This window comes from Arvicanthis niloticus, chromosome 19, assembly GCF_011762505.2.
Source record: "Arvicanthis niloticus isolate mArvNil1 chromosome 19, mArvNil1.pat.X, whole genome shotgun sequence".
Taxonomy (NCBI): domain Eukaryota; kingdom Metazoa; phylum Chordata; class Mammalia; order Rodentia; family Muridae; genus Arvicanthis; species Arvicanthis niloticus.
This window is the reverse complement of record NC_047676.1, coordinates 3,730,873-3,802,961: the sequence shown is the minus strand read 5'-3', so window position 1 is coordinate 3,802,961 and position 72,089 is coordinate 3,730,873. Positions and strand designations below refer to the sequence as shown.

Below are 72,089 nucleotides of genomic sequence, written 5' to 3'. Positions count from 1 at the left end.
CTCTGGGCAGTGCTGTGCCCTGCTAGGGAGGGCAGCCTTAGAGCCTTCTCTCTTCTTATTCATGATACGTTTTGCTAAGTAACTCATCTGGTCCCAGCAGCTGGCTAAGCTCACCTGTATTCCCAGCACAGACACAGAAAGAAAGCAGAGGCAGGTCTGAGGACTCCTTGTGCAAATACAGCCTAGTAGGGCACAATAGTGGTAAAATCCTGCTTGACTGGGTAGATAAGCAGGACATAGTGTAAGATAGTTCTTGTAAATGTTCATTCTAAATCTGAACCTCCTCCACCTAAGGTGGATCTGTGGTAGCCTATCCCTAGCCATGTGTCCTAGAATTTTGACTGGCTTGATCTTGTGCAGGTAAGCTTTTATATTTTGATAGTCATTTTTATAGTTACATTTATAAGTTTTATTTCTCTTGTGACTGAAGTCTTAGTTTCATTTTTCAGTTACATATATATATATATATATATATATATGTGTGTGTGTGTGTGTAGTATATGGTATATAGTACATAGTACAAGCTATATGCTATATGACATATAGTATATGTAATCATATACATACATATATGATATATATTATACAATGGTTGTCATAATCTATGTGGACATATATTTATACTTATATACATATACACACATACATATAGCCTTATAGAAAGACATATTTTTTGCTTTGTAATTCTGCAGATTTCCTGGCGTTCTGTGTGCTCAGCACACCCAACACAAAGTAGAACTGAACCAGCTTCAACAGGCCCCACTGTGCCCTCCTCATTGTTATGATAGAAATGTTTGTTTGTAACGTTTCTTCTGTTACTTAAAGTTATTATGCTGGTGTATTACTTTGAAGGTTTGATTTGCACCTAGGTCGTATGTCCAAGTGTGTGTGTGTGTGTGTGTGTGTGTGTGTGTGTGTGTGTGTGTTTTGCTAAGTGACTCAGTTATTTCCAGCAGCTTGCTAAGCTCACATATATTCCTAGCTTCATATATATACATACATACATGTATATACATATGTTTGTTTGATTTTTGTTTATGTGTATATGTGTGTGTTTGTTTATGTATGTATGTATGTATATATATATATATGGAATTTTTAGTGATGAAAATTTTGATTAATATAAAAATAGCAAAACCTTAGTGTACTCCAGAAGTTAAATTTTGTTTATAAATCTTACTGTTACTTTGCCGTTTATCTTAGTGACTTCACTATCGGTGTGATAAGATACCACAACCAGGACAACTTACTTGAAAAAGATTTGGGGCTTATGGTTTCGGAGTTCATGATGGCAGATAAAAGGCACGGTGGTGGAAACAGCTCAGAGAGCTTGTCTGCACTTGCAAGATGGAGGTGGGAGTGGGGAGGCAGGAGCTCCGATGATGTGGATGGAGGTGGGGGGAGCTGAGAAAGTGAGGATTTTGAAATCTCAAAGTCCACATTCAGTGACACACCTCCTTCAACAAGGCTGCCACATCTCTGAATCTTTCCTAAATAGTTATACTCATGGGGAGACAAACATTCACATATATGAAACTGTAAGGGCCATTCTCATTCAACCCACCACACTGTTTTCATGACTTTGGTTTTTATCAAATTAATATTTAATCAAGCCACCGAACTGGAAGAATGCCCCTCTAAAAGGATCAAGATCACTGAGTTATTTTGGGGGAAGGTGCAGTAAACATTAAGTTTTATTTTATGTTTAATGCACGCGATTATCTCCAAATAATTCTAGTTCACAAAGAGCAAAGGGGTAACTCTCAATAAGAAACTAGTCTCCAAAAGCAACTTGTGACTACTTAGACATAGTACAAAACATACAATTATAAACCAGTTGAAACTGGAAATACCTCTTTCCTCCTTTATTCTAAACACACAAACTGCTGTTTCCAGAAAAACCAGGGTTCGCTTCTGAGTTCTCAGTCTCATAAATAAAAGAATTTGAAAGCGGACACAGAGGTACCCTGAGGACCATTTCATTAGCGTTTAGAAGATGAAGAGCAGCTAAAACAAGGTAGGCAAACTGCAAATGCTGGCGTTAGCCAGGAGGGAGCAAAGGTTGGTCCGTGTCTGCCTGGTGGAAGAGCTGTCAGAAGAAAGTGGGGGCTGGGGGGCTCCGAGTGTCACAGAGAACAGGCTTGGGCCTGTAGCCAATGTCTGAGAGAAGAGGGTAGAGGAAGACAGTTCGAGCCCAGGAAAGCATGCTGGCTCAGAAGGGTGTGTGGAGGAGGAAGCTCGTAGAGGGAAAGCTTGTAGAGGAGCAGCCTAGGGAAGCAAGTGCTGCTGGGAAGGGTGAGCAGCTGCGTTCTAGAGCAGGTAATTATTCCCCCCAGGTCTCTACATCCCTCAGGTGCGTCAGTGAAATTTCCTCCAGCTTGGCCTTTGGCCCAGGTTATTGATATGCAGGCCTCTGCATGGAAGAAGACAACAGTGTCCAGTGTTCTAATCTTTGGAATGGATCATATTGTCTCGTGACTTACTTTATCAGTTATTGAGCAGGGATTGATGACAAACAGCACAGCCATGTTGGACTTCTGAGAATTTTATTTTAATTTATTTTTTATATATCTTGTATCGGTTATTTGATTTATTTACACCCCCTCCCGGTTTCCCCTCAATAAAGCCCCATCCCATCCTTACTCCCCCCTGCTTCTATGAAGGTGCTCCCCCACCCACTCCCCCACTCCTGCCTCATTGCCCTACCATTCCCCTACGCTGGGGCATGGGCCCTCCACAGGACTAAGAGGGTAGCCATTAGAAAGTCCCAGACTTCTGAGAATTTGAATGTGTTGCCTCAGCTATCAAAGGCTGGCCTCGAGTTTTCAGAGTGCCTTGACCACACCATACTGAGTTTCTCTGGGTGGTCCTGGCTCCTCTGCACTGTATGTAATAAGAAGGGAGGTGGAGTTGGAGAATTTCCGTCGTGTTCCCATGAATCATTGTTGCTGCCTTCCCATGAAGCATTGCTGCAGACCCACAGCCATTTTTGCTGAATGCTGGATATTCCTAGTGTGACTGGGCTGCAGGCTCAGTGAGTCGTGTTTCACACTGAACACCACATTTAATTGAAATAACATCTGACAGAAAAACTGTAATTATTCAGACTTCCGTAGACATTTTCGGGAAAACAAATCAAGTAATTCTGACACTTCAAGTAAAACACCTGTCAGCATTTGTTGCCAGGGATAAAATTTGAGTTTCCAAGCCTGCTCTTGACAGATTCTCAATACACAAAGGCCTTGCTGATGAGATTGGTGATGTTATTAATAAAGGCAATTTTTGATATTTTAGAGTAAAATGTGTCAGGATTCAGAATATCTATAAAAACTCAGTGAACCAATACTTTTTAAATGACCATTGTCAATGTTAGAATTTTAAACATGAGTAGAAGTTGCATCGTTCAGAGGACAAAGCAGACCACTGAATATTAATGCTGCAGAGCACGAAGAAATTGATCTATTCGTTTAAGATTCTACATTGCAAGAAACCATTGTTTATATAATCTGAGGACTCTCACAATAAGTTCCTAATTGCAGGGAATTGCCAACACAAAGTTGCCTCTTTGATATGATCCAGGTTTTCTTTGTATATCCCAAGCACAGCAGTTTACTCCCATTTGTATATTATATGCAGAATCATAGTGAAGATCCACTTGTGTTGTGGCCCTCTCCACTCCACGCTTGGCGGCCACCGTTTCCCGGCCCAAGCTGCCGCTCCGGTCGGCAGGTCAGGGTCTATCTAGAGAGAGAGAGAGAAAGAGAGAGAGAGAGAGAGGATAAAGGGGAAGAGACGTGAAGAATGGAGACAAGACAGAGGTTCTGATCAAGTCTCAAGTCTCCTTTATTGTGTCTCTCTCTCCTTTATTGTCTCTCTATTGTCTCCTGTATTCTCTTATATTGAAGGGAAATCTGGGGTATTTATAGGCTTTTGCCACGTGCCTTGCAGGTGTGGATATGACGTAAGCCTTACAGGTGTGGATAGCGTGGATAGCATGTGCACCATGCGCCTTGCAGGCTTGGATAGCACGTGCACCTTACAGGCATGTATGGCGTGGATCGCACGTGGATAGCACATGAACCGCATGCTGTGCAGGCATGGATACCACGTGCACCTTACAGGCATGTATGGATAGCACGTGGATAGCACGTGGACAGCACGTGTACCACATGCCTTGCAGGCATGGATACCATGTGTGCCTTGCAGCTGGGGGCAGTAAACAGCAAAACAAAATATGTGGGATATCAGAGTGTGCTTCAGCTGTTGTAGGCTGTTGAAAAACAAGTCTCACGTCAGGATGGCTTGAGATGGCTGCAAAGCTGATAGCTGCTTTCTGCTAAAAGTCGGCTCCCAACAGTGCTGTAGGAAGCCAGGAGCTAGAGGGTTTAAAAGACGAGAAATAAAACCAATCTTACCTGTTGCTATTCTACATTTCTCAAAAATAAGTTTTAGAAAAATTTAAAAATATGTGTATATAATTGTATCTGTTTGCAGGTATGTGCAAGTGAGTACGGGCACCTGTGGAGGCCAGAGGCATTGGACCTATGGAGCTGGAGTTGCAGACAGTTGTGGCCTGCCTGACTTGGGTAAACTGAATCAGACCCAGGTCCTGTGGAGGAGCAGGAATGGTCTTAGCCACTGAGCTATCTCTCTAGAACCCCTTCCCAAGTAATCTTTTAATAAAACAAAATGTTAAGAGGACAAGATGTAGCTCAGTGCTAGAACTCTTGACTGAATTTGATTCCCAGCAAAACAAAACCAATCAGTTAATTAACTAATATAGATATACAACATGTGTGTGTATTGATGTTTGCTCACTGATGTTGCTTGGAAATAAATCGAAACATAATATGAAATGTTTTAGATTTTATTTAAAATCATTATTGCTATATATAACTTACATATATAAGAAGCCACACTTTCCCCTGAGAGTTTGATGATATAACTGACAAGTGGAAGGTATGTGTGCCTACAGTCTACACCCTTATTTTTAGTGTATATGGACAGTCTTTGACTCTCATTTCCTAAAGTTACCACCCCTGATTTCCTGCCCTCTGAGACTTAATTATTTTAAATACTGAATGTAAGTCAGGTCATGTGACATCTCTGTGTTTATTCTCCTCACATTGCTTTGTCTGTCCCAGGGCGTTTGGATTTCTATACAATGTTTTTAAATACTTTCTACTTCTGTGAAATCACTATGCAAAACTTCACAGAGATTTTGTTGCTTCTGTAGATTGCCTTGAATAACATGGTCATTCTACAATGGTTATTCTATGAAAATGAAATATATATTGACACTTTTGTTTTTTTAATTATAAATAATTTATGATTGTACCTGTAGAGAAACATAGTTATTGTTAAGTAATCCTTTTAAATTATTCATTTATTCACCTCCTCTAAATATATATGTATAATATATTTATGTATATATGTGTACTAAATATATATATATATATATATATATATATATATAAAGAGAGATATTGATTGATAGATGGATACATATGTAGATAGACAGATACATGATAGGCAAATAGATGGATAAATAGACAGATAGACAAATGATAGACAGATAATAGATAGGTAGATAGACAGATATATAATAGGTAAATAGACAGATCATAGATAGATAGATAGATAGATAGATAGATGGATAGATAGATAATAGAACACACAGGCTACAGCATGCAGTAGAGGTACCAGGACAACTTGTGGGGTTTACTTCTTTATGGCTCAGTGGTTAAGAGCACTGGCTTCTCTTCTAGAGGTCCTGAGTTCAATTCCCAGTAACCACATGGTGGCTCACAACCATCTGTAGTGAGATCTGATGCCCTCTTCTGGAATGTCTGGAGACAGGGAGAAAGTACTCATATACATAAAATAAATAAATCTTTTTTTTTTTTAAAGACTTAATCCAGCAACCATCTTAATCTGAGCCATCTCGCCAGATCAGTTTCTAAATATTTTTGATTATTTCCTTGCTTAGAATGAAGTGAATACTTTTTAGAAATATTCAACCTGTGAAGGAGAAATCATTAAGAAATAAAAAACATGAGAAAGAACAATATGAAGTGTAACCTTCAATGACACCATCCTAAATTGGATTATCACCTTAACATATTTTGAGTAGTTCCTTAACATGTACAAATTCTGGATTTGGGAATTAGTTTGTCAGTTGAAGCCGTCTGAAATTCTTTGATTCACTCTCATGATTTGGGTGCAGGGTTTAGGGTTTTCTGTATCCCTTAAGAGTCATCTGCAAACACAGGTACATTTGCTATTCCATCAGATAACTTTTACTCCCTCTCTTGCCACTGTGACTTTAGGCAGAACATTGAATAGAAGGGATGAGAGTGGCCAACCTTGTCTACTTTCTAATTTAGAGGGAAGCTGTCAGCTTTTCACTGTAGGATACATTACTTACCACATCCCTTTTTAACACATTGAGTAACTTTTCTTCTATATGTTATTGGTTGGTTAAATGGTTTTTTCCATAAAAAATGAGTAAATTTGAAAGGCTCATTCACTGCAATGATATTTTCATATAACTCCTAAGATTTCAGGGTCTATATCTTGCATCCTGCTGTTGTGCAGAATCACATTGGTTGATATGAGTGTTAAACCATCCTTGCATGCTAAGAAGTAGACAGCAGCTGTGTATGGCACTCATCCTTTTAATTTGCTATTGGTTTAGGGTTTAGGCTAACAAAGGGGCGTGGCACTGTGTGCCTCCTCCCTTGCTGTGGGTCTATCTCACTTTGGAATAAATCTTTCTTTGTGAAATGGAACTGGGAACTTGACCTCTTCAAAGACTGCAAGGATTCGAGGAAGATAGTGCCGATTGTGTTGTGTGAGTGATGTTTGGTAGAATTCATCAGGCCCTGATTAAAATCCTGATTATTATTATTATTGATTCAGTCTCCCGACTCATTATTGATACTTTTTATAGGCTTTATGTTTCTCAGATTTATCTATTTCATTCAAAGTTATTTCTACAGCACAGAATTCTGCAGATAAACCAAGGCCATTTTGATCAATGTCCAGTCTGATCCACATGCTGCCTGTTAGCTATGGGACTTGGTCTAATGGTGCATGTTTATAGGAACTCTTGAAATAGTTTAAGATCCAGGAAATTTTGTTTTCAGAGGGCTTACTTTAGTGATTGTCTGCTTTTAGTCACTGTCTCAGGCTTTGGACTGGTCCTTCATCATGACAAATGCAAGCGAATATTCTTTAATTTCAATATTTTGCCTCTCAACATAGGCTGTATTGTTCCCAAATGTCCTATTTAGTAACATCTAGTTAGTGCTGATTGTCTCCTGTTATTTCCCTTCTTTTTTTCTTCTATTTAACCGACTTCCCTTTCTACTTGTCATATATTTCTTTTTTCATGCCTTTTACACTTGCTCTCTTAATTTTAAATTTTATAACATTTGCCGTCCATTAACGTGGCTTACATCATTACTAAGGGTTGATTTCATATTACTTTAAGTATATGTTTCTAAGTCTTTTACACTGCTCATCTTCTCCCATACTGCAACATTTTGGCCTCACTCATGGCAGAGATTTCCCTCTGTATTTGAGTTTGGTGATTTGTGAGTTAATTGGGTATTATCCTTCCTCTCCTTCCTGCTTATCAAAAGTACAGAAAATATTCATGCCCTGTAAGGGGCAAAGTGAGGTAGAAGCTTCTGGGTAGTAACTACCAACACGTCTTTGGACCACGGCACACAGAACAGGACAGTCAGAGCAGTGCCCTCAGATGGAAAGACTGAAGGCTCACACTGATCTGCATGTCAGCTGACTACCTGCTGCTCCTCCACTCCTCACAGGTTCATTCTAGAGAGAAGTGGGGCGCTGTGGCAACTCCTTCATAGGTGATAAACACAGTGGATGATCATGATGTCATGCAAGGGGGAGAAGGTGAGTTGGGAAAAAAACCTCCAGCTGTATTGATCCCTTAAAATGTAGGTGGATGCCTTGCCAGGTGGTAGATTAGTGTGCATGTCCCAGGGAAAAATAGACCATAAAGAGATAGATAGGTTGTTAGACAGACCGACTTATTAAGGGGAGGATGGATGGATGAGTGGAAGGATGGATGGATGGATAGATGGTTGGATGGACAAAAGGACAGACATTTGGATAGATGGATGAATGGATAGATGGATGGATTCATGGGTACATGGATGGATGGATGACAAATACTCCTGGACCAAGGGACTGTCCCCTTTCTTATGTTAGTAGGCAGTTGACTTTTTCCCCTTTGTCCTGGTCTTTTGCAGGTTATAGCATTAGCTATCTATTCAAAGAGAGACTCAGGAGAATAGATGAAGTCTTGGAACTCTGCCTCATCTGAAAAGAAAGTGAGCATGTCTTCAGCCCATATGCAACGGTTACATAACATCAACGGTGTGATGGTTTGCATATGCTTGGCTCAGGAGTGGTACTATTAGGAGGTGTGGCCTTGTTGGATTATGTGTGTTACTGTGAGGGTGGGCTTTAAGACCCTCATTCTAGCTGCCTGGAAGCCAGTCTCCTCCTAGCAGCCTTCAGATGAAGACAGAGCTCTCAGCTCTGCCTGCACCATGCCTGCCTAGACACTGTCAAGCTCTCGTCTTAATGAAAATGGACTGCATTTCTGAACCTGTAAAGCCGGCCCCAATTAAATGTTGTTTTTATAGGAGTTTCCTTGGCCATGGTGTCTGGGAAAACTCCAGTTACTTAAAACATCAAAACCTAAGAACTTGGGCTGCTTTTTCCTGGACAAGTTTGTTGTATTGTGGAGGAAAGACTTTTCCATCTTTTAAAAATGTACTTCAAAGGTAAAAGGATTTATTTATCTTAGTGTGTGACTGTTTCACTGCCATGCATGCATGTGTATCCTGTGGGTACCTGGAGTTTCAGGAGGGCAGAGAAGGAACCAGATCCCATAGGGCTGTGGTTAACAGATAATTATGGGCTCCCAAATAGGGACTGTGAACCAAACCTTGTTCCTCTGAAAGAGTAAGAAGTGCTTTAAACCACCGAACTATATCTCCAACCTCCAATTGTCCTGTTCTAAAAATTAATTCATTAATAGAATCTAATTATTAACCAATCATTGATCTGATCATCACATCACTTATCGATTTATTTTATATATTACATCATATATATATATATATATATACATATATATATATATACCTGTACATACATACAATTTCTGTCTTATTGCCTTGAAATTCTTGAGAGCCAATACTCATATACTCATAAAGACCTTTAATATCTTTTCATTTTTCTTGATAAAAGCTGGGAAATAGTTTTGCGTTTTCAAAATATGATTTACCTTCACTTTTATTCCATATTTTGGATATATATATATATATATATATATATATATATATATATATATAATCTTTTGTCTCCTTAAAGACAGCAGGTCCAGGCAAGGGGAAAGAGAAGTCCTACTGGGTCTCTCTGGAGCTGAGTGGGATGGTAAGTGTAGGTGGCCCAAAGAAACACACCCGGCCTGGAGAGTCTTGTCAAAGCAGGAACTCAACTTTAATGTAACAACCTCTTGTTTATATAAACTTGGAGTATAGAGAGGAGGGGTTTTGGTGGGGCGAGATGACGTAGCAGGCATGGAAAAGTAACGGAGGGTATGGGGTGACTGACAGGGCCAATTGCAAAGCTCTACATCAGCAACAGCTGAGCGGAGGCAGGGCTAAACAGGTCTTGTTGTGTCACCCCAGTACAGAAGTGAATAAGACAGGTCTCAAACTCGAGTCAGGCTCGGGGGTTTGTCCTCAAGGCCCAAACCAGGGCTAAAATGGAGCCGAACACCATGCACTCACTGGACAGGAAGGACATGCACCACACTGCAAAGGACCAGCCAGTGGGTGACAGAGTGCCTAAGGCATCTGCGGGGACCCCAAGGATTACAACGGGAGGTCCGTGCGGGTCGGTGGCTGGGCAGCAGTGCTACCTTCCACGTACCGTCTTCGTGGATGGGGAAGAGAAATGAGGGGCCCAGCAACCCTGTATGTGTGTATAGTTAGCATCTAATGTTTCAAACACATAAAATTGTGCCCACTTTTCTACTTGTCCCAACGATTGAGAGCTTTGTTTGCTAGTTTGATTTTCTTTTGGCCAAGACCTCTTCTTAGCTATTGTTTTATCGTATTTTATTGTTTGTTTTATTACAGCCTCCAGTGATGTGGGCTAACTGTCTCGTGGACACCCCACAGTTTGCATTTACCTGATGACTTTCTCATGTAAGTAATTTATTTTTCTCTAAAAGTAGAATTTTATTCTGGAGTTCAATCTTCTTCCTCACCAATTTGTGTTGGCATGCTCAGCCTACTGCCGATGCTTCCCACGTGAATGACAGCCTTCTACTGAGTGAAAACTGGGGACAGGGGTTAGCGTTTGGGGCTTCATTATCTAGTTGGAGAAATAATCTAGTAATGATGACAGGCACATTTGCTTTAGGATTTAACTCTGGGATAAGTGTCTTCTCTGCGTTACTGGTAATACTGACGAAAATACAGTTTTCAGGATTTATGTAAAGATGGGTCTGTGCTGCACAATGCCTAACGATTTATGAGACATATGTGCTTCCATTTATAATTCAGAAAAGTGAATACATAAGGAAATAAAATAACCTAGCACATGAATTCTCCTGGATGTGACAAATGGGAACTGATGCAGACTGTCCCTCTGTCCTCCCATGAACTCTGTCTGTCCTCCCATAGACTCTGGTTCAGTGATTAAGTGCGTCTGAAGGCCAGGTCCTCACTATTCAGGAGCTTACCGTCATTTTATATGGGAGTCAATGCCTGTGTGACTCTAGTGGAAAACTTCCTGTGCCAGTTGGACTAATCGCTGTTAATACTAGAATGTGGCTCCCGGTATTAGCTGGGCACTTGGAGAGCCTGTGGGTTTAATTCAGGAGCATTACACAGCATTAAGAGGCAATATGTACCGTATTAACAGTAACACCGTGTAAGTCACCATGCTTTTGTGGAGGTGAACCCTTTCCAGCAGCGGAGCCGACTCACCTGGGGACCAGCATCAGTAACAAAGCAGTCCGTCCGTATCCTGGGAAGGTTCATCAGAAAACAGGGCATAGCTTTCTTAAACTGTAGAAACCAAGTCTTAGCACAGGACTCCGGTGGTGCCCACCATTGTGACAGCTTTGCCCACTAGATCACAAATGTCACCCTAAATCTTCTTGCACTTAGCTGTTTAGGTTTGGCACCTGCTGTTGTGAAGGTCCACCCTAACCCCGTGTGTTTCTCTGAAGCTCGCCCTCTTGCACTCTCCAGCCCATCCTCATTTACCTCTGTCACACTGGCTGCCTGTAAGTTACCTGCCACTGTCACCCTGTGAGGCCCGTCCATCCTTCAATGAGCGGTAGCTTAGAGCTGTACTTCCAGGAAGGAAGCCTGTGAGACGTCCAGTAAGAAACCACACTAATATAATTTTGTTCTCCATTCTTCCCCATATGTGAACTGTGAGCATCCCACTGCCAGACACCTCAGTTTATCCCCTGACCTCTACCTACAGGATACAGTGAGTCGGCAGACCATGGGCTGTCAGATTCTCGATCAACATGGAAGTGGTCTTTTCTGCAAGATGAGCAAGCACTCAGGCTTCCTCTGCAGAGTCTCCAGAGTGAGGGAAACTGATGTCACCTAAGCCCCAGCTCCTGCGTGTCTGAGGCCCCAGGGACTGGCAGCTCAATTGCCACCTTCATAGATACCCCACTATATAGATGTAGAAATTAAGAAAGAGTCCATTTAACGAGTGGTGGCATTAAACAAGGCCATTTTCTTCAATACAAAATCTGAATTAAGAGCCATTTTATTCACTTTTAACTTTCACTATACTTGTACCTGTTCCCTTATACGTCCCTCACATCCCGTTATTCTGCTTTGATAGTCTAGATTAACTTTAGATTTGCTACATGAAGGAAACTGTCTTCCTTGCGAGTTAATGGCTGTTAGTATAAAATCATATAACTTGATATGGCCACAAAAGCTTTGTAAAGGTCTGACATATTCTAATTCCTTTTTTATCTATCATATAGCCAAGTCAACTTCATGGACAGTCTAAGATACCTCAGCATGCAGAATTACTTTCGGTAGCATGGCTGCAGTTCAGGGTGTTGGCTTTTGCTGTTGGTATTGTGTGTTCTTTCTTGCTGTCTTATTTTATATCCTGAATCATGTCAGGCTCAGGACTCAGTTCTATGAGTACAGTAATCCTTGTGTCAGATCCCCGGCTTGTTGATTAATGGAGACTGCTTAATCTGAAGGAAGACAAAGAGGCAGAGGGAAGGTAGCCACTTGTGGCAGTGCCCTCTCCTCAGTTCCTGCTTTCTCTTGGCTGAAGCCTGAGGGAGCTTGGTCTCACAAGCATTGCCAATCTTCCAGATGGAGTGCTGGACAGCTCCCCTGGTAGCCAGTGGGAAAGCCAACCCTGAGCTTTGGAAATGAGAAGTTAATCTCCAAGGCCCTGAGTGAACACATCAGTGACTCTTCTGACTCTGCGAGGAGACACCGTGACCAATGCAACTTATAGCAGGAAGCCTTTAACTGGGGTCTGGTTTACAGTTTGAGAGGGTGATTCCACGACCATCATGGCAGGGGGTATGGCTGTAGGCAAGCAGGTATGGCGCTGGAGCTACGAGCTTACAGCTCATCAACAAGCCAAGGGCAGAGAAAGAGAAACTGGGCCTGATGTGGGATTCTGAAACCTAAAACCACCCCCGGCGACACACCTCCTTCAACAATCTTCCTAATCCTTTCTAAACAATTTATTCACTCCCTGGAGACCAAACATTCAAACATAAAAGCCTATAGAAGCCATTTTCATTCAAACAACCAGAGACTACCTGAAGCAACTGATCTGGGCTTCCAATGCACCAGAGGCCACCTCTGGTGGCAGAAAATAGTATGCGTTCTATGTGGAGTGGTTAAGGGCCAGATTGATATTTCTCCTCCTCTTGACTTCACATCCTGTCCCCTAAATGTCAAGTAGCACTCTTAAAGGAGAATGGAAGTGTCTTAGGGTTCTTGTTAGACTCCTGAGTGATAGTCCATGGATTTTTCTTTCTAGAAACGTTTAAGCATTGAACGACTGAAGGCTTGCCCCTGTATTGTATTGCAGACTCTTGTGATAATCAACACAGGGAAAAAAAAATAGTGACAATTCCTTTTGCTTCCCTATGCTATCACACTCTGAACTGTGTTTGTCACCACCAGTTCCTGGCTTTTCATTACACTTGTCAGGAAGGCAGCAGTGGCCAGCAGTTGCTGTCATGCTTGTCACCATGCCTTGGTTGTGGTGAGGTGGAATGTTTCCAGCCTTTCACCCCTTGCGTTTCTACCTCCAGCCTTTTACAGATAGTGTCTGTACACTGCAAAATGCAAAGGCTTCCTCATCCTAAGTTTAAGAAGTTGCCTGTGACTTCTTAAAGTCAGCTTGGTAGACACAGTGCATAGAGGATGCCCCCCCAGGATAAGCCAGAGAGGGCATAGTCACCAGTGGTCAGCTGCGGGTAAATCCTTACTCATCGGGCCTTACCAGATTAAGGTAAATTACCTGGGAGATGTGTTCCAGGTACACATAGTACACTGTGGGAGACAGTTACCAAAGGGAGGTAGCTGCAGCCTCTAAAGTAGGGGAAACACATCTTCAGACAGTCTGTCTGCAATTCTCTCAAAAGGCAACACATCCTGCAGAAGCTGCTGCACAGTTTTGCTTGTTGCTGCTATGATATGTGAACCATGTGAGCATGACCTGGGACAAATGAGTCTCCAATCTGCTCTACAAATATCTACTAGGGGCAGCATAGTGATTTATTTCAAAGGGTCCTATTAAGCACTGGCAATGTGGAAGGGGGATAGGAATTATTTCTTTCATGGCCACACCTCTGCCCTCCCTAATTCCTGTTGAGATATATAAGTTTTACTTTGGGTGAGTCTAGCATTAGCACAGAAACAGCAACTTAGAGATGATTGGTTCTCCAATGAGAGTGTCTCGCTCAACAAACCCGTGCTTGTCCAACTTGGGTGGCATTAGCAGTGCACACAATGGGGACACCACATCTTCAAATTGTTGCTCTGTGAGAACGTAGTCACAGTTGATACTTATATTTATATTCTTACTTAGAAGTGAAATTGGTTTTTAATGACTTGATGTATTTCACTAGAGTTGCCACTGGGGAAAGTCATGGATTTTGGCTCTAGAAAAAGCAATTTGTTCATGGATAAAATTTTTGATTTTTTTTTCTCGAAAGTATAGAGAGCTGCAAAGCTTTAAAAAAAAAAATGACTATTTTAATCCATTTGGGGTTGTCACCAGCACAAAAGCTTGGAAAGAGGGTTTTGTTTTGAATGAATAATCAGGTGTGTGGGGAGCAATCCTGGGCTGTGTCTGACTGCTGGGTGATGACCCCCTCAAGGTTATTTGTATCTCCAGTCTCAAGGAATACAAACAGCATATATTGATGGCTTGAGGTTGGTTGGTATGCCAAGGGACAAGGTGCTGGCCTCCTGACAGTTTCTGCATTTTGTGCTTTAACTGTGCTCTATTTTAGTTAGGATAAAAAAAAGGGAGAGAAGAAGAGGGAGGGAGGGAGGAAGGGAGGGAGGGAGGGAGGAGAGGAGGGAGAGAAGGAGGGAGGAAAAGGCAGAAAGAAGAGAGGAACGGAGGGAAGAAGAGACAGAGAAAGATCTAGAAGAGAACATAGCTGCTGGCATAAACAACTGACGTCATGATTCACAGATGTTTGGTACAATGCAATGTTTATGCAAGTTTCACAGTAACATGAATTATTTTATTTGCTTAAAGTCCTCTGCAGCCAGCATCCAGAATGGTGCTAGTTTCTAACCTTCCTTCCTTCCTTCCTTCTTCCCTGCTTCCTTCCTTCCTTCCTTCCTTCCTTCCTTCCTTCCTTCCTTCCTTCCTTCCTTCTTCCCTGCTTCCTTCCTTCCTTTTTTCCTTCCTTCCTTCTTTTCTTCCTTCTTTCCTTCCTTCCTTCCTTCCTTCCTTCTTCCCTGCTTCCTTTCTTTCTTTCTTTCTTTTTTTCTTCCTTCCTTCCTTCCTTCCTTCCTTCCTTCCTTCTTTTCTTCCTTTCATTTTCCTTCTTTTCCTTTTTCTCCCTCCCTTTCTTTCTTCCTTTTTTCTTTTTTCCTTCCTCTTATTCTATTCTATTTGTGTGTGTGTGTTTGTATGTATGTGCTTGTGTGTGGGATATGTGCATGTGTGTGTTGGATGATTGTTGCATTGGTATTTGTATGGTGTGTGTGTATCTGTGTGCATATACACATGTGTAGTATGCATGCATATGAGTGGTGTGTGTATGCGGAGTTTGTATGTGCCTGTGTGTGTGCTGCTATGTGTATATGCATGTGTTGGTGTTTGCATGATATGTCTGCATGTGTGTGTGCATGCAAGTGTGGGTAATGCCTATATGTATATAGTGTGTATGGATGTGTTTGTGTGTGGTGTTTGTATGATGTGTATGCATATGCTTGTGTATGATGTACATTCATATATATGTGTGTAATGAGTGTGTGTTCACAGACATGAGTGTATGTGTGGTGTGTGCATGTGTGTATATTGTGTATGTGTGTGTTGGTGTGTGTGCATATGTACATGGTATATACATATGTATGTATGCATGTGTATGTTGGTATGTATACATTTGTATATGGTATATGTGTGTGAATGTGTGTTTATGGTGCATTGTTGGAAGGCCCTGCTGTTGAAGGTTGAAGTCCACTATGTCTGGACAGCTTTTTGAACTCAGAGCAAAATGGAGAACTCCTTTCCCCCCAACAGGGCTTCTTACTTTCTTCTTGACCTTATTTTGAGGATGTCCCTGTTGCCTGGCTTATGACATAGTTCTCAGCAAACGCTCTTCACTGCTGCCCATATGATAATTAGGTGTTAAGCTCCCACAGGGATGATAGGACTGCACTGCCTGATGCAAGTGACGCGTATTGTGAGCACCTAGCAGGCAAGCCACTCACTGCTGCCCTCTTCCTGTGTATTCCCTTCACCCCAGGAATAAAATGTCTCACTGAAGCTGAGCCCGGAAGTCTATTGTTCCATTTTACCCATGGGCTGTCTACAATACTCATACAGTAGTTGTCATCTAATGAAGCTGTAGATGAGGCAGGTAGGCCAGAGAATCCCAGGGACTTTTCTATATCTATCAATCTACCTACCTATCTACTTAATATCTATCTATCTATCTATCTATCTATCTATCTATCTATCTATCATCTATGTATCTATCATCTATCTATCTACTATCTATATATCTATCCACCCTTCTATCAACTATTATCTATCTATCTATCTATCTATCTATCTATCTATCTACCCTTCTATCTATCTATCTATCTATCTATTATCTATCTACTATCTATATATCTATCCACCCTTCTATCATCTATCTATCTATCTATCTATCTATCATCTATGTATATATCATCTATGTATGTATCTATCATCTATGTATATGTATGTATCTTCTATCATCTATCTATCTATCATCTATGTATGTATCTATCTACTATCTATATATCTATCCACCCTTCTATCATCTATTATCTATCTATCTATCTATCTATCTATCTATCTATCTATCTATCTATCTATGTATCTACATCTATCTATTATTTATCATTATCTACCTGAAATAACACTTCCCATTTCCTATTGGAAAACAAGGAAATCTGGAGCAGAGGGTAAACCGAAGTCTGTCACTTACATTGGCCGCTGGGTGTCTTTTCTCCTTCTTACTTCCACAACACCTCAGAGCAATTTTGTTCAAAGGAAGCAAAACATATTCTGGGAGATAGACATCATTGCCTCTGTACACCTACCCATGGCTACCGTCTACACTGGTGTGAGATAAAAGGAGTTTCTTATACAGGCTCCAACTCTACCTTAAACACTCTACCTTAAATTCGTGAACAAGACTGAGTCACAGGAACGGCCCAGGGAGCCATGGTTGTGCAGGAACTGGAGACTGGTGCTCCATGTTGTGTAGATGAGCACACACATGGGAAAGTGTAGACCACCCCATAGTAAGCCCTGAGGAACAGCACCTTTTACATAGAATGAACACAGCCTTGCCTGAGCTGAGGGCCACAGAGCTCTTTCTAGACATGCTTTTATCCCTAACCAAAGTGAGTCCTTACCTAAGTGACAGATCTTGACTTCTCTGGGACAGTGGTCATAGCTACTCTGGAGATTTGTAATAGCAAAAGACTGAATGACTGGATATGTCTGCCATATAAGGGTAGTTTGCCCCCGTCACAAATACGCATATGGTGGTACCCACTGCATCACATAAGTGTCACACTGTTCCAGATTAACTTATGCCTGAGTGCTGTGATGCTCACCCAGTGATGATATCATCTAATAACACTTTTCACTAAATGTGCTCTCACCAATGCATGATGGTGAGTCAGTACAGTAAATACAACACACACACACACACACACACACACACACACACACAAATGTGCTGTCGATGGAAAGAGTTCCTTCCCAAGTGAAATCTCTTACACTGAAGCCCATATTTGTTATCAGACAGAAACCAGTTTCATCATCAGTAGATTCAGCCATGACACTGTATCCATGTTAATTACTTTTCTTCAAACCAAGCCAGCATCAGTCAACACCACATCCTGCAGTCTGTCTTCCTGGCATCTCCAAGTCATTCTGGTTGCTTTGTCATTATCATCACCACTACTTGGCCTCGGCAGGCTACAGAAAGACCATTGTCTTCTCTTCTGTACCCTTCCATACAACCTCCATAAACCAGATGTAACATCCAATTTAATATATAATGGGGGTACAAATGTATCTTTCTTGAGACTGCCCAGTTTTCATGACTTCAATCCTTTTCATTGCTGCTTCCAGAATGAACACACTGCCTTCAACTGTCTTCCCTTTCTGGCCTTCACTAGCATTTCCATCTGCTCCATGGTCTGGTTATTAGAGCATCTTCCTCCTTTTGATTATCTGGTCCCCTGAAGCATCTTCATCTTCTCCATGGTCTGACTTACTAGTATTTCCATCTTCTCTGTAGTCTGACTCTGCAGCATCTCCCTCTTCTCCATCATCTGGCTCACTAGCATCTCTATCTTCAGTGTGGTCTGACTCTTTATCATCTGCATCTTCTCCATGATCTGATTCCCTAACGCTTCCATCTTTTCCCTGGTCTGACTTTCTAGCATCTCCATCTTCTCTGTGGTCTGACTCTCTAGCATCTCCATCTTCTCTATGATCTGACTTTCTAGCATCTCTATGTTCTCCACGGTCTGGTTCTCTAACGTCTCCATCTTCTCCATGGTCTGACACCCTAGCCTCTCCATCTTCTCTGTGGACTGGATTTCTAGCATTTCCATCTTCTACTTTCTGATCCCCTAGCATCTGCATCTTCTCCATGGTCTGGCTCTTTAGCATCTGCACTTTTTCTGTGATCTGACTCCCTAGCATCTCCATCTTCTCCATGGTTTGTCTCTCTAGCACCTCTGTCTTCTCTGTGGTCTGACTCTCTAGCATCTACATCATCTCTACGGTACGACACCCTAGTATCTCCATCTTCTTTGTAGTCTGACTCTCTAGCATCTCCATTTTCTCCACAGGCTGGCTCCCTGCAGCATATTCCTCTCTCTGTATTCTTCTTACTTCTTGTATTCATCAGTATACTCTATGTGCTACATTTCGTTGTTCCTTGGGGCCCAGTGAAGCCTGTGCCCTCTCTGAAATACATTTCTATCTGAAGCAAGCCTCAGTTACTTTTGTGGAATGGAGTCCAACTCCACTTGCAGAGCTTCTTCCCAAGAGCTCCTTTTTCAAAACCTTTGTGATAATGTGCTCTGATCCTGTAGATCTCAAAGTGCAGGACTATAACATGCATTGCACCCACAGATTCTGGTGTCAGTGTGGTCAAGTTCCTTCCTATTCCCCAGGAGGCTGATTCTATGACTGCAGGCACAAAGTATTTGTGTTGCTCTCCTGATCCTTGCAAGACACATTGCAGTGGCTGTGCAATGGGCAGGGAACATAAAAAAAATAAAGGCCTTCAGCAATAAGAGACTGGACTAGAGTCTCAGAGCTAGCCGGTGTGTGGGTTGCTGTGTGTACTATACCTATCTGCAGAATTTAACCGCAGAACTAAGGATGCCATTCTTGATACTTTTAATATTAAGTACCCTACCAAATCAAGTTAATTGCTCTATAAAGTTGAAATGTGTATTTCTAGGATACAAATAAATGTTATCTCAAAGACAATAATATGCAGGATGGAGAAATTATTACTTGCTCTGTAGCTTTGGGTACCTGATATTTATCAGAAGCATTGATTTAACCGGCAGCTATCAGCAGATACAAATGGATGGAGACAGGAGACAAACCCCTTCAGTTATTACAATAGGGCTGTTTATTTTTATGTAATGCTTTTTGGAAATTGTGATGTTCCAGCTTCACTTCGATGACAAATGAGCAGGTCCTTGCCAAGCTTAATGTGTCTGGAGTTCCCTTACCTCATGTGCGAGGGGCATAGCCTCCTTGTTTAAGAACTCTGCAGAATTTACCTGGAAGCTTCTTAAAAATAACGAGAAAAGAATATAAATAGGTAGGTAGGTAGATAGAAAGATGGATGGATGGATAGATAGATAGATAGATAGATAGATAGCAGAAAAACTTAAAATGCAGAGCTAATGTTATAAGGTAATACTAAAGTACAATTCAGTGGGATCTTATGTTTTAAGTGCTTCTCATGTTAATGTTTTAAAATATTAAAAATTAATGTTAAGCATGTAAGATTTTTGAAAAGCGTAAACTGTTAAGAAAAGGCACCAGCAAAGAATAAGTGTGTGCCATGATCTTTCCAATCTTCCCATTAACAGCGATCATAACGCTACCCCAGGACAATGGTTTAGGGACTGATATAAGGTTATAGGATACAGATGACTTCCAACAGTTTCATCTTCTGTTATTCATGGAATATTCAGTGTCCATTGGCAGCAATCCCAGAACTCGAAGCTGTGGCCTTAGCTATCCCAGTTTGAGGAAGAGTGAAGAACAGAAGACATGGACCACTGATTGAGTTTCATATGTAAGTCAGGTCATGCGAGATGCCGTGGAGGATGCTGTGACTCCATTTTGACTCTCCCCTTTGCCTTCATAGAGCATCTGTGATAGCAGATGCAGTAGCGCTGAGATGCAGCCATGGCTGCAGGGCCATCAGCTCCCCTTCATGTTGGCATGTGCAACAGTTCAGACTCAGGTGGGACAGTTAAGCATAGGATGACAATGTCTCTCCTTGCCCATCCAGGGCTGTTACCTGAACACTGTTCAGACATCATTTTCTGTGAGGTGCTCTGTTCCATCCTTGGCATGTGAACCAGTGGAAAATCACCTGAGCCTCTGATTACTTTAGTTCTCACCCACAGTTTGATCACTTAGAACACCAGGTGGACACTGTATTCTTAAGAACCTGTATTGAGAGCTTAGCAGCCTAGCGTTATGCATCAGTGATCTTGGTTCAACATCTACCTTAGTCTTCACTCATGTTCTCACGAGGAAGTCAGTTTTCCACAGGTTCCCACATCCTCATTTTATAGTGTCAACGTGACACCTGCTTCATGCCACTTCATGAGATTTTTTAGAGACGTGACATGACTCGACTCTTCACACTGCAAGTGCTTTGCTCAAACTCTGACTCAGGGGAAGACTGTGTGTCACCTGGGAAGCCTATCTTCCATGTTATCATTACAGATAGAATCAAGACAGCTTGGAGAGAATGGAGAGATGGTCTCCTTTGAAAAAGCACAACATCAAGGTTGAGAAATAATTATTTACACCGAGATTTGCTTTGAAATAACAAAGGGCAATATTTCTCAGGGCACAGTTAGCCTTCCTGAAAATCAGGGCAGCAATATTTTTAAGTGGCAGCCTTTAATGCTTATGGGTTGAATGACCCCAGAGGGCTGCTGGTCTCTTGAGCAGAATGAAATTAATATTACACAGTCCTCAAGGCCCAGGCTGCCTCTTCCTCATGCCATCCCATGGGCTTCTCTAAGGGTATTGATTGGAATGGATGATGCTCCATTGCTGCAGACACCAGCATATGCCACACTAAGTAAGTGAGCATAGAACAGATGTGCCTGTGGCAGGAGCACTCTTTTAACAAAGTGGAGGATGGAAATAAGGAGCTTCCCTCTCTGTCTATCATAAAGCAATTTTAATGTTCCTCTGTGGGAATGTATCACTCCCAAGAGTAAATAACCTTAGTCTTCTCTGCCCTCATCCTCCTTCCTTTCATGTCAGACATGTTCTCATTGTTTGCATAAACACAGTAGATTAATCTGCTTAGGGTCCAGCAGTATTGCTCTCTCTCTGATACTCATGCTGCACAGAATGCCCTGGAGGCTGCAGCATGCACTGACACCAGACTCGAAAGCATCTGCCTTTGAGATGATACACCCCAGTCGCTCTTATATCATATTGATCTCTTCTTGAATGGTAACTTGGTTAACCAGGAAGTTGCCACTCCAGCTTGTATTTCTACTAATCAATGCAAATGCAATTACTTCTTTTTCTTTCAAATGGTCTGTATGTACGTTTGCTTAATAGTGATACGAGCTTAAGCTGATCTCCAGTTTGTAAAACTAATGTCTGGATCTGTTTCTGCCACACTGGCTGTGTGAGCTCTCCTCTGCATAAGAGGCTTCTGGAGGTGTGGTTTTCAGAAATCAGCAGTAGAAGGAGTTGTCACAGTGGGGTTGTGGACTGTGTATCCCTGAAAACTTTCTATGGCCAAAGACTCTTCTCACTGTTCAGCAAAGTCAGAGGTGGTGTGTGAGCACATCACTGGAATAGTGTTTCATACACCTCATCCTTACTTCAATAAGTGTGTGTGTGTGTGTGTGTGTATTAAACACTGTGGAGAATTTAGGAAGTCTGAGATTCATATACACATACAGGCACACTCAAATACATATAACATTCTCTGAGATTTATTCATATATGAATGCACATACACATGCATACATCTATGCATACATTCTAACACACGTACATGTGCACACACATGCACACAATCAAACATACTCATCTTCTGAGAGTTTTGTGGACACCATGCAAAAGGCCCAGTGACCTCAAACTTTTTTATGTCATACATTCATTATCAGAGCATTTTTTACTGTTCTGATCTTAGTTGTTTAGCCTGTTGTAAAGGATGCGGTTGTTGGGAGAGTGGATCATGTGACCAGGCTAACCAAAGGTGCCTTAGACCTGGCAGTCACAGGGAACTACATTCTACCGAACCGAACAGTAAACTTCACTGCTCAGAACAGGAGGATCATTTGCATGAGGAGCCCACAAAATCACAAGTGTACCTCCTACTGTCCAGTGAGTATAATCTTTCTTGTAGAATAGAGATTATGCACGCACGTCACAGTCACAAGTTGCCCTACTGGACATTCCTTCACCAGGACATAGTCCTCCCAGTACACACCCCCAGAACACAGTCTTCCTACCATATTACACTGACCACTACCCTAGGACACAGTCCTCTACACAGTCCACTGACCACCACCCTAGGACACAAATGAGGTCCAGGGACTTCCATACATTAGGGAGATGGGACCCATTTGTTTCCACAAATGAGGGGGATGAGACCCAGAGGGGCTTCCCTTCCATGCACGAGGAAGATGGGGCCCAATACTTTCTATGCATGAGGAAGACCAGGCCTAGTGGCTTCCATGTGTGAGGAAGATGGAGCAAGGCTTTTATGCATGAAGATAATGAAGCCCAGGGGTTTCTGTGGATAAGGAAGATGCACCTAGGGTTTCTCATGCATGAGGAAGGCATCATTTATTAACTATTTTTTTCCACTGGCCTTGGGTTTTGGGTTGGATGGTAAGGAGACACCCCCAGGGATACAATTTAAGGGTGAATGAGTTAAAAAGAAAATGTGGGAATGTGGAGTAGTGTAAGGCTTGTGACAGAGGCAGGAGGATGACAACTAAGATGGCGCTAGCCCCATTTGCATTCCATAGTGAAGAAATGACCCTCTCAGGTGAGTGGCTGTGTGTCTGACTGATGTGACTCTGAGCCTTGGTCTATCCACTAGGGTTAGCTGCCAGAAAACACGTTTTAAGACTGGCTATAGAAGAGAAGACAGACATGTCCTTCAGTAGCCTTATAGGCAATGCTGCAGTGAATATACCAAGCCATATCCATGTGTCTGGGGCTTGGGCCTTCTCAGAGTGCTGAGTTCTTTGGATGACTCATGGCACGGAGAATGAGCCATTCTTTCTCGAGTTTCTGGAGCGGTATACAAGGCAACCACCCTGTATCCTAAATGGCTTCAGTGCCATTTCTGCTTTTTGTTTTATACTTTCTTATGAGTAAAAAAAAATCAAGTATTGAAGATGACTTACTTTAATGAAGACTCAGTCGAGACCTGACTCCCTTCAAACACACTGCAGTACCCAGCTACCTACATGCATGAATTCCTGCACAGTGTTTCGTTCTCTTCAGTTTCTTCCAGTCTTTGAAAACAACACAACAAACACACTTGGCTCTGAGTTTGATGTCATCCTCTAGGTTGTTTTTAAAGTGGCCGCAGCTATTCACGGGACACACATGCCCCCCAAATTTACCCAACGAACTATTCATCAAAGCAGAACAAATCGATGTATTGAAAAAAAAAATCTTAGAAATTAAATCTCCCCTGAAATATAACACCACACAATTGACTTTCTGTCTGTGTTGTTTGGAGACGGTAACAAAGAAATGTAAAACAGGATGGTTGAACCTGGAACAGCTTGTAAAATCTGGTTAAGCCGTGTTGGAAAAGGCTCGAACACCCCACTAGAAAACAGACTATTTATTACTCCCTTTCTTTAGCCCTGCGAGGCATAGGCTCCTTTTTAGATTCTTTTCTCTCTTCTTGCAAAGTGCACTCATTCAACTCTTGGCAATTAGTGTAATTGAAATTTATTGACAATGTGGCTGACGCAGAAGCCCCATTGTCCCCAAGCGTGTGCTTCCGAGCAGCGGCAGGCAGCCTGGGCCTCGCTCAGTTACATCAATGGGCCACCGGCTGCCAAGGGTTCCTGTGGGGGTATGAATGTTACTTAGTGATAAGAGCCTTTCGAAACAGGATCCCTGGACCCCATCTCTGGTGGGAGATGGAAATGAAATATGTATTTGGCTGCTGTGGAAAATTAATGTAATTGGCTCCCACATAAAGCTTTGACAAGATGACCTGTTTGAAATCCAAGGAGGGCTTCTAGCCCTGTATCATATTATCTCCAACGAACCCAACCATGCTTGGTGCCCCCCACCCCAAGCCCACTGAAGGTGAAATGAAATGGAATTTGGGTACCAATGTTTAACAACACTTCTGTAAAACACAGTTATTCTGTTTGCATGTGTAGCTTCAAGATGAAGGGGCAAAGAAGATTGGATTTTCCTGTGTGTGTGTGTGTCTGTGTTGATAGCTCTCAGTCTGGGTTTTCTTTACATTAGTGAGCCAAGGGTTAGAATGTTTGGAATATACATGGACACATTTATCCCTGTACCTCTTTTTTTTCTCTCTCTCTCTCTCTCTCAAATATTCAACGTGATTCTAAAATGTAGATGTGTGATTTGATTAAATTTAATTGGATTCATTTGGAGGCCAGTGCAGACTTCTGACTTTCCCTTCATGGAAGATAGATATGTATTTATTTTAATACATGAAGATTTGGGCATGTAAAACTAATAGCAGAGATGTTTTTAAATCTCTGCCTGTAAAAATCGGCCTGTTTTCCCGCTGGGTAGTTTCCTGGGAGGGGATTACTATGGTGAATTAATTTCAGCTGCTGTTCTGTCTGGTTCCTAATTTTAGATAATATACTGTTTGATTCATTTAATGGGACCTTAAAATGCAACACCACAGATTTTTAAGAGAATACAATGATAAATTGGAGTGCACACAAGAAAGCATGCATTTCTCCCTTTAAGGAACTCTCCATGCTATTGTTAAACCTTGAATTATTTGCATTCATTAATGAACATAGGATCTTCGCTTGTTATCATTTTAAAATAGCCCAGGAACAGTAAGTTAGTGCTCTTTATTGATTCATACTTAAAGATGGATTGGGTGGACCCATCACTATCATTTTTTTCTCTTTGCACTGATAGAATTTGCTTCTCTGAAGAGTTTTATTATAGTCCAGAGACACCTGAAATTAATCTTCCTCAGAGACTTAAAACTTCAAAGCACTTGTTTGTTGATGTTTCTATGCCACGTAATCAAGTATTAGGTCAATGCCCTGGAATTCCTAAATAGCAGAAGACAAAGGGGCAAAGAGGCAGTATTAGCGGTACAAGAGCCCAAGAGGGAGATCTGACTCTGTAGCAATTAGCAGAAACGTTTCCTAAACTAGACTGGCACCTGGGGATACCTGTGGGTACGTGGCAGGAGCCACAAACTGCAAAACACAGGAAATGAGGAGAAACAGGAAGCTATGAGACAGGAAGTTGTGGGGATCGAGAAGGTGTGAGGAACAGGAAGTCAGCTGAGCAGCCGTGCTCAGACCGAGTTCAAATCCAGCAAGCAGAGATAAGCCTCAGATCCTTCCTTACTTTCTTTTATTGGTTTTATTTACATACTTGTAGTAGCTTATTCAGCTGTTAAAGGTTATAAACCAAGGGTGAAAGTGAGATGACCTCAGAGCATAAACAGGACTTAAGCAATACCCACCATTGTGAACACTCTGCCTGAAGCCCCACACAAGACTCTTCCCCACAGGCCACCGATGTGCTGCTACTCCAGGTCACTGCTGTTGAACAGATAGCACTGCCTCTCAAAGAACCAGACTCAACACACATTTAGCATGTTTCTTGTTTAGCTTTAAACAAGGCTTGTTTTCCTATCCCGGAGTTATTTTCTATTTTGAAAAATTTATCAACACTTTGAATTTACTTCTTCTAGGATTAAAAACCATTTCATTTCCTGCTTTTTTTTTTTTAAATTTTTATTGGATGCAATGTTCAAGTAGGTACTGCATACACTGCCAATGCACAACTTGCTGCTTTGATCTCAGCCACAGTATGGTAACCATTGTCAAGATAAGGCACACACCCAACTACTCACAGTTGCTGTGATTTTTCTGTTTCTTTCCCTTTTGGGTAGCGAAAACACACTTTAGATGATGCATTAGCTCTGAGTGGCTTGCTGTATGTGACTCCAAACTCACTTGTCCTCCTTTGGTGTCTGAGTTCTGACCTGGTTGGGACCCTGGAACTGCATGTCCCTTCAGTCACTGCAGACTTTCTGTCCATTTTATAATCTCTGCCATTCCTTTCACTGAACATCCTGTGACTCTCACATTGGTAACCTTGTCAGATTGTACTCTCTCAGACCTGTGTGGTCTGTTTCTCCTTCAATGTGCCACAGATCCCAGGCTCAGTCATTAGGAACAAGACAGCTACTGGTCTTTTATTCTGTCTGGTAACATCTGCCCCATCCAACCTTCCATGACACAATGAACATGTAGAACAACAGGCCAGCCTCTCCATTTCTTCTCCTAACTTCCATTATATCATAACCATCCTTCAACCCACACATATATCTTACCCATGGACTTGGGCTGCCTTCCCTATCGTCCTTCATGACTGGATGGTAGTAGTCACTTACTTTGCTCCAATCTAGACTACAGATCACAGCTGAAATCACTGACCTAAAATGAAATCTGGCCACTCATGTATTCAGGGTACTGAAGTGCCTCTCAGGAAGGTAATATCCGGCCTCATAGACTGTTTCCTGAACTTGACTTGGTTGTTACTCTGGCCACATTCTTCCTGTCTTTCTTCCTTGCCCAAACCACCTACCAGGTCCCAGATATGGCCATGTAACATGGCTTCTTGAGTCTTTGTACCCACCAGTCATTGCCTCTCAGTGTAGCTCCTCTGTGATAACTCCTTGGCCCGTCCAGGCAGAGTTATTGGGTGTGGCTGGTAAACCTGCTCACCTGTATTTTCCTGCCTCTTAAGAAGAAGGAAGACCTAGAACCTTGAATGAACATGTCCTGTTGTAGGCAGGATAATGACCTGAAGACAAAGACCTGTGGACGTGAAGTAAATGTCAAAAGGAGACTTTGCAAATATGCTTAATTTGGAGACATAGTTGTGGGAAGACTTAGCTGATTTATTCAGAAAATGGACCCCACGTCAGTCAAAAGGGCCCTCTCAAATGGAAGTGGGATACAGAAGGAAAAGATGGAGTCATTCAACATGAGAGGAATTCAACACAGCATCAGTAGCTGGCCAGCAGGACACACTTGTTGCTGGCCCTCAGAGACCTGCATCATACTGCAGTGCTCCTGCCCTTCTCAATCTCTCTCTCTCTCTCTCTCTCTCTCTCTCTCTCTCTCTCTCTCTCTCTCTGTGTGTGTGTGTGTGTCCCTCTCCCTCTCCCTCTCCCTCTCCCTCTCCCTCTCCCTCTCCCTCTCCCTCTCCCTCTCCCTCTCCCTCTCCCTCTCTCTCTCCCTCTCTCTCTCCCTCTCCCCCCCCTTTCTCTCTCTCTCTCTCTCTGACAGAAAAAGGACTGGTGTCAGCCACTAATTCCATGTGGTCGATTAGAGCAGCAAAACAGAGCCTAAACATACAGAAGATGATTTCTATAAAATGTTCCGATGGATCACTTAACTCATAAAATTTAGATCAAAAAACCACATTCAAAACATCAGTTATTTTATAGGAACACCACTGTTCACGTGTTTTCCAGTAGGATTTGTGATGGAGAGAAATTGTTTTCCTTTATTAATAGCAGTAAAGCTTACATACAGGACCATAATTATATTAAATTGTTTTCTAAATATAGACTAATTGCAAGCACATAATGGAAAGACTCAACTGATTGCATGTGTGTGTACACCCAGCCATTAAAGAAACCTGAAGGCATTTTAAATTGATTTGTTAGTTGTCGGAAAATTGTGGAGCTCAAGAAATTAGCTGCTACGAATACTCAAAGATGACATCATGGAGAACGTATAGGATCAGGTAGAGGCCACTCTGATGAGCTATTTGGTTGAGAAAGAGACACTAGTGAAAATCAGGAAGCAGTACCCGACCTTGGACGGCCAAGGGCACATATGAAGCAAAGCTGTGAGGGAGGAGCTCACTCCAGGAGCTACACACCAAGAGAACCCGAGTTCCTTGTTAGAAACAGCGGGAAGGAACAGAGGTTCATTTGTGTGGCCTTACTTTGGGAGTAACTGTTTATGTGGAGAACATTTTACAAACTAGCACTCAGTGAATAGCCCTTAAAATGTTTCAGAAAATGGGCTGGAGTATAGTTCAGCTTGCATGCACAAACTATGGTTTGAATCCCCAATGTGTGTATGTGTGTGTGTGTGTGTAGCATATAACCCTGTCATGGGTTCACTTCAATACTAAATTAAAGAAAGAAAAGTGTTTATGGCTCATAATAATTAGGCTCTATGACTATATATATATATATATATATGAGACATATATGCATATGCTTATATACCTATATGCATATGTATGTATATATGTGTATAGTATATATATTATAAGTGTATGCACATGTATGTATATACTGTATATTTATATATACTAGATGTACTGCATGTACGTACACACACAGATGTGTGTGTGTGTGTGTGTGTGTGTGTGTATAAAACCCTAGCATAGCCCCACTGTTTTTGGCTGCCATCCCAGCACTAGGGGGGCAGAGGTAGGAGAATCAGAAGTTCAAGGTCATCCTTGGCTACACAGAAAATTTGAAACCAGCATGGACTACATGAAACCCTATCTCAAAATTCTCAGAAAAGAATACCTGACCTAGGGTACAACCCCAAATGAAACACGAACGGTTCTTTAATATTTTTTAGAAAAAATTATTTAACAATTTTAAACATTCGAATAGTTGTGGTCATTTTTGTCTTCTATTCACCCTAAAACCCTTCCCCCAGTATGTCGCCCCTAATACTGTTTGACTTCTGTTTGTGGGGCTCATATCTGTCAATCTCATGTTTTCAGAGGCGCAGAGAAACAGGAAGGTGTGTCTCGATCACCTGGAAAGGAGAAAATGACAGAAATTATTCCACAAAGAAGTATAGCACTGGGTCTCAGTGGGTAGTAACACAAAAACACCCATTTAAACATGCTAACAGAAGTCTGTGAGATTGCTAACCAAGAGCTCTCTGAGCAGTCAGGCTGGAGTGACGGCTTCTCCACCAGTGCAGACACACCTTAGACACCTGCAGCCCAGCTGTTGGCTAAGCCTGTCTCCCTGACGTCTAGGACAATGTGGATCCTAGTTATTATGTTCTTAAAATTTCCAAATTTTACGGGGCTGGAATCATGGTAAGTCATGCTAATCTCTACCATGCTTATTGGACAAGAATAGCTGGAGAGCTCTTTGTGAAATCCCGCCATTAAAAAGGGGAAGACAACCAGTGGGCGCGAGTTCAAACTCCACTAGTCTGAGGAAATTCCTGTTTGCCTCAGTAAAAGCCACGAAGAGCAAAGCAGGGGGACTCAGGGGACCTAAGATGGGGAGGGGCATCCTCCCAGGGGGACTCAGGGGACCTAAGATGGGGAGGGGCATCCTCCCAGGGGGACTCAGGGGACCTAAGATGGGGAGGGGCATCCTCCCAGGGGGACTCAGGAGACCTAAGATGGGGAGGGGCATCCTCCCAGGGGGGCTCAGGGGACCTAAGATGGGGAGGGGACATCCTCCCAGGGGTGTCTCAGGGGACCTAAGATGGGGAGGGGCATCCTCCCAGGGGGACTCAGGAGACCTAAGATGGGGAGGGGCATCCTCCCAGGGGGACTCAGGGGACCTAAGATGGGGAGGGGCATCCTCCCAGGGGGACTCAGGGGACCTAAGATGGGGAGGGGCATCCTCCCAGGGGGACTCAGGGGACCTAAGATGGGGAGGGGCATCCTCCCAGGGGGACTCAGGGGACCTAAGATGGGGAGGGGCCATCCTCCCAGGGGGACTCAGGGGAATTCCTCCACCTTGAAGCTCTTCCATAAACAATTAATAGGGATAGATATCTAATAACTTGAAAAACTTCAAGAACAGTCATATCAGCTACTAAGGATCACTGCGTCAGTTCAGCTGCAGCATCCTAATACAGACCTGAGAGATGAATGCCCAGGGCCATAGCCTTTGGATAACCTTTCCTTCAGCCTTCATTTTGTCATCACAAGACTTGTATTAAGAGGTTTTCAGAGCCAAGTGGCATTTCCTCACTTCATGGGTTCTTGATTTATCATTTTCACAGAGATTTAGAAATCACCCCTTCAATGTAATACCGAATTAAAGGAACAAAAGCACTCAGGGCTCATGACCATTGGGCTCCATGACAGTCACTCTAATGTGCTTCATGCCTTTGCATGCTTCAAGTCCTCTTTCAGAGGTCTTACATAACCTTATAGACAGCACAGGGAGGTTCCACATGAACGCCACGTGGTGTCTCACCACTGCTGAACACAGGAGGTGCTTTCGAGTTTAAACCCCAGTGAGGCTGCCCTGTTTGCCCAGCCTATGCCATTACAGAGTGTAAGTTGCCATGTTTGTGTAAGACATCAGCAGGTACCAACAGGAGTGTGTGGACGAGCTTGGAGGAACTTCTGGGCTTCATCTCAGAGCATACTCGGTATGTTTACCTTCTGTGCACAGCCAAGAAATGCACAAAGCCCATGCAGCTGGCGTAAGGCAGAGACTGAGTGCCCATGCATTAGCTCTTCAGAAACTTGGTGAGCCCTGATATCTGAGCCCTGTCCAAATGGCCCAGTAATGACACAGACTTCTCTCACTTAGATGCAGAGCCAAAACACTTCAGCAAAGGTACTGGTTCTGCTTCCTTTGGAGGGTGATGGTACCTGTCTGTCCTAAGTAGAGAAGGTATTAGCTGTGACAAATGGCTGTCAACCAAAACCCCACCTCTTCCATATTTTGAGTAACTACAGCATGAAGAAATTAAGGAGAAAGAGGAATGAGGAGCCTGCAGACAGATCTAGCACTGCATGCTTTCTCTCTGGAAGTTCACACTGTGTCCCTGGCAGGACTTCTATAAGCTGCTTGGTGGCAGACTGGACACAGGAAGGAAGTGGAAAGGAAGGCTGTCTTAATAGTGTACCTAGTACTGGCTGGTATATCCAGGTTTCTCTGTGGGTCAGACATCAAAGTATGAGCTGCACCAGGAGTGGATGACTTTCCTAATTTTGTAGGTGGAGAAAGGAATGAGGAAATTAGACGGAATCTCCTTGAAGTTCATCAACATCCAAGCACTTTAGCTCCTATGTATTTAGGCATCGGGGAGTCAGAGAACGAGAGAGGTTGACCCAAAGAATACCGTGTCCTCCTGCTCACCTGTTCATATCGCTTGGTGTCTCTTCGTATCTTAGACAATATTGTGCTAAAACTCACGTGGGACAAAGCTGACTCAGTCTTGGAGAAATGTTCATGGTGGGGAAAAATGGGAAAGGAAAACATATTAGAAACACACCATATATGACCAGCACAAAGCTTAGAATTTGCTAATTTAGCCATAATATCCATATTCCACAGTGTCTGTTGTGCTTATCATTGTTAGTGTTGAGGGTGTTAGTAAAATGGTCAAGTTGTTAAGAGCACTGGCTGCTCTGGCAGAACACCCAGGTTTGGTTCCCAGATCCCCCATGTGGTGGCTCACATGTGTCTGTAGTACGAGTTCCATAGGACCACGTACCATCTTCTGGTCTCTGCAGGTACTGGGAACTCACACATGGAAGCAAAACACTCACAATAAAAAGTAATATATCTCTTTTTAAAGGTTAGTATTGGAGAGACAAGCTTAGGCAGGACGAGGACACTGCTCAAGTTACGTGGTTTTGGAATCAGAACCTATATTTAGCTCTAATTTATTAGTGGTCCCCCCCAACACCAACAAATAAATAAATAAATAAATAAATAAATAAATAAATAAATAAAAACAGAGAAGAGGAGACGATATTTATTTAGTCTTTTTTGCATCTGCAGCTGCCAGGCCTCAGCAAAGTTTGCAGTGGAGCATAAGGCTGGCAACTCTCCTCTGAGCTCCCTCAGCCACGAGTCTGTCAGGAGACAAGCAATAGAAATCAAAAGAGCAGGTAGGGGAAAGACAGATGTGACAGAGGGCTCGGCTGGTGGGGAAGTTGAAGCCCAAGGTGGATGATGAGTCTCTGTTAAACTCCTTCAAGTGACAGGAGAGACCTGCAGCCACACAGAAGGGAGCCCATGGCACAGGCTCCTCAGTTAGAGGAGCCTAGTGCAGGCATGCATGGCAATTCCACAGTGAAACCCGTTTATCTGTACAAACTATTAAGTTAATCATTACAATAATCATTTTAAAAAGTTTCTAGCAATTAGTCTTCATGTTTTATGTTCTTTGTACCCACCAGGTTCTGTACCAGTAACTTCCCTCATCGTTGGGACTACGTGTCAGACAGGAGGTTACATAAGGGAAGAAGGCTTTAACTTAAGTTGGTGCTCATAGTATGACTGTGGGGGAACCCAGTGCAGCAGGATTGTGAGACGACAGCACGAAGGGAGCCTTTCACAGTCAGAAAGCAGAGAGTGGGCAGGAAGTCAGGATGGGCTACCAAATAGGCCTGTGTTTGATGGCTTGCTCTTCATTACTTACTTACTTGAGCAAAGATCTATCTCCTAAAGGATCCACAACCTTCCAAACAGAACTACTAGTTAAGGACCAAGGTTTCAAACCCTTGATCCCGGTGGAGATATTTCATACTCAGTCCACAACGGGTGCTTTAAAAATATATGCTACGCAGATGTTATAAACCCACTCCCACAAGTACACCTCCCCATGCTGTTTCACATTCCCCTAGGTCTCCCCTAGGTCTCCCACTCACGTTTGCTGGTATAATTAGGTCTTCACTTAGGTAACTTCTGCTGTTTAACAGAACCATGGTTACTGATGCAGATACAGTGCCCCATGAGATCTTTCTGCAACACACGCTCATTCAGTTTCTCGGAAGCCTCAGAAAGCCCTAACTCTGAAGACAGACACCATTGTCTTCTGACTCCTGTCTGGATTCCAGAGAATGACAGTGCAGGGCTGGCTTCTATGCTCCTCCCTGCACTGCTCTGCCACCTCTGCTGGAGTTCTTGGCCTCTCTGTACCTTTCTTTCTTCAGTTATAAGGTATGTTAGGGGCACCAGATAACTTGATCTCTGGAAAGTGCTCAGAACAACCCCAGTATTTAGCAAGCACTTCTCAGAGTTTGTTACATGGAGTGAATGGCTTTGGAGAAAGGACTTAGCATTTTCTTGGCAGATGTGCTGGGCATGCTTAATATTATTTCAGTCATTCTTATGAATCTTAACTAATGCTGGTCTCCTCGAGAGTCACCACTCAGAATAAATAATGTGTCCTTCCTTTGTTTCCATACCAGCGCTCGCCACAGGTCCCCTCTGAGGAGGGCACTGTGCTCCGCTTCACCCTTTGTGGCCTGGATTTCTCTTTGTGCCTGGCACACAGGAGGCATTCAGTAAACAGTTGTTTAATTAATTTCATATTGTCTGAGGGTGGCAATTTGCAAAGAAAAAGGAAGGCGATGTTCTCCTTTAGATAGAGTTTGTTTGGGCCGCGTCTGCCTGCACTTCACAAAAGCCAAGTGTCTTCTGGTTCCATTACATCACCCAGCCAATTAATCAGCACTTGAATGAGTCTCCAGACAGAGCCTTCATTTTGTCTACTTATTAACTTTCATTATGTGCACAGCTAAAGTGTAATTGTGAGCAGGATGGATTATGCTGTAAACTTTTTTCCTATTACACCATTCCTTCACAAATCCCCTTATTAAAGTGTTCCAGGGGTGATATATTATGTTAAGAAGGTTTAAAACATAAGGTGACAATGACCTTCCCTTTAATTAACTATGATGGAGACAAAGGTTAGAACAATGATGATGAGCTGAGCTGAGCATCATAAATCACCTCCACGCGGAAGACAGGACACAGCTACAAAAATAACCTTGCGACTCACAGGTTAAGTGAGCATCCTCACAATCCCCCGCCCCCCACCACTACTTATCTGAACACAGCCCTGCTGTGTCTCAGACACAGTAGTCTTGCAGGGGAGATTCCAGATACCACCTTCTCCAAGACCAGCCTCAAGAACTTAGTCTGTTAAAGTGTTTAAAATAACAACAACAACAAAATTATCAGGTGATTTTCAGTTGAAAAAAAAAAACAAAAAAAGGCAAAGACCAAGCAGGGTCCTTATCATGACAGTTACCCAAGTATAATTTGCACAGTCGTATCAGCAAAAACACATCTTAGGTGTCCTCTCTGAATTGTGAAAATTGAATGATTATAAATATGGCAAAAGTCCTAGCACCCCATCCCAACCCTACTTTGTCTTTGTCTTTTACTTTGATGGGTTAATTTTGTCTTTCCTTTGGCTTGATGAAAGTTGGGTCACACTGGATGTTGAAAAAAAAAAAAAAAATATATATATATATATATATATATATATATATATATATAATTATGTGTTAGTATATGCATATATGTGTGTATGCACTTTACTTTGTGAATTTTTACTTTATGTAAATAACATCTCTAGCCCTCCGCTGTGTGGGTCTGTGTCCTAGCCTTGCTTTCTCTGGGGTTCCGCTGACACTCCGAGTGGTGCTGGGCCTCAGTAGTCTCCTTAGCACTATCCTGGCGTGTCCACCCAGCTCATCGACTGGTGTGTCCACACACTCTTGCGCCTATAAGGCATCTCTTACTTGCTCTTTGTGTCTGTTTACCTTGCTATCCTTCTGCAGACAGAAAGATGGTCTTTACCTGCACTAAACTTTCTGGTTCACACTCATATGCATATTTTGAGAATGAGTCATTTGATGATGGATTAGATGTCCTCAGTCACATCAGCAAAACAATAGAAAGTCTACCTATGGGTATTGTCCCAGAGAGGTCACCTCTTTAGGGTAACTGGATTAGAGAACAATCAAGCTTTTGGCCATACCCCTAATCCTTTGATGTAGGGTCTGTTCCTTGACAATCCTGGCCAAGGTCTCAGTAAGTCCTTCTAACACATGAGCATCAACTGTGCTTGCCCCCCCTAGGAGAATGGTATGTAATTCAAGGCAGCAGAGCCCTGAGGAAATTTGGTTTTCCTTATATTTTATGGTATCCTTTGTGTCACATTAATCCATATAAAGCAAGTGAGGCAGCCCTGCAATCTTACCTAAGATATGTGAGTATTTTAAAAAGTGTCCTTTTTTCCAGGATGGAAACTCAAGAATTTAGATGTGCCTCCATTCAGTGGCCACCAGGGCATCCATGGACTAGACACCCAGACCTGCCATTTGTACTAACACCTACCCCTTTTGATGTAGGGGAAAAAAAACTCCATATATATCCAAAGATCACAATTTCTTGCATTAAAACAACTCACCAACTGTCCCTACTTTTGCCATGATATGGGGGCAGTGGTGATGAGAAGATTCCTCTCTATAAAACTGGAGGTTTTCATGTCTGATGATAGTGTGAAATTGTCCCCTGTCACACATCTCTGGAAGTCTGAGCAACAGTGACTCAAGCTAGGCACTCCATGGAGTCCCTTGGGATGCCACATCAGGGATACGTTGTTTTCCTGTTTGGCTGCTTGTTTGCTCAGAGATTTGCTGGCCTGTAGTTTGGATGAAAGGGAGGATAACACAGTTTGTTGAATGACTGTGACCCATTCCACATTTCCCTACACAGGGGCAATATGTACCATGTCTTTTGAAGTGCATTTTGAAGATCATGTTACAATTGCTACAACCATCAGGAGGTATATTTCTTAAGAATATTGGCTACTGCGCAGTGGAAAAGGATCCTCAAGAGAAGAAAGGTGCCTGGTGAGGTGTAGAGTAAACATGGAATTTGAAGTCAAGATTTAAACAAAAACAGACTGCAGTTTAGTAGCTATAGAAATGAAAGACACAGTCCAAAGAGGTCCTGAAGATGGTACCCAGGTTAGGAGATGGCTTCAGCTGGCTGGTAGACTACTTCAGCACAGTTATGAAGTGACCGGCCCAGAGGGTCACCCTGGTCTGCCTTTACTCTCAGAGAGGTGCTTACGAACGCCTGACCATTTCAGACTATCTTAATAAGAGCTGAGGATGTTGCCATTGGTCTATGATATCATCACATTGTCATGTGATCAAGGAGCCTTTCAAAACTAGCTAGTCACATCTTTTGAACAGTTTGGTACCCTAGAAATAATCAACATTAAAAATCACTATTCAATAGCTCCATATAGAAAGCTTGCAGTGGGTGTTATTGGCTGAATGGCTGTATCCCTCTATGTGTTGAAACTGTAGTTTCCTGTGATATTCAAAGGTGGGTGATCAGATCTGTGGATGTAGGCATGAGAATGAGGCCCAATGGTGAAATCAATATGACCTTATAAGAAGAGGAGGTGTCAAAGAGCTTTGTTCCCTAATACTGCTGAGAATGTCATTTGTGGGCACAGGGGTCCACAAGCTCCAGTACCCCCAGTGCTGCTGTTGAACCCTCAGTCAGTGGTATTTTCTCACAGCGTATGGAATGAGGTAGTACCTGCTCTTAAAGAGAGACAGTAGACTTGGGGCTAGTAGTGGATATGCTGCCTTTCTCTTCTTAGAGGGAAATTTCTCTCACCTGAAATAATCGATACCGTAGGATTAGAAATATCAGAAAGCCACACATGTGATGTCGCTAGGTTCATTTATATGAACACAGGTCCCAGGCAAATGACATGAAAATTATTTCTGAGTGGAGCCATCAGGATGAGGCTACTTATTTGTCCTTGTGCCTCTGTAGTTCAGGGTTTAAACCTGGAGATCTTTTGTAGATTAAAGGGCAGGAAAAGGAGTGGGGGAAAAAAGATAGGAAGAGGCAAGATTTTACCCTCAAAGGCTATTGTCCTTGTGCTCACAAACAATGCATTGTATCTGACTTGCAGAGCCAGCGACAATTTACGCTGTGTGTGTGGTAAAAAAAAAAAAAAAAATGCTGATTTAATTATATCTTCCATCAAGGTACATTGTGAGGATGAGGTATTAATAAATTCGTATTTTACATGGCTGTTCCTTTGTTAGCAGTGCACAAAACCTAAATAATTTGTTTTTGTTTTAATTTGATGAATGTTGTAGCTCATTGAGTGTGTATGGTGTGTGGTATGTGTGTGTGTGTGTGTGTGTGTGTGTGTGTGTGTGTGTGTGTGATGTGTGCAATGTGAGAGGAACATGGATTGTACTATGGAAAAAACATTAAAATATATGTATCTTGTATTAAAAAAAATCAATAGTCCTTGCATATACACACAAGGACATTAGGCTGCTGCACTACATATCCTTACTCACGCCCTACAGACTTTACTGCAGATATCAAGACACAGTCCTCAGCCTGTGCCTCTGCCTTAATCTACCCCTCAACCCTTTGGTGTGACACTGATTAGAGGATGCTCTCACTGAGTTCTCTGTCCTCTAGTCAGTCCAAGTGAGACTTGGCTTGTATTCTATGGTCCCAGACTCAGAGCTTGAGCCTGTCCAAAGCAAACCTTTATTGCGAGGTCAATAAGCTCATGGGGAAGGAAATGAAGGCCTTTGCATTGGGCAAAGGAATCAAGATGGTAGCTAACCCACAGCAAAGAGAATCGGTAGACTGCTAAGTTGTGGACAAAGACTTTAAACGTCGTGTGTCTGATCCAGTAGTGATGGCATGCTTGGCACGCTAAAACATTTCTCAGAAGGATCCATAATTCAAATGTGTTTAAACAGTTTGGGGCATGTGGTTATTTAATATGAGTGGTTTCAAGAAAACAAATGTTATAAGGTTATCTTTAAGTTATAATTTTTGTACATAAAGAAACTCATAACAAATCATATGGTCATTTTAATAAGGAGAATGCTACATTTTGACAGTTATTACTAAAACACAGAAAAGTCCTTCTGATATGTTTGTATATCTTTGTACTTTGACTTAAAATAAAATTGTGTTTTGGATATCAATATACTGGATCAGACCGAGAATTAAGGAAAACATGTGGCCACCTGGGAATAGATGCTTTCCTTAGAAACACGATATCTCAAAGACTTGACTTATCCAAACATTTGGATGTGGTGTGGCATTCCTACAAGACAAGCTTGTGACATCAGAGATAGAGACATCAAAAAGAGTCAACACACACACACACACACACACACACACACACAAAACAGACTCACTCGCAGAGTGTCTGTAGAGGTAAGGTTTGTAAGGAAAATTCTAGTATTTTCTACACCTTCCTATTAAGGCATAACCTGAAGCTCCTTTGGGATGTTTTGTGCAAGAACAGTGTCTTGCCATATCCCCCTTAATTTTAGCTTTTGGTCACCAGTGCAGTCAGCAATTTGTATCAGGCTCTCTCGGGCAGTGTTCCTGGGAGGGTCCTCTGTGGTTTCTGCCAGCTTTGCACTTTCAGGAACTTTTCAGAAGTCCTTTAAAACAAGGAGATGCATGGCTGTCTTTCAAGGCCAGTACACACAGCATCAGAACTCTATAGTGCTGTAACGATTAATACTTCCCACTTGGAGGAGTAGAGGGTGCTGTTGGACCACCAAGGGATTGCTTCAGAAAAGGAGTTTTATTGTAATCCACTTCTCATGTCAGTATTGCCAACTGATATTGGTATTTAAAATACTGATTGTGTGTGTGTGTGTGTGTGTGTGTGTGTGTGTGTGTGTGTGTGTGTGTGTGTAAGAGACAGAGGGAGAGGTTGAGGGAGAGGGAGAGAGAGAGAGAGAGAGAGAGAGAGAGAGAGAGAGAATGCTTCTCCAGGGAATCTTTTATGGTTACCAACTTGGCAGATGTTGGGCACAATTACACATGAGCAGCCTACACTTAAAGTCTCAGAAGACAAACAGGCTATACTCTTAAAGAATCAAGTCAAAGGACCCACACCCTTAACCAAGGAGAACCCACAACATGACTGTTTAGTTGTGTGACTCCCTTGTTCTACTCACCACTGAATATGATGTGAAACTGCATCTCAAATCATTTTAGGAGCTGTCTGACTGGAAGAAGAGAAGCTCGTTCTGTGCCTTCCTTCTTCAGACTCCTGAGGAGGATAAGATGTGTGGTTATCTAATTTTTGTGTCAATTCTATGTGAATAAGCAACATTTTTCTTGTTACTATCTAATGGAAGTTGCAAGAATTTATTGCATTTATCAGACTTTGGAAAAGCCACATTGTAGCTTCCTGGTATACTCCCTGGTGGTGCCTGTCTCAGAAGCCTAAGGACCCTGTTAGCACCTGGCCAGGCATCCTGGTTTGTTGTTGTTGTTGTGGTTTGGTTTTTGTTATCCTGTGACCTCATCATTGTTGTGTGGAGTATAAGCAACAAATTCTCTCTGAAGATATGTAGCTAGCAGGTGATTTGCACAAGGAAGACGTCTGCACCCCACCTGTAGTGGCTTCAGTGATCACTGTAGGAGCAAAGCACAGAGTCTTAGTTCAACTCTGGGACTAGAAATCCTGTATCTGAGTGTTACTGCTGAGGGTCTCTCTCGCTGTGGGACACAATCTGCAAAATTTTCCCAGCATGCTCCTGATTAACCAGACTAGTCCTTTCCGAGTCGAATTAATTATCTCAGGTCACTAGAATCCCATCAGGGAATCTGAGGTGGTTATTAAAATTCACTACAAGGAAGTTAAGTTAAGGCTCGTCTTTAAAAAAAAAAAAAAAAAAAAAAAAAAAAGATTGATGGTAATAATTACAGCTTTAAGATACTTGAAAGCTGAAAACAGTTGCTTTATGGGACCAAAGGGGAACATTTAAAAACCATGCGATTAATTTACAGATTATCAGACTGTCAGAATTTTTCACCTAATATATGAAAGTTAGGCGAATTAATTTGAAAAATTTAAAGCAAGCTTTAATTTATGGGAACCGGTTTTGACTGTGGCTGTTTTCTTTGAGGATGTTAACTGCAGCATCGCTCAGTCACGGTGGTGGGGTGGGGAGAAGGCAGAAGGAGACCCCGTGTCTCTTGTACAGGCTGTTTTACTTTGGCTTTATTTTCTGTCATGCTCAAGTCTAAAGCCAACTAAACTGAGGAGCTAGTGACTATATGTTACATGTTATAATGAGAAATTATAGCTAATGTGTTGATTTCCTTTCATCTTGAAAAGTCAAAGACGCAATGCAGGCACTAATGCCATCTTCCTTTTGCTAGGAGTAGGTTTGCTTCTGTTCGGAGAGAGGAATCTGTGAGAACAATGCCTGTTCAGAGCTGGGTGGTAACTAGTGCATGGTGCCTATTTAGGTTAAGTTAGTTTGGTCTGAATGCACCTGTAGGAAAACCAATCCCCCTTTTCATTGTGGCTTATAGTGGCTTAAAGTGAGGACACAGGATGATAAATATTTCTCCCCAATAATGTAATCAAATCCAGTCATCACTTAACATCAAAAATAATATAAGACTGCCTTTAGGTCCTTGGAGACAATGTTGATTGCAGGTGTTAGAGGCTGAAATAAAAATAGTCACACACAATGACATTGTAACAAGTACACAATGACGTTGTAACAAATAGTGTGAGTCATACCCTCACCCTAGCCATTATTACTCCCCTGGCAGACCAAACTGAAAAAGCAGGTATCCTGGTGTGCTTTGTGTATCACCTTTCCAACATGATTAACTATGAGGAACCTGCTTAGTCTGGGTAGTTAGTAGATTAAGTGTCAGATGCCAAGTGAATCCTCACAGCAGGCTTGCTCAGAGGGTTTTCCAGAAAGTCTCTGAAAAGCCCTGCTCCATGTGTGGGTTTCCATGCAGGAGCGGCAGTATTTCTCCTGAAAAGAGACTGTACGTACTCGGAATGCTGTGAGCGAGCCGGGATAATAACAGAGCGCTTCGTTTTTAATTGATGAACGGACTCTGCAGTGTGAATTAAAAAGATGTAATTTGCCAGGATTATATAGAATTATCAGTTTCTAATGCCCAAGGATAAACTGAACTACAGAGAAATCAAGAAGCCACTGGAAGGGAAGTCTGCACTGCTGTGTAGGGATTGTCCAAATTACACAGTCAATTTTGTCATTCCTTAGAAAAAGGGCGCACCATGCAGGATGTGGAACCTGGTTCACCTTTTCATCTATCTATCTATCTATCTATCTCTTATCCATCTATCATATATCTATCATCTATTTCTCTTCGTCATTATCATCACCATCTATTAATCTATTATCTATCTATTGTCTATTATCATCATCTATCTGTAATCTATTATCTACCTATCTATCATCTATGGTCTCTTTGTCTAGACTCTCCTCTACTCAGAAAGAAAGATCATAGAAAAGAATAAAATTTTAATCTGAAAAATTCGAATATATTCTTCTAGCTGTAATAAAGGAAAAGCACCTGCCGTGTATGTGCCCATGAATATATGCACTCTATCCATGCATTGCACACACATGTACAGTTTCTTCTTGTGAAAGCTTAGGAATATATGTGCCATGTACAGTCCACCTCCCTCACCAGCAGTAATGGGGATTAATTTACAGAACCCCTTCATCTTGGTTTGGTTTATTTATTTATAAATGAAACTGTGGTAAAAGGCTAATCAATGATGCACTGAGTTGCACACGATGTGACAGTGAATTCCTGGTGTAGGGTGTGGAAAGGTGGTAACAGTGGTCATTGGCACTGTCCTTGCTTTTCTGGCATCATCTACTCATGCAAAGCCTTCTGTGATTTGCAGCAGGGTGTGTAAGTGTGTGAGAACTGCCACTGGACTTCTTAGAGCAATCTTTTGCCTCCTCTTTTCTCTTTCTGTAGGGAGAGAAATCTGCAACCTCCGTGGACTGAGAGATATACTTGATGTGTGGGAAATCATTATAAAAAGACACTAATGAGGTCCTGAGTCCAAAGAAAGCATGTCACCTGGAAACTGCGATCAGGGAGAGCAAGCTGATGAGAAACCTCAACAGGCCCTCACCCCAGAGTCTCCGCTGTGGCAGCCCGCCCTTGTTCATTGGCACAGGGCACGGCAGCCTCAGAAGAGGCTTGGTGACCAGGCTGGCTTTCCAGAGGCCGGTTTTCGGCTTGGGCAGTCCCTGTGCTTAACGGAACTGCACACAGAAAAGACAGAGAGTAGAAAGCTTTTATTTAAAACAATCATCTCCTACACCTTGTAGGACTCAGCTTTAGCAGAGATTTTCTTGTTCCCTTTTTACTTAATAAACTATGTGCAGAGTTTTTAGCTTTCAGAGTTTCTTCTGCACAGCCTCTGTGGAACACACTCTCGGCTCTCAGCGGGTGTAAACAGCATAGCAGAGTTTTCCTCTCCCTTCATGTGTTAAGCAGATCACTTGAGTCTGTGTTTATTTATTTTCCTGTTGGAGATAAAGCATCCTTATAAACAAAAACTAAAACAAAAGTGTTTCATTCTCTACAGACTTTTTTTTTTCCTATTCCAAGTCTCTTCTGTTCATTTGAAAATAATCATCCCTTTCTTTAAAGGATTACATTGTATCAATTGGTAACTTAAAAGATTACCCCATTGAATGGAGGAAGCAGACACGGGACTGCAGCCTATGTAAAATTGCATTTATTCTCTCATTTCTTCTTTCAGCTCTCTTCAAGTGTCACTAGCATAGTGCCGTGTCAGGGAACATATGCTTCTGGTACTTAAAACAAGATTGTGTTTTGTGACATTCGTTAGCCATGCCAGTGCTAAATTTGGGATTGTCCTGAATGGCTGCCCCCCCTTCCAGCCAACACAAAACAGGGCAGGCTGGCTTCACCCCCATTCAATGCCCCTCTGCACAGCCATTCCCAGCCAAGAATGCTTGGTCCCTTTCCATTGTTCAGCTGACAAATGGTGACTGTCCGCGTTCAAGGTGCCTGACCTTGACTAATTATGGAGAATTGGTGCAGCTGCCTCTCGCTTTACCAAGCACCTCAGCTCCGAAGCATGCAGGCGACTTCTTGCTGCCACCATGGAACTTCAATTTGAGAACTTCATCACGCCACACAATGCTTGGCTTTTTGTGCTGACTTGGAGTTCACAAGCCCTCCGTCACCATATGTTGACAAATAATTTATATTCATACTGGGCATTGTTCCTTGGTCTTTGGCATAGACTATTTGAAACAGGGTACACAAGTTTCCAGGGTGTAATAGATCTAAACAGGGGGTGTAAGTACACGGAGCAGACTTGATGACATTAGTATTCGTCTTTCCAACACCTTTTATGACTCCGTAAATGTTTGCATGAATGGTTTTTAAAGTAGTGATTCATAGTAGTGAGTGGGATCACCGGGGATCCTCTATAATGAAGCCCCTGCAGGGTTGGCAAAACAGATTCAGATTTCTATCTGATCATTCTGTTCTTTATAAAATGAAAGCAAAGCATGTGTTTAATAGGTAGGTAAAATCAGGGTCTAATTCTATTATATATTTCACATAATAGAAGTTTTTACTATATTTCACCATCCCATGTTTTCTTCAGAGTTATTCTCCATAAGCAGTAGAAGTCCGTTTGGCATCAAGGCATTTGGAGAAGAAAACAGGAGAAACATTTCCTTGTCCATAGAAGTTCTAGAAACAGGGGAAAGTTGGTGCTTTGAAGAGTGAAAGACTCAAAGCAACTAAAAAATTGAAATGTAAAAATTATCGACTGAAAAATCAGATAATAAGCTTAACCCACTTATTTTAAATCTCTGTCCCAGGATATTGGAAAATGAAAGCTGTAGTGAGGAAGGGTCAATAATGGTGTATGGTGTAGACTGTTGTGGGGAGGTGCCCTGCATTAATGTGACCTGACGCAGACAGTTTCTAGACTACATCTGAGTATGTGAAGTGTGTGTGTGTTATGTGTGATATGTGTGCATGTGTGTATATATGTGTATGCAATGTGTGTGTGGTGTGTATGATATGTGTGTATGTGTATATATGTGTCTGTATGATGTGTGGTATGTGTGATAAGTGTGTATGTGTGTATATGTGTGTGTGTCTGATGTGTGTGGTGTATGATGTGTGGTGTGTGTGTGATGTGTGGGTGTGATCTGTGTGGTGTATTTGTGTGTGTGTGGTATGTGTGATTTGTGTGTATGCGTATGTGATATGTGTTTATGATGTGTGTGTTGTGTATGATATGTGTGTATGTGTATATATGTGTTTGTATGATGTGTGGTGTGTGTGATGTGTGTGTGTGTGATGTGTGTGTGTGAATGTATTTGTGTGTGTGGTATGTGTGATATGTGTATGTGTGTGTGATGTATGGTGTGTGTGATCTGTGTGTGTGATCTGTGTGGTGTGTGTGTACATGTATTTGTGTGTGGTATGTGTGATGTGTGTATGTGTGTATGATATGTGATGTGTGGTGTGTGTGCATGTATTTGTGTTTGTGGTGTGTGTGATGTGTGTGTGCTATGTGTGTAGTGTGTGTGTGGGGGGTGCCCACATACCCACATGCAGGTATGTGCTTCTACACTGAGTTGTAAGCCTATGTGATGGAAAGCATGTGTCTTCCCCAGCCTGGCTGTCACAGGTACCTACGTATATTTCCTTGGCTGACAGAAGGAGAAGCTATCTCAGTCCTGCCTCTCATGGAAGAACACAGGGAAAGCTGCTTCTAAAATTGTATGTTGAAATAATATTAATTTTAAAGATACATTTTACAACTGGAAATAAATTTTAAAGGAATTACACTTTCAACTTCAAGTAAGAAACTTGAAGCTGAAATATGAGAAGAACCTAGGATGACATATTTGCATGTTATTTGTGATAATTAGTGGTATATATAAAGGAATTATGAACATAAATCTGAACTCTGTCACAGAAGGGCTGTGATTTCTGATAGGGCAAAAATGATAATAACTGTTAAAAGTAAAAAAAAAGTGTGTGGAAGGAATAAAGTGCATATAACTAAATAAAAAGTATAATAATAGCAAATTAGATATACTAAAATCTCTGCCAATGCTTTACAGTGTAGCATGTTGGTAATGTATTGTGACAAACATCTTGCCAGCTGGCTCACACTGACACCCGTCCCTGGATGTGTACACAAAATACAGGCGTTATTGATGATGCTGGCTACAAAGATACCATTATTTCAGCTCAGAGGATTGTGGGTTTGCCTGTTTGTTTGTTTGTTTGTTTCTTTGCTTTAATAAAATCGTTGCCTTTGCCATTCAAAATTGAAATGTAGAGTTTTATATTAAATTGGTTCAGCGAGTGATTAAAGTTTCCCAGCTGTTCTGCACTGTGCATGGCATTGCTAGTGCCTCTACACACCAAACATCACTCTGTTTTTTCCTTCCTTAAAACCACATGTGGTTAAACATTGAGTCTACCCCAAAGCTGGAGAGAGGTGTAGGAGTCTCAGTGTTCTGAGCTGATGCTATGTGCTCTATACAATCACAGTTCTCCAGTTCTTATTATAAAAGGCCAATATTTCCCTAGAATACGAGACGGATGCCTTCTAAGGAAAATGGAAACAGAAGTGGTTCTAGGGTCTGGGTGCAATCAGACATTATGATATTTAAAGCCACTTAAGTGTAGCAGGGAGATGGAACTTAAAAGATTTCCTTAGAGATAGCTGGAGTTTTGATATGCGGTTAACACAGAAAACAAGCTTTATTTTGGGTTTGTGCAAAGACTTCCTCAGATTTTTCGCTATCATTAGTTAAAACATAATCTGGCATTGAATGTTTTGTGCTCAATGGGGGATTCCCCATTTGAAATAAATGGTAGCGTCAGGAGATACAAAATCTCTCCCCACAGCCTGAATCAAACTGTAATTATACGTTTATAGGATTCTTTAGCTTACTTGGGTCTTACCATAAACAACCCCGGCCACTTGGAAAGAGGGAACAGAGAAGGTGCCTGGCTCATGCCCCAGAGCACCTGTATGTAACTGTCCACATCATGGACCTTTGTAGGTAATGCCACCACCAGACCCCTCACCATGCCTGTCCTCATAGGGACACAGCCCTAAAGCCCAGGACTCCTTCAGAACTTTGCATGTAAAGTAATGTGTTGCAAGTACAGTGGGTTTTGCCAGTCCTCTTCAGAAAATGAACTCTGTGGAACAGAAGCTAGAAGAAGACATTATCAGAGCGCATCCATTTCCTTGTATTAGGTGTGCAAAGCTGGAAGAGCCCCATAGTTCACAAAGAGAGGGTGGAGGGCTTCTCTGAAGACTTTGTAAATGATTACTTAAAAGGTGTTTGTTTTAAATGTCTTTTAAGCAGTACATGATGAACTCCATAGGCTTGAGCCCATACTCAATCATTCCCCCAATGAATCAAAAATATGCTGACTCCAGGCCTGGAGGATCAAAGCCACAAGTGCATGTTAAGATGTTAAGAATCAGAGTTTTCTCAGGCTGTAGGACTCCCCCCCCCAACCCCCCCGACAGAGGTTGGACTTTAGTCAGACATTACAAGAAAATCAAGCAATTTCAAACACATTCTCAGGAGGGACTAGATGGGAGAGGGGCCTGCAAGCTGGGAGAACGGATTTTCTCCTCCAGGGTCTGAGATCTTTGAGGACACATGAATAACCTTGAGTTATTCATGCTAAAGCATCCCGACTAAATGTAAAAATAAATGTCTTCTCTGAGTAAGTGGTTGGTAACTTGCATGCCTTTGCTGGTGTTGTGTAGTTTCCTTTTAAAGTAGAAAGATACAAAGTTGTGGGTGTTGTGTAGATTTTTTTTTTTAAAGCAGAATGATACAAAGTTTTAAAGTGAAGTAAAGTTAAGCCTCTTAGGAGAACACAGTAATCACTACCCAGTATCAGCGCTCATTGACCAACACTGCACAAAAATCCACTACAGCTCGAGTGACCAGGCACCAGCATAGCAGGGTCTGTTGTTCTGAAGGAACGCTGCAGCTGTAGCACCGTTCTCCTTGGGGTTGCTTTGTATTTTAGAGACTCCATAATTGCTTGCAGTAAACACAAGGAAGTATTGTTTTGTTTTATAAAGGACAAGAAAAAAAAAAACACCATAAAACTTGTGTACACAGCTGGGCATTGTGACTCAACTTGTAACCAAGCACTTTGAGGTTGAGAATGGAGCACAGTCAGGAATGTCTGCAGAAGCATATAGTGAGTTTTAGACAAGCTGAACCACAGAGTAAGATGCTGAATCCAAAACCATCCTAACCAGACATGTGAACTCAAACCACCAAACACATTTAACCCGATTCAAGAGAAGACTTTTCTCTGATAGGCATGGTGGTGGGTTTTGAGATCAACTGATACGCTCCAGCTCTGAGTACAGACCCTCCTGTCTGAGCATCTGAGTGCCCGTGATGCATCAGAGCAATAGTGAAGGCTGACCAGGAAATCTCTATGCAGAACCTTCCTGGGGGCTCGCTTCTCCACTCCCCTTCCCACTTTCCAGATGCCAGCCTCTCAGCATAAATTCAATGCTAGGCAGCAAATTTGCCTGTTAGCCAGAAAAATAAATGTTAAAAATAGACCTGTCCATCATTTAAGTCACATGCAGAGGCAGCCACAAGGACACTCAAAGTTCCTTCTCCCCCATAGCTACAGTTGATTCATTCTCTCTCTCTCTCTCTCTCTCTCTCTCTCTCTCTCTCTCTCTCTCTCTCTCTCTCTCACACACACACACATACACACACACACACATTACATACCATTCTGAACACATACACAGCTTTAGCATGGTTGAGGCGTATGGCCATGTGCATATTTGAATATTAAAGACAAAATATTTTTTGTCCAGTGATAATAAAATTGATTATTCCACTTAACTGGAAGAGTCCAGGCAGGGTAAAACAGAACTCTCCTTGAAACAGAATCTTTCTCTTTAGCAAGATCTCAAGTCTTCAGTTGGAATCTTGAATGGATACATCAGTTAACCAAACCTGTTATTTATAAGATACCTCTACTTTGCTTCTGTGCAAACAGGGGTGATTTTCCCCAAACAGAACTCAGCAGCTTCTAAGCCTCTTCCTTAACTACACTAGCATGAATGAGACTTGGAGGCATGTAGTTGATGGTCTGACTGAAGGTAGAGCTGTCACGGTGAACACACTGCAGGCTCTCTTAGCTGACTCTCTGCCTCATTTCTCCTCTCATTGTCTGGGCTGCCCTGCTGTGTCCCACAGGTGTCCCCTCGTCCATAATCAGCCTTGGATCTCAACAGTGCAAACACTTTCATGTTACCTGCTGTGAGGACCCCAGGAGCTGTGCAGAAGCTGTTCTCAGGCACTTCAGACGAAACAGTCAGAGCAGATGCACTGCTGGGTTTCCTGTGGAAAGTCCCAGAACCAAGTACTTGGCAGGTGGATCTGTTAGAGACAGCTCACCTGCTGTGCCAGAATCCCACAAGCTCAACCTCCTGTTCTTTCAAAGTGCCCCAATTTTGCAGTCAACTGTAAATGTGACTCTCTCATCACGTTGGACCTGAAACAATTTTATTGGCCGTGAAGGTGGCGATTTGACTGATGGTCTCCAGGTCAACTTCACACCAGGAAATACAAGATCCATTAATGGAGAGATTTCCTTAAAAGGCAGGGTGTGTCTCACAAAGACAGCCTTGCTAAGGCCAGAGTCGAGACTCCAATTTGGGTATCTGCCACCCCACCTGCCATCCCTTCTATTTCTATGTAATTTTCATTTGATGTGTGTAGTATCCCACAGCTGAGAGCCCCATGCTCAGCTTCGGGAAGTGAGTGTGGAAATAGAAGTATTCATCAACAAGCAGATCTTCGCAGAAGTGGGGAGGGGCCAATGTAAAAGGCATTTGCCATTGTCACTTTTAACCTAAAGCCACTGAGTGAGCTCATGGGAGCAGGTATGTGATAGTCATCCTGATGGTGTCTGTTCACTGCTGCTAGAGAACCAGAAATGTCAAGGTAACCGGTGACGGGAGAGGTATATAATTCATATACAGTAACATAATACATTTCATAAATACATTTAATTATATTAGGAGTAATTATTAATACAATAATCATAGTAATTTGTTATGACCAGTTCATTGTTACAGAATGGCTTTTGTGTATTATTGAAAACAGGCTTAAAAGAACGTTTTCTGTCATTAGGACTACTGTTCTAATTTTTTAAATTAAATACTCTCTAACAAACAGCTGACTAGAAACTATGTCAGATTCCCCTTGAGCCCATGTGGTCTTCTGGAAGGCACCCAACATCTTCACTCTTCTACTCCACAAAATTTATTTTCCATCGACCTTGTATGGTCTTTTTAACTCGGTTATTGCTCCTGAAGTCTGGGGTTTCTCGGTATCAGCATCTCAAAGTCAGGGTAGCAGGAATTGGCCCTTATGCTCCCCCAAGCATCATGGGTGCCTGTATCCTGGACCACAGTGTCCCTCTGAAATACTTGTTAGATGGAAGAGAAATTGCCAAATATAAACTCATTACCTTTCTCACATTGAGGATGCTTAGCTTGAAAGTGACACAGATGGCAGTTGCCACACTCGAACAGAGGAGGAAGCAGAATTTAACTGCAGAGCCATGGGGGTGATGTTGCTATGTCCTTGAAATATAGCTTTCCAATCCCTGAAGACAAGGTGAACCCTTGGCAGGGTCCCTGTTGCAACCATTGTCTAAGTCTTCTTTAAGGTAAGCACTTTCTTGTTGGGACTGGGATGGTCCTGCTGGTACCCCTCGCTTGGAAAAAATCAGAGATGGGAGCCCAAAGACTCACAGCTCCTGACCAGTTCCGGATGCTTCTCAGCTCGGACTCAGACATCTACTCCTAATGTGGTGTACATTGTTCTCCTAGTTCCTGTCAGAGAATGGCACCACAAGAGAAGACAGACTGGAGCAATGCTGGTGTTGCCACGGCTTTGAATTTGAAGTCTGACAGGAGAAAGAGAAGTAGGAGCCCCATGAACAATGTTTTTTCTTATTGTATTCCCCAGTTAGAGGTGCAACCCAGTGCTTTTCCTATTTTGGTTCCCTGTAAGGGAGTGGTTCTCAACCTGCGGGTCCCAACCCTTCTGGGGGTCAAATGACCTTTTCACAAGGTCACCTATCAGATAGCCCACCTATCAGAGAGTTACATTACAATTCGTAGCAGAAGGAAACTTACAGTTATGATGTAGCAACAAAAATAGTTTTATAGTTATGGGGGGCACCACAAGTTGAAGACTTGTACTGACGGGTCACAAACGTCAGGAAAGGTAAGAACCTCTGGTCTAAGGTGTGAAGTACTATATTCTCAGTCTAACTTTATCCTCTGGTTCCTTCTGCTCTCCGTTGGTGTACATGCAAGATCAAGTGGGAATGTCAGGAGTAGAGAGAGAGATTGCTGCAGCCTGAAGGCCTGCGGGAAAGACTTTGATCCGCATGAAGGCGGATTGTCTCTTCTTGCCCCTGTTTTGATAGAATATACCTCTCACAGATTTTATTTTGGGGAAAAAATCATTATGGGTTCGAGATCACTGCATGACTTTGGAAAGTATCATCTCATTCGTTGCTGAGTGACCACTTCCACTGCCGCAGAGACGACAGCCTGAATTAGCTGTCGTTTATGCACTGTCCTCAAGGGAATGTTTACAAATTAAACCTGTACACAGAGAGGTGTAATGACAGCTAATCCAGGAGGGGTTTATGAACAGAGAGACAGCCAAGGGTTAACCCAGTTTCATCCCAGCCACTTTTGCTTGCCTTTATTATTATTTTTTTTTTCTTCTCTCCCTTTTAACTGATTCGTAGCATAAAATCTTCCCGGACACCTAATTACCCAGCTAGCTCCCAGTCACAGCTGTCTGCGTGGAGAACCCATTAGAGGCAGCAGTTGGAGCCTCCGTAATTCCCCAAACTTCCCGGGTGTGAATATTAAGAAAAGATTTTTACATGTCATATGCAATTCGAAGGCGGTGTGAATGGCCTCCGAGATGAGGAGTCCTGAATGCCTGTCCGTCACTCCATTCACTGGTTACAGGTGGCCTCATTTTCCACTTCCAGATATCGGCTGGCTATGACAGCAGGCACTTGATTTGCATGTTCGACAGACAACAAACGGCCCCGTGCATGTCAAACTAGGTGGTGATGCATGACAGCTCCTACATAATACTGTCTCCTCTTCGCATGACCTCTGACCTCTCTGCATGTCTTTCTTCCACCATCAGAAAAAAAAAAGAAAGAAAGAAAAAAATGAAAGCAAAGAAAACCCACTCTTCTCTCTTTGGAATAAATTTTATACTAAAATGGTATTTTTTTTTTTTCGTTCTTCCACCTTTCTCCTTCCTCTTCCCTTCCCCTCCATTTAAAGGGGGCCACACATCTGTGTTTTTTCATCTCAACTGCTTCAAAACTCTGCCTATATAAACCTCATGCAATTTAAAGACAGAGAGGCTATGTGGACAGGAAGCTGTCATGTCCAAATCCACTGTAGTCACGGTGCCTGGACCTCTTTTTCTTAATCAATGTCACCTTTCAGAGTGCTCTCTGTTCAGGTTAATTTTTACTTGAGAGAGTGTAGAACCAAATCTCTTCAAGACCTTTAACCTGTGTTAATTGGATTCCCCTCCTTGAAATGCTTTCAATATTAATATTCCACCAAGGGTTCAAATTCTTTCCTTTAATTTTAGGTTTGGACTCCAGTGTTATGCGTGCACCTAGCAACTCTGGTTTTCTGGAGTCCTTCTAATGAGTATCAGGCTCTCCCTATTGTCAAGAAAAATCTGCTAAGGAGAACAATGTCACCCCAGATGTGGATTAGAAGGTCAGGAGAGTGAATCTGTGACTGCCCTGTAGTGCAGCAACACCCACAATCCCAGGCTTCTGTGACTATGAGACCCTGGAGTACCAAGAAGTGGTCAGTCTCTGGACCTCTGCATCTTGCAGGGTCTCAGCAGTTATGGGACATTAGTATTTCTTCGGAGTGACTCTTGTCTCTCAGCTCCGGTCACAGGCTCTTGGGAGCTCACATGCCCCTCATCTTACCAGTGGCCTGTAATCCCCTACCTGATCCTGTTTGAGTACTGGTTCTTGTTTTAATTAAGAATTAAAGCATGACAGCAGATAATCATGCCTCTCAGATGATTATAATGTTTGAGGTACAGCTGTGAACCCAGTACCCATGGGTATGATTACCCATGATTGCCACACCCTCTGGGGTCACAGCTCGAGATCCTCGAAAGTGTGCAGGGTGGGAATGATGACAAGGACCCACTGTCAGTTTAGCCATTGAGAGCAGGCCAACAAGGGGTCTCCTTTAAGGAGGATAAAGTCACATACACACACACACACACACACACACACACACACACACACACGAATGCAAGAACTTGCACATGTACCCATGCTAAGTGTAGATTATCAGGAAAGCAGAGCCAGAGTTGAGATTCCTTCTATCTTAAAGCCAGAGCTTGATATTGTAGAATGGAAGAGGGCAGAGCAAAGGAACTTGCTAGAATATTGAACTGAGGGGACACAATCTAGCCTGCATGCATTGCTCAGAGGATAAAAGAGGTAAATAGATGGAAAGTGTCATAAGATGGAATGTATCTCATCAACATTGTGTCTACCTCAAATCTCAGAAGGTAGCATTATTTACCAACGCCATCTTTGCTAGTATTAGTTAGCGATACCAATTTTAAAATACTTTAGATAATAACCTGTGTCTTACATCATTATCTGTGTTAAGTATGATATTATATAACACATCTATTCATAGAGTATTTTTATTTCAATTAGATATTAATTTGTGCTCTGATTATTTCCTTTTGATGGTTGTAAAGCACAAATAGCATAATTTACAGGGACCTCTGGTCTTTTAATTAAATTTTTCCTGCCCATCTCTAGGCAGGTGCCCTTTCAAGAATATGAATCCAGGGAGACCCAGAGGAGAGCCACATGATGAAGGAGACAGCAGCCGTTGACCCCCTATAATTCTTTATATTGTGGTGGGGTCTTATGAAGTTTCCTCCATCCATGTTGGCCTGTCACCTGGTATTGTCACTGTGCCAGTCTTGCTTAGGTGATCATACTGATGTATGCATGCGTTTTTCTTTGCCCGTCTAGAGAACCGTATCAAGCAACACATATTCTGGCCTTCTGGATCTTACAGTCTCACCACAATGTCCCCTGAAACTTGGGTGTGTAGATTGAGCTGCACATGTTTCAGTTGAGGTCGGCCACCACAGCAACATTTATTCTTTTTGTTTTGTCCAGTTGTGGATCCCTGCAGATAACTCCAGTTAGGGAAGTGACAGACCTGAGTTCTGCTCTATGAAGTCTCCAGCTCTAGAGAGTTCTCTAGATTTAGAGGATTAAGCATGAGCTGTCTCCCATCAAGCAGGTCCTAAGTCCAGTTAAGCAGCTGATGACTGTCCCCAATACAAAAGTGCAGCTTTTGAATCCTTGGGGGATATCTTGCCCGGGAAGTCACTGTTGTGGTTTATAAACCTTACCGCTGGGTATGACCACCACTTTTTCTTGACAGCTTGCATAGCACCTTCAGCCAGTCACCAGGGGAGATGGCTTCCAGGTCAGGTCCAGCTAATTCCTCCAAGTTCTGTTCCCAGAGTATGTGATGTCTGCACCAGTAGGGTTTTCTTTTATGGTTTCCTATCTCTTCACTAATATGGTCTTTTAGTATTCTAAGCATCCTTTTAAAAAGTACTTTGGTTTTTTTTTTTTTTATTCTATATAAGGGCATTTTTAGTGCTGGTAATCAAACCCGTAGTTTCCTCTGTACTAAACCAGTTCACGCTGTTTATACTACCAAGCTAACGAGCAGTTTAAGTCTTCGTCTATTAGGTCCACAGGAAGGCTCTCAGAGATGATTTAGTAAGTCTGCAGAGAAACTCTCAGAGACAATGTCTGTTAGTTTACTTCTTCCCCTGACTATACTTATACTTTGTTATTTCTTTGTAGCTGTGTGAGCTTTTTTTAAAAATCTTGTTAAAAAATATCATATATTTGTATCTAATAATGTAGTATATCTAGAAATCAGATTTTGTCTTTTTCCACAGCTTTACTGGGATTTCAATCTTGTTTAAATTGAGGTTTAGGCTAAGCTCCATCTGTACCGAGGATTAACCTGAGTTACATACTTAAGATCTCTCAAGATCTCAAGACTTCTCGAAGCCTGCATCTCTTCCTCAGCCTGAGTGGTGACCTGCTTGTAATTTTCTTCATGTATGCACTTGCTTTTGAGTGTTCAGTGTTATGATTCCAGAGGAGAAAAACAGGAAGTGATGGGAATGGGGGGTGGGGAAAAGCAGTGTCCTGGCCCTGTAGAGAGATCTTGGAGTCAAATTGAGAGAGGGGAGGGGAGAAATCAGTCACCAACCTCTTTGCACCCCTGTAATCAGAAACAATCGTCAGTGATCAAATACCAATACTCAATATTTTAGAGGCAAGGTCCTTTCTGAACTTTGCCCTGGAAAAGTTGTGTACAGATTGACTCAGGAACATATGTCTGCCTGGAGACTGGAGGCAGATAGTGCCAGATAATGTACTAGGAAATGGACAGGTTCCTGCCCTACCCTTTCCCTGGATGTTCAGTTTCCATGGTACCTAGAGTTGTACAAAAGAGAAAACAGTTGTAACAGAGATATTCTGCAGAATAATTATTGTCCGGGTGGGAGGACAAGTTCCTAATGGTTTTTACTTTGCCTTTATTTCCTACATTTATGTTATTTTATGCCATCATATATGTGGTCCTTCTCTACAGAGGCTCTAGGACTAAAAACCAGAAGAATATTGACCGGACATAACAGGTACCACATGATTGTTTATTACAAAGATGAATTGAAACATCTTCAAAGGCAATTCTGGGACCCTGAGCAGTTTCTCAATCTACAAAGCATTATCGTTGAGCTATGGACTGAGAGTTTATACCTCACCCAGATCGGTACATGGCATCTAATCCCCAGTGTGTCTATGAACTGAGAAGTTATATCTCACCCATGTCAGTACGTGATATCTAACCCCTAATGTGGGGTTACTTGGGAGTGAGGTCTTTAAGAGACCATTAGCTCATGAGAGCACTGTGTTTAGGAGTGGGTTAGGGTTTTCCTGACAGCAATCCTACAGACATCCATCTTCTATTTCTTGCTATGAGAGAAGACATCATCTCTGAATAAACCAGGAAGAGAGCCCCTCATCAGCAATGGCAAATGCTCACAGTGAACATTTAGGATGTCCAAATGACAGGTGTCTACCAAGCAAGGACTTAATTAAAACTGAAAGCTCACTCACGATGCAAAAGTCCCTGTCATGTCTTTTTATATCACAGTATAACCCCACATCTCCAGAGTTGTTCACAATCCCAAATTTGGTCCTCATCATTTTCTGTGTTTGATAGTTGTACTTTACATATAAATTGTTACATTTTTCTGTATTTCATTTTATGTAACATTTATCTCGCAGCAATATTATTTTCTTTACAGTGTGTCCACATAGCATCATAAATGCCTATGTTAATGTTCTTTTCTCTCCTTCCACTGTGTGGGCCCCAGCGATTAGACTCAGGTCATCAGCTTGACGGGCAAACACCCTTATGTCTTGAGCTGTCTCCCTTTCCCCTGTGTTAAGATTCTTGTTGTGGAGTTCTCTTATCTCAGTTATGTTTTTCTGGCTTGGTGAAATTTTTATGACATGGGAATATGGATATCTATATACTTGTAATCATTTATCAGATTTCCTGAAGAGATCATTTACATTGATTTAAAATTGTTATGAACACATTCATGGGTAGTTCTTTAAGCAAACATGTAAGGAATTGAATGTCCTTAGCAGTAGGATTTGAGGGTGATGTTGTGATTTGGACATGTATATTGAAGACCCACGTTCAGTTCACAAGTCCACCATGAGTGTCTATCCTTTTTTCTTGCTTTGTAAGTTTAAGTGAGCCCATTCATTGTCCCTCTACCGTGTACGCTCAACGCTCATTTTAACAAAACAAGCAATTGTGGTTTTCCTCTGAGGCCTAGAGGGCCCTGTGCTTCAAGTTTTGCTCTGTGTGTATATAGCTCTCCTCAGATCATCTCTGGGAACCCTTAAGCCTTCCTTACATTTGGCATTCTTTCCTCAAACCCTGGTTCTGGTTTGCACCCCAAGTTCACTCCATTAGGTGTTTGCCATGTGCCTGCTTTGTCCTGGTGACTTTCCAGAGGTTAAGTAGGGACATCCCCTGTCACTCTAAAGAGGGGTTATAATCTTACCTTTTACCATGGCTGTTGTCTCAGATGCATACATTGGCTCCTCTGTCATTCATCTGCCTCTTCTGGCCTTGCTCCCCTGGCAGTTTCTCATCCCATCGTTTTCAAGTAATCGATATGTACATGGTGCTTTTCTCCACCAGAAAGTACAGTTTAGAGGTCAGGGAAGGTAGAGCACAGGCTTAAGAGAAGCACAGGAAAAGTTCTCAGACTCTGCCCACCCCCTGGACCACTATCTGCCACACAGGCTTGCATTGTTATGAAATTTATTTCCAAACTGGGTTATTCAAAGAATGATACAATACTCGCCTATGTGCTTATCATTTGATTGGAACGAGACGCTGTGATTTCTCACATTTGGTTCAGATGCTTCCCTCACAATATAAAATAAGCACTGCCCACATCTCGAAGAGTCACAATGCTCACATCCCTTTCTGCCCAGCTCCCCTGGGATGGATTGACTTTCCTTATATTTTTCCTTAAAATGGTCATGCCTATGTGTACATTTACATTTTTCAAATTTCTCATTTTTTGTTGTTTTTTTGAGATGAAGTCTTTTCATGAATCTCCTCTGGCTGTCCTGAAACTCACTATGTGGGTCAGACTGGCCTTGAACTCACAGAGATCTTCCTGCTTCTGCCCTCCTGAATGTTGGGGTTAAAGGCATGTGCTACTATATCTAGCTCACATTTTTCACTTTTAAAGTGTAAGTGACATTGCACACATTTCTCAACATCATATATATTTCGTTCAAAGCAAGATTTGTAGTTCATCCATGTTGATATATCTATGGTTTCAGCACTATTGCAGTATGCCCTGTGTGTCATACTGCACTGTGTGCATCTAGTACCTGCACCCATGTGCACCATGTGTATCTAGTACCTGCACCCATGTGCACCGTGTACATCTAGTACCTGCACCCATGTGCACCGTGTGCATCTAGTACCTGCACCCATGTGCACCGTGTGTATCTAGTACCTGCACCTATGTGCACCATGTGCATCTAGTACCTACACCCATGTGCACCGTGTGTATCTAGTACCTGCACCCATGTGCACCGTGTGTATCTAGTACCTGCACCTATGTACACCGTGTGCATCTAGTACGTGCACCTATGTGCACCGTGTGCATCTAGTACCTGCACCTATGTGCACCGTGTGCATCTAGTACCTGCACTCATGTGCACCGTGTGTATCTAGTACCTGCTCCTTTTCCTTCATTCTAATGTCACTAGTTGTACTTTCCAAAGCCTCATCTAGAAAAGAAGCCTCATTTCCCTCTGAGGAGGGGCAGAGGGGGGGACTGAGAGTGCTGTGCTCAGGAGAAGAGGCTGGCACAGGTGACAAGGATCCAGGAGTAGACTGAGTAGAATCGTTCATGGGAGAAGAGCGGGGATGCAGCAGAAGGCAAAGGCGTTGAGTTGCCTCAGGTATGTTTGCTCATCCTGTGCCCAAGCAGCCTTCAGCCCTCATCCCGTGCGCACCATAACCCAGGAGTGTGAGAAAGATGTAGGTAAATGTGAAGGAAAAGGAAAAATTAAAAGACTGACGCAGACTCTCATGGACCTTCCTGGCAAGAAAGACGGCCACAATAGTTGAGTTACTACATAGTTCTTTAGTTTTACCTTTTAAGTTACTTTAGTAATTCATACTTTTGAGTGTATGTGCCCTCTAGTATGAGTGTCAATGGAAGCTAGAAGAGGGTGTCTCATGACAAGTTGTGAGCCACCCAGTGTGGTAATAGGAGCTGAAGCCAGGTCCAGTGCAGGAGCTAAACCATCCATTCAGTTCCAAGTTGCTCTGCTGCTCTTAACGCTTCCATTAATTTGTATTTCTAGACAGTGCATGAAAAGTGTTTCTTCATAAAACGTGGTTAGAGTTCAGATAGAGTTTGATAAAATTTTGGATAAAAAATGGGTTACTATTTCACTGTGTTCTGCATTCACCTCTTTCATTGCTAATAAGGTTGGGTTTTTCTCTTGTTGGTTGGGTTTATGCTTATGGCCTAGGTAGTGTGAGATATATATATATATATATATATATATATATATATATATATATATATTGTACATATATAATCAGTCTTATTTTGTTTCATTTATATGCTGAGATAAATGCTAATTAAGACATCCACATTTGCTTCTAAACAGAAAGGATGACCTCCAAGACCATACTCAAAGGAGACACTTGCAGACATGGAGAACAGATGAGTTGCCAAGGGTTACTGAAAGAGTGAAGCTTGAGGAAGAAGTTGCAGTGTCTAAGATGCTTTAAGCTTTCTCAGTGTTGACTGTGAGGTTGCCAACATGGCTGCAGGCCCTTTTCCATACATTACTGGTAAAGAGGGCACACTATCTGGGGTTGACCCTTACATTTACCCACAAGGCAAAGCACTCATCATAAAGCAAGTGTGCTTGTTTGGCATGTCCATATGTGCTCCCTTAGATACCTCTCCTTCCATGAAGGACTGCTTTGTAAACCCCCGTGCTGCTGCCTCAGCCCTGTTTCCCACTGAATGCTGTGTTGCAGACACAGTTTACAGGACTCTCAGATGAAATGAGTTGTGCTGGTGAACTCTCCCTGTTCCAGAACTCCCCTCTGTATCTGCACATGTGACCTTAGAATAGGCACCTGTGACCTTTTCCTGACTCTCATGGTTCTCATCCATTTTCTTGGGTTGATTTTCTGTCTCAAAAAAAAAAAAAAAAAAAAAAAAAAAAAAAAAAAAAAAAAAACCAAAAAAACTAATAAAGCAATCAGCACTTAAAATAAATCAAAATTGTTGAGTATTTTATGTAAAAACAAAATAAAGAGTACTAGGAGGTAATTTTTATTTATTTAGGAACAATCCCACTAAAATTAACTTTGTGTTCACTGATGAGAAAATTTGGTAAGTCATAGTCTGAAGCTGCAGCTTAAGTAAAGTGTTTCACATTCCACATTACCACACAAAAGTGTTTACCCCATATCTGTCTACAGGGGGATTTAGGATATTCTCCTTTCATCCTGAAATACAGTCCAAGAAGTTGTCAATGTCTTGAGCAGTGTCAGAGAACTGGGACTGAGAGACATTGCGGTTCTATAAGGGCAGCGCCTAGAAATCTTACAACCCTCAGTCTGAAACTGACTGAAGACCACCTATGGCTGAAGAGTGATGTAGAATTACTTGAAGTATAAATTTAACTCTGTGTGTTTATGATTCGAGAGGTAGACCAAGCATAGCTCTGCTGCTAACTGTTTTAATCCTGTCTTGAAATCCTTTTCAACCTGTCCTTCATGGATGCCATCCTGAAGATTCCAGCCTTTCCTTCATGGATGCCCAGCATGGTGGTTCCAACCTGTCCTTCTTGGATGCCATCCTGATGATTCCAGCATTTCCTTCATGGATGCCCATCATGGTGGTTCCACCCTGTCATTCACAGATGCCGATCTTGATCATTTGGTATCACTCTACACATCTGATTCTGCAGTCAACTTTCCCATAAAGAAAAGTGTTGGTTTTCATACAAATAGTGCTTCTCAAAACTGTATCTAATGAATGAATTGACGCTTGGAATTTTATTTTCTTCAACTTTCCCCCAACACTTATACCGCACCATTGAATCTACATGTACTTCCATTGAATTTATCAGATCAAAGAACATTCTAGGATGCCTGGGGAGTTTGACATCTTTAGCTGTGTACCCTTCTTCCAAGTGTGAACCCAAAGAAACACAGGACTGGTCCTGTGGGGATGGCTTGTGTTTGGTCTCAGCTAGTCCTTGGACTGTTGGCTTCTCTCGCAGGTGAGAGTTTTCACTGACGCTGTTTATGCATCTGTCATCCGTGTGTTTGCCTTCTCTTGCAGCACCAGGTCTAGAAAGCTGGAGCTCCGCATCCTCCAGCGCAGTCCCTTGGAGCACAGCACGACTGTCACTTTAGAATATCGTCTTTCTTTCTCCAATTAGTGTTTAGTTATCCCTTTGACAAAAATCAAAGCCTGAACGTATTGGAAAGTTATTTATTCCATCTTCATTCTTTCTTTGTTTTAAGGCCCTCTCAGAACTGGCATGCCTGTCATTCACAGTGTCCCCTCGGTGACTGAAATGATACTGAGATTGCACTGTGCACACAGGCTATAGCTTTTACGTCTTTCTATTGAAGGTATTTGTTCCAAAAATGCAGAGCTCTTTAGGAATAAAGGCTTCTAACTGAGACAGGGGTGGGTATGCAGCTCAGTGAGTATAGAGTACTTGACTCATTTGCACAAAGCTCTCTTTCCATCTCCGGCACTGCATAAAACTAGGTGCATCCCAACACACAGGAGGTAGAGGCTGGAGGACCAGGGATTCAAGGTCATCCTTGGCTACATAGCTGAGTGAAAATCAGCCTGGGATACATGAAAGTATGTCTAAAACAAATGCTTAGTGAATAAATAACTGAAAGGCGTTGTTGGTTTTCCTGAGAACACCACAGCTCCAGTTTTCCTCCACATCATGAATAAGCCCAATTCTGACATGAATGTCCCTCTGCGCTCTTTCTTGGCCTTTTACTTGCTTCTTCTTGTCTCCTATCTGTCAAAGTCAATTAAAATCTCAAGGATCCTTTTATTAGGCTCTGAAAAGAAACTCAAATCATACAATCAAGCGACCCCTCACACTGGCTTCATCTTCCAATCCAACTGTACTCTTCACCCCAGCTTCACGCTCTCAAGCTGCTTCTTGATTGGCTCCGGAGCCCCCCCTACTTCCCTCGAAAGCTTCTCTGTTTTCTTCATAATGCTTCATTATACTTTACAGGTATCTTTGGGGTTATTTAATCAACACTTATCTAAGTTGGATGTGATGTTTTGTTCATAATTTCTCAGATGATGGTTTATGGTTACTGATGTCAATAATGAGGGTATTATAAAACATTGCATGCTCACATATCTAACAGACATGTCACAAATAATCATTTTCACTGCCCTGCCATCAATAGAAAAATCTTTTGAGTTTGTGCCCCCGTCCACAAGACCCTGTGAGGCCCCTTTCCACAGCACTTATAGCCCTCGTTATTTGGCATCATCTCCTATAAACATGATTGGAGAGATGGTAGATGATGCTAAATAATGCTCTATGAATCATATTGTTTTTGACAACTATTTCTCCATATTCATTGGTTCTCTTTGCTCCTTAATATACACACTGAACGGAGGGGTAGTGTGGGCTACTGCACTTTGGTTTCCACATGATATAGATGAATGAATCTATAGATAAGACCTAATACCATATGCTACTACAGTAGTCTGGTGTCTACGTAAGGAAGCAAGGTCTAAGTTTCGTGTCATTTGAAAGGAAAAATCCAAGCTTACACCCAATCTTTACCCCTTTTCTGTATTTCCACAGAGGATCTGAAAGTTTTTTGGTCACTGTATTAGTCACGGTTTCTATTCCTGCACAAAACATCATGACCACGAAGCAAGTTGAAGAGGAAAGGGTTTACTCAGCTTACATTTCCACACTGTTGTTCATCACCAAAGGAAGTCAGGACAGGAACTCACACAGGGGAGGAACTTGGAGTCAGGAGCTGATGCAGAGGCCATGGAGGAGTGCTGCTTACTGGATTGCTTCCCCTGGGTTGCTCAGCTTGCTTTCTTATAGATCCCAAGACTACCAGCCCAGGGATGGCACCACTCACAATGGCACCCCTGCTTGATCACTAATTGAGATCACTAATTCAGCCTTACAGCTGAATCTCATGGAGGCATTTTCTCAAGAGAGGCTTCTTTCTCTGTGATAACTCCAGCTTGTGTCAAGTTGACACACAAAACTAGCCAGTGCAGTCACTATTAGTCTGTAGTCTTTAATAATTAGTGATTTATGATTTGTGATGACTTTGATGTAATGAATGAAAAGCCTATCATCTCTCATTCCTTCCAATTGTCTCCCAATATTCATGGTCAGACTTGGTTAGCATGTCAAATGGGTGTTGGTCAATACAAAGCTTGCCAGGTGTAGACACCCTGTGTTGTTAGATGAAATAGATCAAATGGATCTTGAGTTGATTATTAGAAAGTCTGGGTATATATTTTAACAAGAAGATTTAAAACAAAAATCTCAGCTACAGCTTATGGCTGCCATCATATCTCAGTGTCCAAGCCTCCTTAAACACTACAAGTGCATCACAGATGGTAGCACCCTCCTTAGCCTGTTCTCTCTGAGCATTTTAACAAATGGACTGCTTTACTTCAAAACATAAAATAAGGGAACTAAGTAACCAGTGTGTAATTCCAAATGCCAGTTATGCTCTGGAAGAAATATGTCGGGCATGCATTGGCAACTGTAATTTTGAAAAGTGTAGTGAATATCTTAAAAGAAATGTCACAACATGGGAGATGAATTTCCAAGCTGTTCTTTCTAATTTAAGTGGAAGTCGAGAGGCCCAGCATTGACCCCTGATTCGAATGCGTGCTTTCCTTAATGCCCTACTTAAAGATATTGCTGAAAGCCAAGCCAATGCACTTCATTACAGAGGTCAGAAGGCAAATCCCTCAGAAGACATCATAAAACACATTGTACATTCAATGAACCAAATGGGAAATGCCCACTGCTAACTGCTCTGAGCTTTAGCTCAAGAGAAACAGCATCTGTCCTCATTTAAATCATATTTCTATTACCAGAATTAGACTTATTTATCTAGGGTGGGTCCTAAGTTAGTGCTTGCCAACCTACTGTTGTTGCCGTTATGTAGCATAACCTAAGCATTTGAAGATGAGTTTGCTGTCCAAATGTTAGTGCCATTAACCTGGAATAGACCAATGTTCTCAGTAGCTGAATAATCAAGAGTAACTTCTGACCACAGTGGAGCGTCAGCAACAGTATTTCCAGCCCACAAGAAATGAGAAGAAAAAATGGGCTCCTACACAATTAGGTGAATTTGCTGCTAAATCTGGGTGTGGTTGTGGATCCGTGTCATCCCAGCTCTCGAGTGGTTTAGGCAGTAACATTAGAAGTTCTTAGCCATAAAATTCTGGAGGTTAGCCTGCAGTCCATCAGACCCTTTCTCAAAAAGATGAAAACGAACAAAGGAAAACATGGTGAGTGAATAGAGAGCCCCTGTGGCTCAGAATTAGCCACAGGCATTTGACCTTTTTAATTCTAGGACGGTTTTAACGCAGTGTTATCCATTGGATGATACTGTAAACTGACACATATTCTATCCCAGCTTTGGAGGCTGAAGTCTGAGGTCAGGTACAGGTCCAGAGGCTCCTTCTGAGCCTCTGGGGGGAAGGTCTGGCTCCTAGGCTTGTAGACAAGTGATCAGTCTCTCTCTGTGACGCTTCAGATGTTCTCCCCCTCCCCACATGCCAGCTTCTGAGACCAATTTTGGATTAAGGTTGCCTTGAGATAATCTTTGCTTAGTGACGTCTATGAAGATCCTATCTCCAGACAAGGACAAGTTCAGGGTAGAAGTTAGAACTTTATCATAGCATTCTTGGGGGAGACAATCCCACCTGAGCGTGTTCACGCAGGAACCACGGTGCCTTAAAGGAAAGATAGAAACAGTTTCTTCAGAGTTGATCATTGAACAACACAGACATCTGTGGTGGAAAGAGGAGATGAGCTCTTTGGGGGGACTTCCCAGAGCATAGTAGTACTTACTGATGTAAAAACTTGTGGCAGTTGAGGCATCCATGGCTGGCACCATGATTTTCTAAAGTCATTCATAATTGTTGGTCAGCTCATATGCATTCTAAACTGATGTGAATACAACTGTGCTCTCAGGCGTTTGGGTTTGAACTGAGAATGAAAACTAAGACAGGAACTGCAAGCAGCCAAGCGCATCAAACGTAGACATCTACCAAGAGATCTCTTGATGTGCTAGTAATGGCCTCCATGCCTCTCTCCAATTTTGACACATCAGACTTCTTTACATTCCCATTTATAATGTGTATACTTTCTGTTTTTCCTCAAGTTGCTCAGATCTGGTCAAATCTGGTCTTAGCTCTTTTCAACCAAATGTTATCTCCTTTTTACAGTATTCAATTTGTCTACTGTGTTTTTAAAGATGTGATTCTGATCATTAGGCAGAAATAGAACATACTGGCATGTTTAGTTCCAACATTGTCTTTCTTCCCAGAGCAGTGATCTCTCAAGCCTACACAGAGCACTGTGTATTAGCTTATAGTTTCAGTAGAGCAGGGACAGAGGACATCGAACCAGTAGGATCATGCTAAACTCCAAGGCAAAGCTAACCTGGTATATAAAGCATGAAGCCCCACAGTGACAGCAGCGAATGAGTCAGCCAATGACACAGAGGAAAGCTGTCCCTGGGGTCTGTGTGTAGACTTATTTTCCTAGTTAAACATCACCAGAGACATGCCTCTTCTAACTTATAGGGCTCCAATTATGTGATGCCAGGCATCCAGAACTCTATGATGTTGTCTCTGTACTTGATACTATGGAGGTCACATGAGCAGTGAACCAATGCTGTCTGGTCAGGAGCTGCAGGACCACAGGCATATCAGCCAGTGCTCACCAGGGCTGTTTTTCACTCCCAGTCATCTTCAGCTCCAAGTTCCTACAGAGAATCTAGAGAGCTGAGCAGAAGACTCCTGAAGGAAAAGACTCAGCTCATAAAGCCATGACCACCAGGACTTTTGTGCAAGACCCCCACAACTTAAAAAAAAAAAGCAGCAATTTTCCATCAAATTAAAATATGACATTTAAAAGTAAGATATTCCCCACAATTCACTTTTAACTATTTTTTTAATTTTTTGAGGTTGTAATATAAATTTTACCATTTTCCCACTCCCTCTCCTCCCTCCAAGTCATCCCATATACTTCTCCTGGCTCTCTTTCAAACCATGGCCTTTCAAAAATTAATTGATGTTACATAAACATATGTATACAAAAATATATATCTCTAAATGCATATTTACAACCTAATGAGTCTGCATAATGTTATTTGCATATATGTTTTCAGGACTGAGTGTTTGGTATTGGATATACAATTGGCATGCTGTTTCCTCTCTCTCTCTGTCTCTCAGTGTTCTTTGGTCACCTGTAGTTCTTTGTTATAGAAGGGAATACAACTAATGTTTTTTTTTTTAATGGTGCTGCTGATAGAATCCTGGTCACGTGGTGCTGGGTGGATAGAACCCTGGTCACATGGTACTGGAGATAAAGCCCCAGGTCACATGATGCTGGGGATAGACCCTGGTCACATGGTGCTGTGGAGAGAGCCCTGATTACATGATACTGGGGACAAAGCACTGGATACATAGTACTCGGGATAGAACCCTGAGTCACAAGGTAGCCAAGCATATGCTATTCCACCCAGTGGTACTGCAGCCCTCCAATACTCCATTTCTATATGATGTCCCTTCAAACAGTTGCAAACTGTAGGTATGAATGTTGACAATGTAATGATGGATAACTGACACCCCAAACCCTGGCATAAATCCATTATATCTGTCCCACATTTGAATCTCTTCTTTTTGTTCCAGTAAGCAGCCCTAAATAAGATCAGTGGGTCACCAAAGCAATTAATTAATTAGTTAGTTAATTAAAATAAATAAAAGAAAGAGAGGAACATGACAATGGGAGGGGACAGTTTGGGAAGGAGATCACTGGGAGTGGTAGGTGAGATAAAGGAAGTATACTAAGATTAAAGACCAAGATACATCATTTGCATGTCTGATATGCAATAATAAAACACATCATAAAGATAAATAGATAAATCTAATTATGTTTAAAGAAAAGACATTTCCTGTGTAGTTCAGTCTCTTATGGACCACCTTATTAAACTTAAAGCAAAAAAAATGTGTATATAAATTCAAATTTTTATTTTTTCATATTTTCCATAACACAAGGCTCTAAAGATATAAAAATTATAAACAATATTAGTATATAATTGAAACCATGAAACATACTCAATGCTTCATAAAGTTTAAAGATAACAAGGTAAAACTTTATTATACATACTTAATGCTTCATAAATTTTAAGGATAATGAGGTAAATTTTTATTAGAAATGAAATTTTGAATGAACTAGCTCCTCAGAATTTTTGTCATTATCAAACAAGGGTTATAGTTTGCATAGTATTTTATTTAAAAAAAAAAAAGTATACATTTTATAGGATGAGTTCGGGACTGTCTGCATCTGGGAGTATTAGAGCTTAGTCCAAGTATGTAATCCTAACGACCTTTGGGACGTTTCTGTTCCATACAGTGCTATGTAATGGCAGGCATGAACAGTTTGGCATACAGACATTCTTGTGTTCCTGAATCAGAATCATGAGGTGAAGTCTCCACTAAAACGTTATGCCTACATAAAATGTTCTACAAGTTCAGTTGACTAATTAGAACCTCATGTGTGCGGGGAGTTACAATGCTACAAATCCAGAGTCAAAATACCTTGAGCTGTCTTCGTGTCCTCTTCAGAGACACTCACTAAGCACACCTGTCTGAAATACCTGTGGCTTTCAGGTACAAGATTTTGTAATGTTTTAACTAGGGGACCCTTCCCATTCACCAGTGCTGAAGCTAAGAAGACCACCATACAGCCTCTGGAAGCAACAGTGGAGATTTCTTTACTTTGCAGTGATCTGCTGTGGAACTTGGCCTGCAGTTCTTGGTGCTGTGTGGAGAGGGGGAATCCTTGGAGATAGGACACCCAGGAATGAGCTTAGAGATTTTATAGCCTTGCCTCTCTCCTGCTTGCTCTCTCTGCTTCACACTTTTGGCTGAAGATGTGCTTTCTTGACTGTATGTCTGTGCCTGCTGCCATGCCTCTAAACCATGAGACAGATGAACTCTCCCTTCTCTGAGTTGCCCTGTCATAGCTTGTTAGCACAAGGACAGAAAAGTAACAGAGACACCTACCGGCCGGATGTCCCACAGACATACCTAAAAATGCTTTGATTTTGACTTCCTTTTACTCTCGGTCTATAAAGTACTTCATAGAACCATTTCCACATTGGAGTGTGTTACTTGGAGAAACCAGATACAGGCCATGCTCACACAAACTTGGTTCAAAAGCAAAACCCAAACCACCTGTTATCTTCTTCCCTTAAAGAAGTGGCGAGTGGGGAACTTGATAGAGGACGATACCCAGTGTCATGCTCTGCCTTATTTGAACACACATAGTTTCACGTGTAGAAGCGGCTGCAGGGGGTGGGGGAGAAAGAGGTTTGTAGAAATCATTTTGGTTTAGCTCTTGAGAGGGTCTCTCTCATCAATCCAAATTCTTTAAAAGACTAGGGAGGGGAAATAAGAAATCATGAGAGAAAGAAAGTCCATATTCCATGCCCTAATTTGCAATGGAAGCATCCCAAGGAAACACTATGTCTGGGCAGGATTCACAGTGGATATCTGTTTCCTTTAACTTGCTGGTGGTGCTGACACCTCTCAAAATGCCTGTAGTGAGATGTTCTCACTGCAAACTTGGGGAACTGAGTTTGTCAGACCAGTGTGCAATCAGATGTGCAGCCTCAGAGCTAGTGCATCCTCCTGTAGGTCTGGGATGGGGGTTGTAGTAAGTTGGAGAGGGTGTGTGTGTGACTGAGCGCTCTGGTTCAGCCTGCTTCACATCAGTTTGGAAAGGCATGACAGAGATGGAAAAGCCACCCGCCTTTACTGTGCTTAGCAATGCTTTATCCACTCACACACAGCTCATAGTGCCTTTAAAGCCCGTGTGTTAAGCCGATAGCAAGGTGTCCCATAACTTTCGCCTTAAAATACTTGAACTGATGCAGAGACAAATAAGCCATAAAGTTTTCAGTAACTAAGGACATCAGTGGGCAGGCAGAGCTCAGTACATCGGGCACCTGAAGTCTGCCCTGGCTTGGCTGTCATCTGACTTGCCCTGAGACAACACTGCCTTAGCTGAGTTGACTCTAATGAAGGCTCCCACGGAGCCTCAGCTATACCTGCTGCCACCAGTGTTTCCTAAGATGTCTGATGAACTGGTGCTGCAGTCAGGAGCTTTGGAAACGAACCCAGAGCTAATTGCAGATCGGCTCCACTCAGAGATGGAAAACTTAGACTCATACGGAGAAAGCGACAGAAGAGATTCCTCCGAAGTCTTATTGTCTCTTCCCCCTGACAAATCTTTGACAATCCTGCTGTTTTTAAACAACAACTTTGAATATTAAGTCTATTTGTTTGGAACAGAGGCTTGAAAGAACACTCGGCTGTCACGACAGCCAGAATAACAACAATATTTTTATATCAAGTCGATATCTGCTTTAAAAAAAAAAAAAGGTGATAGAAGCTTTCTGTAAAATTCTTCTATCAGTCTTGATACAGAATGACAGCCAGATCGTGTTAAACTCAATCAATGGCTACTCAGCCTGAAAATCCAAAACTTTGAGTCTCATGAAATGAGAATAATATTCATCTGGAGAAAATGTATTTCTATGCATGTGAAACATATAAACTTTAGCTGTACTAAAATACAAGCTGAGCAACGGAGTCTTATCTATGAAATTTACCTTGTACTTTTACTCAGTCTCACTTCTGATTAAGTCACTAAAATGATTTCATTAGTATTCATTACAAACACTGCTACTGGGGCTGGAGAGATGACTCAGTGTTATGTTGTTCTTTCAGAGGACCCAGGTTCAATTCTGACTCTCAGCGCCCACACAATGGCCCATCACAGTCTGTGACTCCAGTTCTAGAGGAACCAGTACCATTTTCTGGCCTCTTCTGGCACCGGCCACACAGTTGGTGCACAGACACACATGCAGACAAAAAAAACCACCAGCATAAAATGATAAAATCACTTTTAAAAGGGGTTTCTGTTTATCATAGTTCTGCTGTCTTAAAAAGGAAACTCTCATTAGAACATTTGCTTCTTCTTGTAAGTGTTCTGAAAGTTTCTCAGGTTTAGGGAATTATAAACTTGATTCCGAGCCTGCAGACTTGGGTAATTTGCTGAGTAGAAAGCTAGGAGCCCTCGTGTCTCCCACTGGGTACCTGGGGATCTCCTTAAAGCTATCACGGCTTGGCTTCACTTTTGGATCAGTTTTCATGATTCCTCTCCTGAGATCCATTCCTACCTTCAAGCCTGTAAATAAAGTCCCTTGGGATGACAGTGTTCCTGACGATCACCCATCCCTAGTGTTTCTCTTGCTCAGTCTTTGTCCTTATTGCTCAGCAGGAAGAAGCTGTACACCCATCTTTTGTGTTGCTCAGGGCACACAGCAGGTACTCCAGCAACACATGCTAAGTCTGCAGTCCCTTCCCTGTTTCACTCACTTGTTATGGTAGCACAGACCTGGTGTTTGACAAACAGGGGGTCACACAAAAGGAAGGATGAGCTGGTTGTCAGTGTGCATGCCTGTGACCCCAGCACTTGAGGCTGGAGAATTGGAGGCCAGCCTGAGCTACAAAATGAGACACTCTGAGTCAAGAAAAGGAATAGTAACAAAAGCAGAGATAAAATTAATTTCTAAGAGAACGGAATAAATTTATTTTCTCTACTTATTCCACAAACTGCAGTGAAGATCTCTGGATATTATACTAAAAGTAATACTTTAATAAGACTCCAAATGGTTGTCAGTGATTGACAGAATATCCAAGCAGGCAATAGGCACAGGAAAAGATATCTAACCTCGTTATCAATTAGAGGAAGGGAATCAGCACCCACTGCTGTCACTGGCCACTCATTAGAATGAATAGACTGATCACTCACACTGTAACAGCACAGTAAGCCCATGTGTCTTTGGGGCGGTCAGGACACTTGTATGATGACAGAAGGAACTCATATGAGCAGCCACAGGGAAAAAGTAAAGCAGATCAAGCAAGCTTCTAATCCCAGCAGCAGGAAGAGTGATATCAGATGATTGTTGAACTTGTCCTCTGACCTCACAGTTTCGAGCACACACACATAAACACAGAGAGAGAGGGAAGGAGGAAGAGAGAGAGAGAAAGAGAGAGAGAGAGAGAGAGAGAGAGAGAGAGAGAGAGAGAGAGAGAGAGAGAGAGCTGAAGTTTCAACATAACTGGATAATCTGGACAGCATCCCATGCATTTATGTCATCATAGAAGAGGGGAAAGAGCAAACCATGAAGTGTTGTCACTGAAAAATTGCACACTAATGTTTCTAACAATGTCACCAGAAAAATCCCTAACCTTGAAACATTCAGCAGTTCCCAAGCAGCTGAATGAGACTTGTGGTAAATGTGCCCACCATGGGCCACAACAGAGAAGAAGCCTTCCAGTCAGAGCAGAGGAATTCCCGGCTGTTTGGTGAAGAACGACAATAAATGAAGCTAAATCTGAAGGATATACCATGCGAGACCACTGTGTTCACAGAAACACTCTCCATGTTGCCTGAGCCTGTATCAGCGGCCCCAGCATAGTCTTCCTGCCATGATACTTTGGGACAACTACGGGAAACAGTAGCAGTTGATCATTCTTCATTATTTCCAACTGTTCCCTGTGCGGCTACCTCATCTCAGGGATCAGGAAGAACAACTGCACAGCCTCAAGGGAAGGCTAAGTGAGTCTGCGGAGGTCAGCAGTCAATAAACCCTCACCGTTGACACCGGATTGCATTCCATAATCAAGGAAGATTCTTAAGTTCCATTTAACGCTGACATTTTATGAGTCTTGTGATTAGGAAGTGTGCTTTTGGCAAAATTAAGTTCATAAAATTGCTCAAATGTGTCCAGATCAGGTAATTTCCTCTTGCTTATTATGGAGTGCTGAAATATAGCAGGCAATTACCCGGGATGAGGAATGAATAATTATGTGTTTGGGATCATTTGTAATTATGTACAACGATGGGCGGGTTTAATTAATGGGTATTTAGTGTTCCTGTTTAGGGAGCCCATCTGACCCACAGCGTGTACTAGGATTGCCTCTGTGGCTGCCTGTTAGCTAGGGTCTACTTTAGTTGGTCAAAGGCCCTCCTTCCCTGCTAGGTAGTTCAGTATCTCTTCCTCAATCACCGTCCTACCCACTCACTTGAACAATGCTTCAGTCTTGGATCTCCAGCTCGCAGTGGGAGATTGGGAAATGGCCCTACAGACAAACCACTCTACTGGAGTGCTCTACTCGTCCTGATACTCCCTGGGCCCATCACTGATCCCTGTGCTGTGAGACTAAACACTGGGACATTTCTAAAACACCCTTCTACTTCCTCAGCCTAGCCTCAGCTTCATGAGCCCCGCCAAGATGCCGGGCTATACCCTGAGTGATCTCAACCTGACGGCCATCCCAGCCTGGGGCTTCTGTGGACACACTGGCTATTGATTTTCCATGTCTGCAAAATACGTTGCCCCCCTCCCCTTCCTACTTGGTCAACCACACAGTTAGTTTCTCTGGCTCCTTTCCTCCACGAGGCTGTTTCAGAGCACATTTTCTGAGTTTGTCCTGAGTACTTGAAGAAGAATGTTGGTTAGGAGTGGTGGTGCCTGGGTTGTTAGTATAAACCTCTCCATCTCATCTCCATGCTGGGCCTTGATGAGTAGGTACCTCAGGAGACAAGGACATGAAAATTTTCGAACAGGACAGTGCCTAGAAATAGACATTCAAAAACTTTAATGAAATTAGTTTTGCTAAGCATAAAATGTGGGGCTTGGAAAACTTACAGGAGGTAAACTGAGCATACCGGTTTCCTGAACTCAAATGAAATTCTTGTATGACTAAAGAGACCAGGGTTACAATGACCATAAGCAGCCCTTCTTAGAACATCTGTATAGCAGCCTGGACAATAGCCACTTACTGAGATTTGTTGTGACAAACCACAGACCTGGTAATATGCAGTTTTCTAGATAGAGAGAACTTTGAAAAGAGGCCAGTAAAAATTATTAGAAATTGGCTGAAATGAACACAGAAGGTAGAGATATATGTATTCAAGAGAACCTAGAAATGTCAGT

General features: G+C 42.2%; 2 long non-coding RNA genes across 2 annotated transcripts; one reads left to right on the top strand and one right to left on the bottom strand.

The window, feature by feature from the left end:
• Positions 1 to 27,608: 27,608 nt before the first annotated feature.
• On the bottom strand, positions 27,609 to 33,087 carry LOC143435118 (uncharacterized). The gene is made up of 3 exons (XR_013105118.1): positions 32,950 to 33,087; positions 31,430 to 31,507; positions 27,609 to 29,120 (listed from the first exon to the last, which is right to left on the bottom strand). It is a non-coding gene; the product is annotated as an uncharacterized LOC143435118 (long non-coding RNA).
• A 14-nt stretch (positions 33,088 to 33,101) lies between these two features.
• LOC143435117 (uncharacterized) lies at positions 33,102 to 45,258 on the top strand. Its single transcript, XR_013105117.1, has 2 exons — positions 33,102 to 33,241; positions 41,894 to 45,258. It is a non-coding gene; the product is annotated as an uncharacterized LOC143435117 (long non-coding RNA).
• Positions 45,259 to 72,089: the final 26,831 nt, after the last annotated feature.